The following is a 72,089-nucleotide window of genomic DNA, read 5'->3' on the forward strand; positions in this document are numbered from 1 at the left end:
ACTAGAACACTCCATTATAATCAACGCAGCAGTCTACTCAAACAGTCGCCTAAGCCCGTGTGCCAGTCTTTACAGGAGCAATGTTGAAGTTAATGACAACCTTTTTATTTATTTATTTATTTATTTGTGTACCGCCACTCCCTCACTCGTAGTATTTGATTCACACTCTCAGCAGTTTTTTGGTAATTGAAAGGCAAGGTGATATAACGCACATTCAGATGTTAATAACTGTGGAAATGCGTCATCAGTCTGTGAAATGGGTCCACAACATGTAGCCTATGCAATATGCTGGAACTCAGGAAAATCTGCTTAAACTTTTCCGTTTAAACCAGTATGGTTAAGGAATGCGTCACATGTCCTTGCAAGTAATATTTAAGAAATGTATGCTACTTATTTCCTCTGGCAGCCTATCCGAATTCACATAGGCCTATAGGCTACTTTACATGGCCTACTGAATATGATTAAGAACTAGATATTTCTGTTAAATTGTGTTATTTAGGTGATTAAAAAATACACTATAAATATATTGACACACTACATAGCCTACACCATGTTGACATTTTTCTTTGACTTGTCTTCTCTAGTTTTGTTGCACTGCTACCTATAGCACTTGCATTTACATTTAAAAAGGGTTCCAGTTCTAGATGTTTGTTTGTAGGCCTATAGAATCTCAGTGGATGTACAACATCTGAATATTGCCTATACTCTATACTAAGGTTTTGGAAAACCTCATAAAGTTGATATTACAGAAATACAGTCTGGCTGACCCATTTGTTTATAGTGGAAGTCTATACGTCTTAAATATTACTCTGGCCTCTCACTGATTTTCATTCGTTTACAGCTCTGATCATGCTGGTCCTTAAAATAAATACTTGCTCTCAAGTTAATTTTACCACTGGGGCCTTGACTGTTCCCAGCTGTCCCTCCTCCCATCCACTCTCGAATTGGTCCCTGACCATACATGGTCTTATTTGAAGAAAGCGTCTGGCTAAGAGAGCTGTAGGAAGAAGCTGATCTGCCACTCAAACAGGCCAGCGTGTGAAAGGGTGGACCGTGTGACACGGACTCGGTAGCACTGGCCATGTAACTCCTCCACCACAAAAATGTACACAGTAATAGTGTAGAGCTAAAAATTGCCCCTGAGGAACTAACTGAGAAACATGAACTTCAGCTGGACTGTGTGTTTCACTCAGCTTGTAAAGACTTGAACTGACTTTCATTGTAAAAGCAACAAATGTGTTTCTGGGTGTGGATGTTAAAATACTCTTTCTGTTACAGCTGTCAGTGATTCATTTTATTTTACAAACTTCACAAACAAAACGTAACTCTCTTTCCAAGCGTGTGAATGAGGTGGGAGCCGAAACTACAACATTTCAGTTACATAGCAATTTGTTCCTTTCACATAATTACACTTACACTGAAAACGTATATTCCTCAAAAATCGACAGATGTCAAGGGATTTTAAAATCTGAGTGTAAGTATAGCAGTCAAAAGAACTGTGTCTGATTCATAAAGTAGGTGTTTTTGATGACATTTGAGTTTATAGTGGGGATATTACATAATTCCCGCTCTGTTATTATAATGAAGTGAGAGACAGCCTTCCTTCCTACACAGGCAGTGTTTTTTATGACACTGGAATGTATCACTCCTGGCTCTTATAGACCCCGAATCACTTTATGAGCACAGCGGTGCTGTGTTCACCTAGTTCTTATTGAAACAGGAAGTTAAGGCAGTTTTTTTTTAGCCAGTTAACTTCTTTTTATCTCTCACTATCATAGACAAGTATGGTCATTTTAGAGGTTACATAGTGTGTCACAGAAGTGGAACCTATTTCTGCTTTCACATTCATACAGACCTCAATGTGCAAAATAGGAATTTACAGGTTCGCATAAGTTTCTGTTTCGCCCTTTAATAGTGAAATTAAATTCCACCAACTACACACAACATATTGTTGGTAAATAAATATAATTAAATAACTTTACATTATTATAATTTTTTATTTGAATTAATAATTAATAAAAAAACTCATAAACAAACAAAACAAACTTTAAAGGGGGCCTATTATGCAAACATCACTTTTACATGGTGTTTGAATATAAATGTGTCGGCAGTGTGTGTACACAACCACCCTATACAAATCCAACCACTCCTCTTTTTTAATCCCCATAAATCTTAAGCAGTGTCAGCCTTTTGCAGATTCTAGCAATGTGATGTCACTTTGATTAGGCCCCGCCCTCGACTGCTGACGACCTACCCTATTAGCATAGACCCCGCCCTTAGTGAGCTGTAAACACTCATGTTTATCTCCTTGCTAGAGCATTTAAGAGCAGCATTCAATAAATGTATTGTTATTAAAGCTTCTAAAGTTATTCAATCAAGTGAGTGATTTTCTGTTTTTCTTTTGTTGTTTAATTCATATTAACAGCATATATAGCATTAGGAGTACACTTTAATACATCGATCTATACACATGCGATTTCTTTCCCTCTTGTTTACGTTCACTGCACAACTGACTGTGCTTATGTGAACTTTGTGTGTTTTTGACAGAACCTTGTGTATTTGAAAAAGCGCAAAAAGACATGAAAGAGAACTTAGTTTAATACCCACGGTACGCGCCGTCTGACATCCAGCTTTGGATGTGTGCGCTCAGAAAACCATATATCAGAATTTTAGACTGATATGGCCTTAAAACGCATGCAGATAATAAACTTTCATGATGATGAAGAACTGCAATGTCACGTGAGCGTGACCGTGATCGGGATGATAATCAAAACCAAACAGATGTCTTAGTTTTTGGCAGATTATTTGAGGCACGAGCTGTAAAGGCTTCTCTTCTGGAAAACAAGGCGGGGAGCAGCAGCTCATTTGCATTTAAAGATACAGTACATGCACAAAAACAGCATGTTTTTCCTTCTACTCAAAAATGAACAACATGGTATAATAATAAAAATGAAAAACATGGTATAATAAATGATATGTGGGGTATTTCACAGACACATTATGGAGACAACTGAGATTAATATTACATCTTGTAAAAAGGGGCATAATTGGTCTCCTTAAAGAAATGAACACAGAACATGACGTTGGCCCTGACTGTGTAAATGTGTGTTATGCCTCATTGCCTTATAAATAATGTAAACTGGATGAATGGATAAATGTTAGATCCACCCATGAACAACCACAAATGGCATGAATAATAACACTAATACTGATCAAATTATTCTTATCAACCCACTTCCTGCTTTTCTGTCTCTCGCAGCACTTTCTCTGTCTGTCTGGCTATTCCTTGTGGATTCTCACAGTCCCAAATGTCTGATATAATAGGGCTCACATCTCAAATCTCCAATCATCCCAGCATACCCCTCATTCTCTGTTTCAGTAATATTAAAGGGATAGTTCACCCAAAAACTAAAATTCTGTGATCATTTGCACTCCCTTACTACCCATTTTACACCAGTATCATTTTATTTCTGTTCAACACAAAAGGAAATATTTTGTATAACGTCGATACTGCTCTTTTCCACACCATGAGTAAATGGTGTTGAGGTATTTGCCGCCGTCGCCTTTTGCTTGCTTAGTTGGGGTGTAAAAGACACTTAATATTCGGTAATATTATTGATTTGACTGCTCTGACACTATTGGATATTGGATGAGAGCAAAACTCAAAACTCACGACGATGACACTACTGCTTTATAGCTGATTTGACTTTGTATGATTGACAAATTTTGCAACATAAACACTGTTATTGAGCTGAATTTAATTAACAATGAACTAAATTAAGCTGAATAATGACATTATTGTCTTTTGGCGGAATTGAACTAATTTCATAATTAATGAGGCCCAGTTATTGAACTAAACTGAGTTGACTTCACTGACTTCATAGTTCTCATATTTGATGAAGTTTGCATTATTAATCATTGTTTACCTGTTTATTACTGTGACACTGCTTTGAAATCATGTATTGTATAAGGTGCTATAAATAAAGGTGACTTGTCTTGACTTATCAAACTCCAAAAAATTACAATAAATGCTGCATTTTGTCATTTCTATAACTTGACAGCTCCTGGTCACCATTTACTTTCACAAAGTGAACCAACGACCTAAAGGTTTCTGTTCCTTTAATGCTAAGCAAAATACTGACAAAGTGAACTGAAAATATTTCAGTAGTAAAACACCCGAGTCAGAAAGCCTACTCATTCTTGACATTACTCATGCTCTGAAAAACATTAACACATTCTCTGGGAGAGCAGAAAGATAAGCACCAGTTCAACAAGAGGAGAAGGGTAGTATGGACAAAAAGCTGCAGTAACACTGCATGCAACTTCAGTCATAGATCACAAAAGGTCTGATTAACCGACAATACTGCAGATGAAATACTTTTTCTTTTCGCCATCAATAAGACATTCTTATGCCAAGACATCACTTAATTTTTTATGTATAACACAATAATTCCAACTTCACCATCATCACTTTATTGTTGTTTGTGCAAATATAGAAAAAAACAAAAAACAAACATTCAGTGTTTTAAATACCTGTAAAGATGGTCATAATAGCTGTCATAAAAACCCCAAACTGTACTTGTGTTGGTTATAGTTAATGGCCAAAGAAAAGAATTCAATTTATGTTTATGGGCTGGCACTGACAAAATGTTGAATTTTTTTAACTTTCTTCTTTTCTTTCTTTCTTTCTGGTTAAAAAATTTAGAAAAATAAAAACCAACAGCATTGTTGTGCATCCTTATTCTGGTTGGCTTTCATTCTGTTGGCAAGGCTTCAAAATTAAAATGTTTTAAATAAATTACCAGATGGTGCCATTTTCTCAGGTTTGCAAATACTTGCTTTATTCCCGTTTTCTACTTTGGCATATTATAGAGCCAGTTGGATAAATTATGCAACGATAATTGTGTGGGTGTGGGTGTGTGTGTGTGTGTGTGTGTGTGTGTGTGTGTGTGTGTGTGTGTGTGTGTGTGTGTGTGTGTGTGTGTGTGTGTGTGTGTGTGTGTGCGTGTGCGTGTGCTTATAATATTTGAGAGAGAAAAACTCATCTGCAAATCTAAAATCCAATCACCAGTGGAGTTTTGCTGGCATCCAATGAGGAAAATCTGTTATTGCGCCCAAACAAAATCTTACCGAAAGCTAATTTTTTGAGATATCAAACTCAAATTTGGAACACAACTTTAGATTTTTTTTGCCATTTTAGAGTTTAACATGTTTCATAAAATATACATTTTATATAAAATAATGTTCATAAATAATTTCCATAAACTTAAACCTATATATCATTTTTATTTTATTTTATTTATTTTTATTTACTTTTCACAATTGTTTTACTTCAGCAATAATCTGCCATGGGTCTTCTTTAAAATGAGACCAAACTTAAGTCTGTGCTCCCAGGCTTAACATTTTTATGACAGTTTTTTTTAAATGGACATTTTTGTCCATTATGTAGGCCTAGCTATGTGTAACTTTTTGTAATTGATGCACAAGGGTTAATCTAATTGTGGGAACTATATGAGAAGCCAATATGAGACAAAATTGATCCACACCATTATGGATGAACTCAAGGGGTAATGACAGCAAGCCAATGAGGAATGAGTAGCAATAATCTAGTCAAGAGATCATTTAAAAACTGAATGATACAGGTACATACAGCTGGTGAAAAAAATTAAATAAAATCACATAATAATGCTGTAGGGCAGAAAGAGAGCTACTTATCATGCTTTTACAGGAGAATTTTAGTGCAGAAATATGATTTACATTCATTTATAACCAAAAATCCAATTTCCACCATAATAAGTATCTATAGGATCTGGGAAATAACATTCATTATTAAATAAATGTATCATTTAAGGTGTCAAGATGCTACAAAATCGCATTAAAAAAATCCAGCAATTCATCAGACGCCATATTAGCTGGAAATTCTTTATTTTAGGCATACGGTTTCCCTGAAGGCACCAGTACTGTACGGATAGACTGTGGGCCTAAAATGATCAGGTTTCCTTTTCACACAGTGAATAGTGATAAAGTCCTTATCAATATAAGTCTTGTACTTTTCCTTCACTAAAGAATCTATTCCAATATACAACACAGACCCATCCGACCTCACATTACCCCATTCAAATTCTTTTGTTCTGACTAAGACTTTGTTATGGCTACAGATGTCTGCCTTGCGCTACCACGCTTTTTCAGGAAACAGAGGTGAAGCACGGAGCGTGTGGAAATTCCCCTGCAGAAATCCACTTACAGGTATGTCAAACCTAAAACTGAGAGAACGCCCCCTTTAAAGACAAAACTGGGCCAGTACCTAATAATGTTTAGCTTAACGTGGACTTTAGAACTTGCATGTGGATTAATGACAAACAAGCCTCAACTTTGACCACAAACGTTCATCAGTCTTTCTCATCCAGACACAAATGAGCTCAAGAATTCCGCTTGTTCTGTACTGGTATAAACCCTGGCAAATGAGAAGGCGAGATAACAATGGAGAGGAAGATGAAAGAGAAATAACAGAAAATGGGAAGTTTGACACAGAGAGGGAGAGAGAGGGAGGAGGCTGAGAGGGCAAATGCAAACAATGAATAAATATTCATGTTCACCGACAGAAAGGTTGCAGTGTGCAAAATTTCCAGCCTTTTGCTATGTGAGTGGGAGATACCAATGCAGAACAGAGAGGGGGAGGAATGAGAACATTTACAAGCCTGAAGAATGATTCCACTGATCAGGAGGTCCACAGAAAAATGTACTTTCAAATTGAAACAGCCCGTTATTGTTTGTTCAAATGTGTCTCAAACGAGCGACTCTTAAATAATGAGTTTCTTTCCAGTCTGTTTGATACAAAGAGTTTTTAGTGCACTCACATATTTATATAGGGCTCTTTGAAGATACATAAGGCTGCAGATTGTAGGGTGCAAAGTCAGTAGAACCAGAGGGTGAAAATCTGAACCACATCTGCTCCTGTTGTGCATGAGTTGCTTGGCAGAAGACCCTGAGTTTTTTAGTCCTCACTGAATGAGAGATATTAGAAGATCTAAACCATGCCCAGGGCGTTTAAAAATGACTTCATGTCCTTGTGGCATTTTCTGTACAAATTATGTTGAATAATTTCGTAACAAGACTGGCTCATTCTTCTGTCAACAGCAATGTTTGATTTACAAACATTCGCAGAACGTTCCCGCAGGTCCAAATTCTTACAAATAACCAAAACAACAACAACAAAATATTCTATGAATGGAATTCACATGTTCTTTTGCCATCAATTAATATAATCATTTTTTTGTTTTCCCTTTGAACCTTGTATGAATTATTAAATTGCAAAGGGGACAACTTTGTTTCATTTTTAATTCAAAACAAAAATATACTAAATTCCTTCAAAATAAAGTAAAATAAAATAAAATAAATATAATCTTATTTTTTTTTCCAAAATGTTTTTTAGAGAATTACTAATTATCCACCACAACAGAAAATACTAGTAAATATTCCAAAACTTGGTCTAGTTTATAAACTTCAGACAGTTTATTTATTTAATCAATTAAAACACAGTTCCTTCATCTGAATATGCCTACTTCTGTACTAAAAAGTATGCAAAAAATGGGTAAAATTTTATTTTACAGTGTCCTTGTTACCTATGTTACATGCACTTACCATAGTAATAACAGTAAGTTACATGTATGCATAATTACATGAAAAAACTTTCCAAGAATATGTTGAGAAAAACTCCAGACAACTTGAGATGTGGAAAATTATAAGTGATATAGGAAAGGTCTATACCACACATACAATACTATAGGAGTGGAGTGATACGGCCAGTGTTATTTTAGTACAATTTATGTACAAATATTTATTCATATTTTGATAGCTTTTATTTTTGTATTTTCAGTTTTCAAGTCAAGTCACCTTTATTTATATAGTGCTTTATACAATGCAAATAGTTTTAAAGCAGCTTTACAGTAATAACAGAAAAATGATTCAATGTTGCAAAGATAATTCATTTGTAACCTTGAACCATAAAACCAGTCTTATGTTGTCTTATAAATTTCCCACCTTAGATATATAAAACATTTCTTTTTGTGAATGGATGCAGTACTATCGCCAATAGAAATGGACAACTTTAAAGGCGATTTTCTCAATGTTTCGATTTTTTGCACCCTCAGATTCCAGATTTTCCAATAGTTGTATCTCGGGCCAATTATTGTCCTATCCTAACAAACCATATATCAATGGAAAGATTATGTATTCAGCTTTCAGATGATGTATACATCTCAATAAAAAATAAAAAAATACCCATAAGACTGGTTTTGTGGTCCAGGGTCACATTTTAGCTGTATAGCAGCTCTAAAAGAAAATAGTGTCATTGTTCAGCTGAAGTTAGTTCCCTCAATAAACTCCTAATTACTGATTATTGATAGTAAGGTAGTTATTGTAGTGGTTATGTGTAGATATGGGTCATGCAGAATACAGCATTAATATGTGCTTTACAAGTATACAGCCAATATGCTAGTAATAGGCATGCTAATAAACAACTAGCTTAACAGTGAATACTGTATGTGTACCTAATCTAAAGTGTTACCGTCATTTTAGTATTTCAACTGAAACTTATTTATTTCATTTAAATGTTTCATCTAATATTTATATTTTTACTTTATACTTTATTTCAATTATGTAAACAATGTTTAGTTTAGTTTAGTGTTAACAAACCCTGGATACAGCTGACAGCATAGGTTATAACAAAGCCAACATGTAACCCTGAACCTACCCCTAAACCTTACCCATTTAGTTACCTCATATTACCCTGTACTTTCTTAGGTAAGTACATTGTACTCTGTAAAATGTATTTATTTCTTATTACATACTTACTAGTTGAGTTCTTCATCAAATGCAGTACATACACAGACTGTTGACAAATTTCATTGCGAAAAACAAAGAAAACAGTCTTTACAAAATTATGGGTAAAGCCCCGTTCATACTGACAGCTAAATCAGCTTTTACAGGTACTATTCAGTGCCTGATTAGAAATGCTAAAACTGCTTCTACTATTTTAAATACATATATAAAAGGCACACCTCATCCATAAGGATCAGAAGTGTAATTGAGAAATGTCAGTGGTGGGGAGAGTGGAAAGGCTGAATGAGCGAGTTCTGCTGATAACGGTGGGCACGTTTGGGCCGCTGCTAAAGGAGAGCGGCACCTCCTACAGACAGCATGATTAATGACCACACTGATGCGAACCTCTGAATATTACGAAGCCATCTAAACTAAACCAATCCTCATGGTAGAAATGCACACGGACCAGCACAACAGACATGACCTGAACAGACATTTCACTCAAACTTCTATAAAAAATGCCTGCTTGCTATATAGGAATATACTATTACTACAACGTGTAATTACTTTAGATGACCTAGGCTATCTTATGGGAGGGCTGACATAATAGGAGTCATTAGCAAATTTTAACTTCTTGGTCATTAGCTATCTTCTTAATGTGGTGTTTCAAACATACAAAATTCTCCCTTGTGAACAGTGAAGGGGCCATCAAGTTGAAAGGCAGAAATGGGGTTGGAAACAAGGTGACAGGGGCTATGCAGCCGGTCACCTGAGGTATACTTCCTTCCTTACCCTCACCACAGGAAGACAGGCCACATAAAAACAGGAAACTCCCCTGAACTAATACATCAAAGAGCTACTGTGCATAGGTGAAGGGTCCTCAAAATAGCAGTACCAAACTCAAGGCAGATGAAGGACTTTTGTGCACACGGTTATGAGCGATAATGTGTAAATCGTATTTATGATATCATATAAAGTTTTGCATTTAAAACGTGAGATGCAGGGCAGTTGAGTGCAAAAAAAAAAAAACACAAAGTCCAGGGATGCATTTTAAAAATGTTGAACTTTTTTTTACTTATGCGGCATAGGGGGAAAAAAGAGAATAAGATACTAGTGCAACTGTTAAACATATACAGCTGTCACAATTCACTGTGTCTCTGTTTCATGGACTCTTATTTTGATATTCTGTTGTCTTGCTGTGCCTGTGTTCACTTCCTGTGGTATAGTTCCTGTTTCCCTTGTTTCCATTGCTGTCTTGTCAGATTCTATTGATAGCAACCCTTGTTTTTGACCATGACAACATATTACCTACACCTGTACTTCAATTGGCCCCTTCCCCTTGTCATCTTGTGTATATAAACCATACTCGGTTATCTTCTGTTCTTTGTCTTGTGTTACAGTTTCGTGCTGGTGTTTCTCTGTATGGTTCCTAGTGTTTATTAAATGAGAGTTTATCGTCTTTCTGCGTCATGCATCTTTGTTGTGGATTATCTAGTAATGCCAGTACGTGGCCAACGCATGTTTACAAAGAAAATCGACGGAAAAGCAGTGACAGTTTACGTGACAGGATGCACGCGACAGATCCGTCCGATAAAGATGACGAAGTAGTATGTCCCAAAGCTTGCCTACTTTTTTTGCTACACATTCAAAAGTAAATACCTTTTCTTCACAAAAAGAGTACATACTTTTATGGCGTAGTGTAACTTAGGCGAATTGAAACGCAGCATATGGCTTTACACGATGACGATCGCTCTGATTGGTTTTAGGTCTATCCAATTGTGCCCAGAGGCATTTGAGTGACGTCCGTTGGTGACGCCCCTTTGGAAATGAGTTAATAATGAAGCTTTGCCAGACCATAACTCAGTTACTACTGAGAATGGTCTGGTTTTAACCAGGCTATGAACGACCCCTTAGTGTGTGGCCTTATGAATACACAAAACATTCTGCATTAATCTGCTAGTGCGAGAAAGGAAAATTTTACTGCAAAACAGAAAACGGGTGTTTACAGCTTAGTCGTCTTTCCTACAAAAGTGTCAAAGAGAGCACTGTGGTAACTAGCAACATGGTCGGAAACATGACATACGTGGAAACAAATACTAACACTTAAGCAACCAGGGGACAAGAAACGTGGCATGCATGCATTCTGGCAAGATTCTCTCAAAGTTATGAACAAATGTTCTTCCAGTAACGTTTGTACAATGTTATCTGGTCTTCAATAATGTTACACCACAAAAATGCTATTCATAAATCATTCATGGAACGTTTTTCTGAAACATGTTAGTTGTACGTTCGCCTAATGTTTTAAACGTTACCACTTATTACAGATCCTTGTTACAGATATAGAGAACATTCAAAAGTAACATTCCCAGTAAATTATGTTTTCACTTAATGGGAACATTAGCAAAACGTTCTTAAAACATATTTTGTTAGCTGGGACAGCAGAATCAGAAGGGTTGTTTGGTTTTTCTTTCTACACTTTTAGTTGCGATTTCCTTCCGGACTAGGTTGGGTCCAGCGGTGTTCATTATCAGCTTCATTATCAAACTGAAGGGCATCAGATGATGTGTGCAGACTGTCTTACACATGATGCATGTCAAACTAGGACACAATTCCCCAATGTCACTTAGCACTTTAAAGACTACAAAGAAAGAGAGGGGGAAGGTTGCTGGGTAAAATATTGCCGAGGAGCACACTCCTGACAGACTCTTCATGCACTCACATACACACTCGTGTGGCTCCAGTCCATGGCTCACTTTACAGATGTGGTTTCTGTTGATTCTCTGAACAAGTCAGGATGAAAAATGACTGGAATGTGACAGACACAGGATCTCTAAATACTAATAATTCTCAACTGTATCAGAGAACGAGGCTTATTGGTGAGTACACTCAATAAGGAAGGCGGGAGGAACAAAGTGAGAGTGAAGGGGGGAAGGGTGGAAAGAGAAAAAAGAGAAGGGAGGGAAGAAGGAAGCAGGGCGGAGCTCTTTTGGGGGCCTTTGCTCACATTTATCACCCATAATGAAGATGGGTGAGGGGCCTTTGCAGTACCCAACCCCTCAGCAACGAGGGACCCTATACACACCTCTAATGAGTCACAAGACACCAAACAAGCATGGGCAGCACCTATGATCTGTCACAGAGAAACAGGAAACACACATACACACTACAAACCTATAGGGTATGCCATTAAATTCCAGTTCTGGTTTATAATATCCTCATAATTCAATTTGTGGTGTGATGCAAGTGCAATTATTAGTAAGAAGTATGCAAATCGTGCTGATGCCTTCATTCAGATGCGCCGCAGGAGATGGCGATTAGTTGACCCAGAGCGCCATCTTTAGATTAAATATGTGGCTCAAAATTTTTCATTTGCCCTTGAACGCCAGGATTTACTCAAACACATCTATCTCACAAAATAAACTTAAACTTGCTCTGTGCAAATAGGGATAGAGAAGAAAATCATTAAAAAGCTGTAGTTTACACACACACACACACACACACACAAAAAGGATATTATCATAGGATTCCGCCTTAAACAAGTGCTCGACATCGCAGAGCCAAAGGCGGAATCCTATGAAATTGCATAAGCAGCATATAAAACAGCAGCAGAACAAAGGAATAAGCATCACGAATGAAAATGGGACATTGTAACTCCGTTGCCTGTTGGCTCCAGACATCACACAGAAATAGCTGCTGAGCCAGTAGGTGTGGTGCCATGGCAACTGGGGCTCAGGTTTGATGTCACAACGACTCACCATAGCAACCAGCCCAGATTGCCTGTCACAGCATGAGGTCAGTGTTGCCATGGAGACACACCAACTGAGCAACGGGCTTGCCGTCTTTTTGCAGTGTGTGTATGTGTGTGTGTGTAAGGAAGGGAGGGTGATGCAAAATGCACCGCCGCAGCCAGCACATTCCCACAATTAACATTAAGCTTATTCAGGCAGGTGTTTCACTGTTCATGCCCAATGGAGTGGATCACAGTATTAAAAGGTTAGTTCACCCTAAAATGAAAATTCTGTCATTAATTACTTACCCTCATTTCATTCCAAACCCGTAAGACCTTTCTGTCACCTTCGGAACACAAATAAAGATATTTTTAATGAAATCTGAGAGCTCTCTGTCCCTCCATTGACAGCCTACGCAACTACCACTTTTTAAGCCCCAGAAAGGTATAGACATCATACGTCACTTCATAAAATTGAGGTTAAACCACTGGAGTCACATGGATTTTTACTACCTTTCAGGGGCTTGAAACTGGTAGTAGGGGTGTAACGGTTCAAATTACTCATGGATCGGTTTTTATCATGGTTTTAGGGTCACAGCTTCAGTATGTGCATGCTGTTCAGGAAAAAATGACTACTGTCAAATAAAAATAAAGAAAATAAATACAAATAATCTAACGACAAGCAACAGCACAAATAAATACATAGAGCAAGGATACAAATCAAATAAACAGTGCTTTTCAGGTATCTAATAGTAGTTTTCAGGAACAGAAACTGCATTAAGTAATCAGATGTAAAACAACATTGCTTCATTGTAGAAATTAAATAAAGATTAATCATTATTAAAGTTATAAAAGCCATTCAGTCAAGAGCAGTGATTGATTTCCTCGTCTTTTGTTGTTTGATTAACATAAAAAACTAAACAAAAAAAAACAGCAGGAATATTAGGCTGCAGTCACTTTAAGAAGTAATGCACGGATCCAGTACGTTGATACTGTACACGTGGGTTTTTTTCTCTACTGTTTACGTTCACTTAAGACATAACCTACTATGTTTGCTAGGACACTCGCCAAGATCTGCATTTGTGGGCAAATATTCTAAGCAGTGCGCACGTGAGTTTGCACACTTCTTGCACTTAAATGAGTTTATTTTAAACAGATAGTGTGCAGCTCATGTCTCACCTGCTCTCTTGCGCTATCAACACCCGGGTGATGACGGTGTAAGTTACTGGTCATATAGAGTGTACGGCATTCGCATTGAACAAAGTTTAGGGGAAGCCAGAATGCGTATCCATCATCAGAAACATACATTGATTAGCCTAACTCTGTCCGTCTGTTGTACTGTTATTTTCAGCAAGACATACTGTAGGCCTAGATGATAAGATCCGTGTGTGGAGAACGGTACGGTTGATTTTTTACCAAGAGCAGTACCGACAGCGTAGGCTGTCAATGGAGGAAAAGAAAGCTCTCAGATTTCATAAAAAAAAATCTTCATTTGTGTTCCGAAGATGAACGAAAGTCTTACAGGTTTAGAACAACACGAGGTTGAGTAATTAATGACAGAATTTTTATTATGGGGGTAAACCATCCCTTTAAAGCTTTATAAACACACCAAAGGTTGGTATGTATAAATGCATCCATCCAAGCTTGAACCACTTAAACTGCATTTCAACGTTCCAGAATGTATAAATAAATAATTTCCTCTCAGAAGTCTTTGACTAAAACATGGCTGTTGTTGGTCATCCACAACTGGAGCTTTGGGGAGGGCCGTGTTTATGTTTTTTTCAGCAGTGTTCGCTCACAGACGCCTGACCTACAGCCCACCTTCATGAATAAGCATGTGGCACAAACCCCCTCTCCTTCAACAGAGCTTTTCACTTTAAAGAGGGACATTGTATAGGGGTCCATTATGAATGAATTCAAGCTTTAAAGCCTGAGGCCACACACGTGCGGCGTCACGCTTAACCCAGCAGTACGTTATGAAAACTACAAGAACAGACTTGACTTGAGCCCAAGCTCAAACGTTTGTAGTTTTATTTAGAAGACAATCTCAGCAGCTGAATGTAATGTGATGCCATGTAGAACAGTATTAGGTGTTGAGTGCCATCTAGTGGGGCCCTTTAGCAAGTCTGACACCAATAAGCTACAGTTCCATAGTCACATGTACACAAAGGGATTAATATAATCGAATTATACTGAGACAACACAGAGTCATATAAGAGCTTTAACACAACCCCTGATTATCCACTGAAACATGCAGACAGTCAGCGACTTCTCAGTTCTCATCTGCTTATGGTTGCTTGCAAAAATCTTACTCTGAGCTCTGGTTAAATTGTGTATAAGAAATTAAACAGATATACTGAATAACTTGTTTCTTAATCAGAGCAGTGTTTGGCTTATGGCCTTTTCAGTTGCCAATGTTGACATTTCTTAGAACTGGCAGATTGCTGATATAATGCCAATATATCATTGATTTATATGTGATAAATCAATACATTACACACATGGTTACATTTAACCACTTCTTTCAGATTTCATACACTCCATCCTGAAATAAAAAAATTAAAAAAATAAATGTAAAGGAGTTTATATGTATAAAAGAACAGGCTACAGTGGTTTATAAAGCTCCTGGTTTGGATGGACTGCTTTTTTCTTGGAATTGTTAATTAAATCTTTGCGTCATCAATATAATAATTACTAATAAAGCTACAATAAAGATACACTGTTAAAAAAAATTAAACAGAAAATGTACTGGTAACTTTCTGCCAGGACATTATCAAGTAATTTTACAGAAATGTCCGTTAACCCTAAAACAGCACAAAGTGTTATTCAAAATACAGTTAAACACCCGTAACATTTTTTTTATACATTGTGCCCTATTTTTACAGCATAAATCTCAGGCTGCATCCAGTGACTCAAATCCTCAAATCTGTCCCATTGTCCCCAACATTATGTCTAAGATTACGCGGACAGCCTTGACCTACTGCGCCCCCCTGAAAAAAAACCTCTTCAATATTCACAAAAAAAATGCATTCAACAAAATTGGAAATATAAATCATGTATATCTTATCCACCCATGTGCCACTGCAGTTCTATTCTTCTGGAGAAATCATACAGACCCTCTGAACACCTGGAACCCTATTTTTTGCACTTCAATATAAAATCATCATACACATCATATTCAGTCCCATCTGGCCACTACATGACTATATGTTGTTGTTTTCTTTATTCCTTTCTGATATTACCTATTAAAAACTGTGTTCAGAACAAATTCTGGAAGAAAAAAACTTTTTTGAGCCAAATTGAATGTAATTATAGCTTATAATTTAAACGTGTATAATGTATATCATTTTAGCTATATATAATTAGGTTTGACTATAGGTTTCTACTTTGAAAGACAGTGCCACCTGAAAAGAATCTTTTGTATAGCCCAAAAAAAATGACATCCTAAAAACGGTTAAGATAACCTTAATAAACAACAACAACAAAAACCAAACATCTTTGTTCATGCATGACCTTCACACAGACATGCCTGAAATCGTTGGAACCCCATCTCCCATCTCTTCTTAACTTTGTACACTGTTTCAATGCAGAGCGAGCACAAGACAAGAATATTGCATTAAAATGCTGCGCATTCTGTATAAAAAATTATGTTGAAATTGATTTAACACTTTTCAAAGTATTCAAATATTTCAAATAAAAATAGAGTGCCTTTTCAAATGACAAGGGTATGTGTAGAGTTTGGAACTGACACAAGGGAAGCTAACACCTCGGGTAAACAGCCAAAAAGGCAGGTTACTAGCCAATACTGATATTCTCAGTACAGCCAAATGTCAGTTGATTAATCTGCCGGCTGGCCAATATACTTAGAACAAAACAACCATATTCATCTACTTGCAGAAAAAACTTGCTAAGAGATCAAGCAAGAATTTATTATGTAACTTTCATTTTCGTCATCAAAAATGGTAGCATATATTTAGCTATGCAGTATGCAGCCTGACAAAAGGCTTAGCATCTGTTCATTGGTGCATTTCAAAGGATGAAAATAGACAAGAGCCAATAGAAGAGCCAAACAAGCCCCTACCTTCTGAGTTTTGGGGGAGGAAAGAGGCAGTTCAAAGGGTAAGTAGAGAGGCAGATTGAGCAGGATTGAACTGCTAGAGTTACCAGAAGCAAGTGGTGGAGTGATGCTTTTACTATAAAATATATATAAATATATAAAATATATAGTCAAGCTGGTTTAGTACCAAAAGTTTCATAGTAAAATACCAAGAAATATATATATATATAAAAAAAAAACATGCAGAAAGAAAATAAATAGTTTAGGATTCAAATATTCCAGGGTTAATACAAAGACTAAGGCAATTGTCAAAAAAACACGAAACTTATATAACAAATGAAAGTTTTTATTAGCTGTCATTTTGTGTCACATAAATACAACTGTATGTATTATTTTTCAGCAAAGACATAAATCATTCCTAAAAGAATGGATGGATTTTTTTCAACCAACCTTGACTTCATCTATTGTATCATTTAAAGATGCATGTTTCCTGTTGCAACAATCAATGTTGAAAAGAATTACATTTTCTGGTCCAGTTGTACCTTTGTCTTCATTCATTAACACAACTCTGTAGTGTTTTGATCATCAGCAAATTGTGGAGTCAAATTTAACTGACGAACCAGGTCTACACCATTAGATATTTAAGGAGTCTTCTCCAGAATGACATATCCATTTGTGACCCAATCAGAAAAAGCCATCTCAAAGGACACACATACGGCTTCTTGTAATAGAACCTCTGACAATGAGAACGAGTGCTATTTGAACGGGTTACTTCTTTCCGAGTGACAATCTGCAATGCAAAAAAGATTTTGCCAACATCAATTATACTTTTACAAAATGCAATTATTTAATTATGCACAGAGCAAAGACAAAAATGAATTTTGAGGGGTCATACAGACTATACTGGTATTATCCTACATACAGGAAGACTAGATGTATGCGGCATATAGCTGTAGTTCTTACTTGTTCAAATAGTCATCCTGTAGATTCAGAACCAGACTATCTGCGTTCAGGTACACCTTGTTCTGTGAAACTGCCACCTGGAAAACAACCTTCATCTGGTCAGGGCTTTCAAAAAGGACATAAAACATTCAGCTTTTTCCAAAAGGACTGGTATGTAACCAGCCGAACCTTGGCAGAACTGCTAGTGAACATCAAATATTTACATTGGTGAAAAACACACCTTTTTCCAAAGAGTACCGGCGTTTACATCAGGAAAACTCATTAAAATTATGAATAAGCAAAATGCCACATAGCTTTGGAAAGAAGTGAATCATAACATTGTACCGTTTTGGCAATGTTCTGCGCGGCCCTGATTCTTCTGAGTTTAAGGTATCCGGGATTCTTTGTGACGGCCTCTCCTAGCTGTGAATTAGAAACCAAAATACATTTCTCATATAACATTTTTCACAAAAGACACATTAATAATATTTATATCCTAAAATACTATGTAATGCTTCATTTTACAGTGTCCTTATTACACGTTACATGTAACTACTAAAGTAATAACTATAAATGATGCATAACTACATGAAACTAACCCTAAACCAAAACCTAATCCTAACTCTCAAGGACATGAAGTTAATTGATGATCCCCCAGATTCACAGACAAGGCTTAAGCTAGTCCCAGACTAAAATGTATGTTTGAGTAGGGCTGGGTATCAATTAAACATTTTCGATACCAAAACCTTGACTTCGATACCGGTTCCTGAATGATACTTTTTTCGATACCAATTTTATGAAATCCGTTTTAACAACATTACATTACCACAAAAAAACGTTGGTTTTATTATTTCAGTTTGTTGACTTTTTTACACACATATTTTGAGTCTGTAAAAAAGCATCAATGCTAAAGTTTTCTATGTATCCAAATCGTTTAACAACATGTATTATTTACTTCAATGAGCTCCTTGTTTGTTTCTGCATTGTTTAACAATGAAACTGAATGAAATTGAATTGAAATGCATTACTTACAGTCACCTCTGGCTCTGATAATAACAGATCACTCTAAATTGTAATTTAGACATGCATTTTCTGTAAAGCTGCTTTAATTTTTGTGAAAAATGCTATAAATAAATAAACTGTCTGCACACTTAAATCCTTTAAGCAAATTTAATCACCAAGCTTTCGGTCAAACGACCATCCTCAGGGCAAAAATGCCCTGAAATGCAGTGAAAAATGCTATACAAATAAATTAGCTTTATATAGCGGGATATATGCCTCGCATAGGCAAAAGTAGCCTAATGATTTTGAATGTTTCGGGAAAAAATAGCAAGGAAACATTTTAATTGTTTATTAATAAACTAGTGTTTTCTGAGTTGAAGATGAAGATGACGTTGTGGACTCGTCATCTCTGCAGTATAGTGAACGCGCGCCAATAGAGCGAAATGCACCTTTTATTTGGATTACATAATCAAACCGGTTCGAAATGGTTTGTTTAAAAGAAGACATTTCAAGCTTATAAAGGCATAATTCTCATGTATGTGAGGCAAGTATCCTATACGCTGAGTTTCGGTTCATTTGTGACATGCTCCAGTTCTTCTTGCAGTCAAAGAAGGAGCAACTTTCTGCTCTCAAGTTTATTCTGTGCGCTGTTAAGTGCTTCATCAGATTTGTCGTGTTACAGGTGTTGTCCCGAATTCTGACCCACGCCAAATTATTACCCCCCTAGCATTGGTAGGTTTAGGATTAGTTGTGGGGGAGGGGTTAGGATTAGGCAATCAGGTACTGACTACAACGAGGGGGATAATAATTTGTCTGGAAGTCGAAATTCGGCACAACACCGGTCTTGGCAGCAATTATCTTGTCGCAAATATTGCATCGCGGGCTGCTGGCATCGAGTCTGGTGAAACGTAGCTACACTTTTGATCTTTTCCACATATTTTCCATCTGTGTGGGTTAGGACGCTTACACTACAGCCTCACGTGCGAGCCACGTCTCTTTGGGCAACAGCGTAAACTAGTGTTTTTCCGCCACAGCCAATCATGCTGCATGCTTATTGGCTCACTGACGTTGACGAGATTAACCTAGGTATCGAAATTTGGTACCGAACGACAAGACATGTTTCGATTCTCGATAGTATCGAGGCAATTCGGTCGGTACCTAAAAAGTATTGAACTCGATACCCAGCCCTATGTTTGAACTGTTTTAACTGAAAGCAACTTGCACTGCCATATCTTAGAATATGTCAGTGCCATTGTTTTGTCTCAAGATGCACATCAGTGTTTTTTTTTTATAAGGCATGCTATTTTATAAAAGCTGCTTAAATGGCCTAATTAAGGCCTAATCCTGGCTTAATCTAAGCCCTTTCTGTGAAACCAGGCCGTTACTCAGTGCTTAAATATACAATTACACTGTAACAAGGATACCTTAAAATAAATTAACCTGAATACTAATCTAAATATTAATAACAATAAAAACAATAAATATAATATAACATAATTCAAAATGATAAAATATAATCTGTTTCTCGAATCTGATTGGCTGAGAGCCTTTTCCAGCCATGATTTATTCCCCCAGTATCAGCACTCGAACCGCTTCACAGTTTGTATCAATCTGCTTGCAGCGACTGTCATGGCGGTCGAGCAAATACACCATTTATTTTTTTAAATTCCACTGTTGTTGTGTTTTTAGAGTTTTTAAGGTGAGAATGTAATTATTTGGACCTAAAAAATGTGACTCATATATAAACAAATGTTTTACTATTTGTTTTAACACTTTCGCAAATGCGAGCTCGAGGCCGTTAGCGGCCGTTCAGCGATCACGTACCCGCAGAGAACAGCTTCATCTTGGCCAGTCCTTTGGGGATTTGCCGCTGGCTCTTATGTAGATAGTGGTTAAACAAGATATAATTAATTTGGGGTACAGTATATCAAACGGGCAATCTTTGGTCTTTTTAATCTATTACTTGTTCCAAAGCAAATTGATTTTGGTTTAGGGGAAAATTAAGTTTCATAACTTTATTTATATTTAACTTAAATCCAGTACATCCTGGCTATATTTAACTTATTTAATCCTGTACAAGTACTAGAGCGCTGCTTTTGTACGTTTGACTGAATTGTTTGCTTGTGTTTATTTCCTATTGCGTTTTATATTGCGTTCTATTGTTGTTAATTTAAGTATTGTTGTTCAATAATAATATCTTCTATAAATAATATGCTGTATTTGTTATTGAGAAAGGATCGTGATATGGACTTCAGTGAAAGTTAAATTATTTACCCTATTAGATGGCGACAAAGTCTTTATGAGTGAGAACAAGGTAGTTGTTTTAGCGCTGTCATGGAAATCCCCTTAACTTTTAAAAGGACAAAGACGAAGACATCGCTTTCCACAGCGGACATCTGATTTTTTATAATGGATATAATATTATGGACATCGACCTGAAGAATGAATGCTATATCAGATGCATGTAACACACTCGTTTGGTCGATCTCCCTCTCATAATACCATCTAATAGGCTTCAATGAAGCGACTCAACATTCATTCGTGACTAGTTCTAAAGTAATGTTTTAGAATTAGTAATGGAGGCTTAGGCTCAACTGTTAAACGGTCAACTTGAGATTTAAATATTTAAAATACCCATGAGCTTTGGCAAAAGTAAATATTTTTAGATAAGAAGCTCATACCATTTTGGCTGCCTGGGCCTCTCCTTCAGCTTGAATGATCTTCTGCCTCTGATCTTGTTTTGCTTTCTCCACATAGAACTGAGCTCTTTGGGCCTCCTGCTGGGCTGAAAGATTATATTTTTTTAGTACAGTAACTATGTACATATTTTGTGCTACAGCACTCAAGAACCGAATTTTACCTACCAACTTGTTTGGCCTCCACAGCTGCTGTGTACTCCCTGCTGAAGCTCAACTCTGTGACAGCCACATCATCAAGAATAATGTTGAAGTCTTTAGCACGTTCAAAGAGCTCCCGTCGGATGAGCATTGAGACCTACATGCAATCAATGGAGAATAAATATTAAAAAGACAATCATTTAGTATAGTGATCTGGATATTCCCTTCCTTTAAATATACATCCTGGATATTACGGTAGGTTCTAGAACTCATTTGTGGAAGCCAGATTGTGAGAGAATACCAACCTGGGCTCTTTGTGTAATTAGCTGGGAGGCATTGAATTTGGCTACCACACTCTTCAGAACTTCATTTACAATGGACGGCAACACACGCTCATCATAGTCCTTCCCCAGCTGCTGGTACAAGACGGGAAGGCTGGAAGCCACCGGACGGGACAGCACACGCAACGCAATGTTCACCATCTGCAGGTCTGACCACATTACAAACAACATTACTCCTCCAAGTAAAATAAAGAACAACTTCAGATTGGGCAGCCATATTTAAATAAACTATAATCAATACAGTGAACATATTATGACCATGTTCAAAATGGAAGTAAACAAAGAAAGGCCAACAAAATTAAATGAAATAAAACATTTTTTTTACCTTTGCTTCCAGTTAAAGATGATATTTTTCTTGGTTTGGCTCTAATGTCATATATGATTGGATACTGAATCCACGGTATCCTATAAGAAGAATGTCACTAAAAATTATTTTTTTAGAACTACAACTTTCCTTTTTTGTTATGGAAAGATCAAACATGGGGTTTGCTTTCATAAAGAAAACTGTTCAACAAGTCATTAAAAAGCTCACCTGAAGTGGAGACCCTCAGCAAGGACTGTGTCCATCTGCATCCCTCCAATTCTATTAAAGATGATTGCTCGCTGACCACCCTCCACTAAAGACAAGACCATTAGTGTGAGAGATGACATTACCAATCATCTACTTTTAATATTAACTTGAAAGGTACATATTTGCACAAATACACAATCATTCAAACGTTTGGGGTCAGTGAGATTTTGTAATGTTTTTGAAAGAAGTCCCTTATGCTAACCCAGGCTGCATTTATTTGATCAAAAATACAGTAAACAGATATTATTACAATGTAAACTGATTTTTTTTAAATAATTTTTTTACATAGTTTAAACTGTAATTTATTCCTGTGATGTCAAAGCTACATTTTCAGCAGCCATTACTCTTCAGTGTCACATGATCTTTCAGAAATCATTCATTTGGAATTATTATCATCAAAATGTGGAAAACAGTTGTGCTGCTTAATATTTTTGTATAAACCATGACATTTTCTTTTAGGATTCTTTGATGAATAGGAAGTTCAAAAGAACAGCATTTATTTAAAAAAAATTGTGTGAATGTCTTTACTGTCACTTTTGATCTATTTAATGCGTCCTTGCTAAATAAAGGTATTCATTTTCTTCTTATTATTATTACAATCTTTTGAATGGTAGTGCATAAATGCACTGCACTAGAAATTTGCTGTTTCTAAGACGTTTTCTAATGCAATACTGGATGTACCTGTATATGTTGCCTCTTTGACTCCATAAGCGAGTGCACCTGCTCCAATTAATATCTTTAGTCCGATCCCAGCACCCCTTGAGCCAGAGGACATGCGTCCGGCGAGATCTCTCAGGTGCTGGAGGAACCTCTGTGAGAGTACAAAAAAGCAACAACAACAACACCACAATAACAAAAACAACAAAACATTCATTTTCATTGGAAATTATATATGACAATATGACTGTAACATTAACAGTAAAATATTTAAAAAGGTTAGTTCACTCAAAAAATGAAAATTCTGTAATTTACTCACCCTTATGCCATTCCAAACCAGTAAGACTTTCGTTCATCTTCGAAACACAAATTAATATATTTAAATGAAATCTCGCCCCCCTTATATAATGGTAGGGGAAACACTGAGATTTGTATGCAAGTATGGTTGAGCTTCTGTTTATTTTCGCTGATCAATGTTTATATGTGAATAAAAGCCTAAATTCAATCTGTTCATCATATAAAGCAATCAGTCTCTGCAAAAAATTTGGAGTAAACTTCTCGATTTATATGGATTAGTTTTACTATCTGTTTATGAAATTTTGAAGTGGTAGTTGCGTGGACTGTCAATGGAGGGACAGAAATCTTAAAGATTTAAAATATTTGTTTAATATGTTTAAAATATGAACGAAAGTGTTACGGGTTTGGAACGCCATGAGGATGAGTAATTGATGACATTATTATTATTATTATTATTATTTTCATTTTGGGGTAAACTAAGCCTTTAAGCTTTTTCCAACGGGTTAAATCCCGTAAATTCCAACAACAGTGACATCCTTTGACACTCACACATATTTAAAGCTGCAATATTCAAGTGTAATAACCAGTATCTGAGAAATTACTTCATGAGCTGACATTCTGATTATGGAAGTGCATTAGAACTGTAATACATTTTTTTTTTTACTTACAAGTAGAATCACAATCAGTTTGAATTCTTTCATAAACTACCGTTTGTATCATGTCAACTTCAGACCAAAAGAAATATGTTACAGGTGATATTAAACGTCAAATTCCCAACAGTCTATTAGACCAGCCGGCATCAGGAGTCAGGATTTCAGCATCAGAGCATGCTATTGAGAATCAGTAAACATTAATATTAAAATTTCTACTTCAAGAACACATTAATTAAGAGGCCAGACAACAGATCTAATCTTAAAATGTGCTTTAGCGTTTGAGAGCAGAACCGGCTTACTGGTCATTTAATGCACATGTAACACTCTTTCTGTTCAAATTTCTGTTGCCAAGCTTGAAGCTGAATATTACACTGTGTAAAAAGTAGGGATTTACATTACCTAGTATGTATACAAATATAATTTTAGATTTTTATTTTTACAAAAATTTAAAGAATTAAGACATTATACTCACGTTAGGCTCTTTATTCGCCATGCTTGCAAGAGCTACCCAAGGTCGTCACGAACAACTTCCGCTCCTACCGGAAGGAATTCTGGGTAATGTAGTACTCTTGGTTATTTCCATGTTTTGGACATTTCTACAAATTGGACAGGCACCCTTTAGAAAATAATTATAGGCTAATTCCAAGTTTTATATGTTCAGTTAAAACAAACTTTATGACGACGATATTAAGATATTTTAACTGGACATAAATATTCTCTTTTGTAAAAACTAATTTATTCTGTGGGATTCATTAATGGGATCCATGTAAAGAGCAAAATATACTAGATGTTTTAAACATTTTGAAGTAATTCTGATTTGTTCTTATATTCCACTTATTTTATGTTAAATGTGCCATATTCCTGTACATGCAATGTGAGACATAAAAATATTATTAGAAATAGTTTGTTAAGGGAAAAATGTGAGAGAGAAAGCATCAATATCAATATTTTAATCCATAATTACATAATTTATTTGAAAACACAGCCTATCTTACAGTTTAACAAAAAAAACCTAAACAGAACAAAACAATGAGACCATGAATGACCACACAGACTGGGAGAAACCCTTTTAAAAACATCTGATAAGGAAGCAGTGTACATTGCAGGATTGAATTGTAGAAGAAGAAAAATATACAAACAGGTAATTTACACAACCAGGTTGTCATGAGCATGATAACTCTTATGTACAAGTCCTTATCTGCCATAAAACTGGTGTAATCATTTGTCTTGAAACTGTTTTGTTCTAAAATGTTCCCTTTAATGTTGTTGTCACAGCGCCTCAGAAGAAATACTCAGTATGTAGAGTGTCTCCTCTGTACATTGAAACTTGTAGTAATGGGTCCATCCTCTGGACTGACAGTAAAAAAAAAAAAAAAATTATATAAAATAAAGGTTCCATGTCTCAGACGTAGAAGAGTCGTACCCGGGACGTGCTGACATGAAGGTCGTCATCATAAAACTTGGTCTCTATAACAACATTACCCCTGCAAGAGAAGACATTTGACTCATAATTACTCCATGAGTAACTTTTATGAATATCTAATATGTTGACTATCATAAAATATTTTTTTTATTTAAGGAAACTCTTACGTTAAGACATTTGCAGGCATCATTTGTGACTCTGGTGCAGCTTCTATCAAAGACTGCCACGTGTTTGTAGAATTAGGAATCACAAAGCCAAACTCAAAAAACCACTCTGAAAAGACACAAAAGATACACGTGTAAGCATTTTGTGGTGTAAATAATCTTTACACACTTTAAATCTAGTAGGCCAAGAAGAGGAAAAACATTTTCACAAACAAGCTTTCAAAAATCTCATCTATGCATGTGTCCAAGTTATTTAATTTAACATGTTTCAAAAGTGCTTGTGCATACAAATCCTTATTCCAAGATTGTAAATCTTTTGCATCTTGGCTCATAGGAATTTGTATGCACAAGCACTTTTATTACACAATTACACAAAGTAACCTGACAAGTAAAGTCTAGAATTAGAAAATGGAAATTGATATTCAATATTAATATTGGTAAAACTTTACAATAAGGCTGTTTGTTAACATTAGTTAATGCGTTAGCTAACATGAACTAACAAGCAATATGTTTTAAAGCATTTATTAGTTTTTGTTAATGTTAGTTAGTTAGTAAAAAATATAGTTGTTCATTCTTTATAGTTAGTTTTGTTTGAATGTTGAAATTAACATGAACTAATTTAACTGAATTAAATTAACATTAACTAATATTAATAAATGCTGTAGAAGTATTGTTCATTGTTAGTTCTTGTTAACAATCACGAATAACTAATGTTAACAAATGGAACCTTACTGTAGTTGTGCTACTAATAATATCAGTATAAGTCCACAATACCATGAAGACAAGCATAGATGAAACTTATAATGGCTGACAGTTGCATCGTGAATTAGTGTTGAATGCATAATAAATTCTTTGAAAATAATTTTGGCTACAAATAGGATAATTGAATCGAAAGAAACACTGCATTAAAAATATACTGATCAGGTTATTCAAGAATCTTAGGCCTAGTATATACGGAAATGTTCAAATGTACTTGTGCCTGATTTGGATTACACTAAATCTAAATCCACCAAAGCAATGACCTAAGATGGCTACTATTGACACTCATATAAAGGTCACTTGCTAACAGTAGCCCCTTTAACACATACAAACTTTACTGCTAAATTACTGGTAAACTGCCATTAAGAGATCATATGTGAACAGGACCTTTTCAAAAAAACAGTTCTGGCAATTTACTAGCATGACAAGTTGTAAGATAACCAGTAAATTAATGGTATGATGCTTTGTGTGAACAGAGAATGAAGATTACCGGTGTGAGCACGTACGAGGTCAGAACGCACAGACGTAAGAAGTTTGCTCTGTCGGAGCATACTGCAATACAATAGTAACTATTGTGCGTCTCGTGTTTTTAAATGGGTCATCGGATGCAAAATTCACTTTTACATGGTGTTTGCATTTAAATGTGTCTTTGCAGTGTGTGGACACAACCACCATTCAATGAAAAAAATCCATTCACTTTTTTTTTTAATTCTCAAAAAGCCTAAAGACTCTCAATAATAAAGCCGTTTGGATTTTCTGATTTTCTAATATTTCTGTCATATTGCTCATGCTCCGCCCACGACCATTGACGCACTGTCCCGTATTAGCATATTTCCCGTATTAGCATTTTTCCGCCCTCAGCCATTTGTATACTGTCTGCCAAGGCATCACTTTACGTGTCTTGTGTCGACACCCCCCATGGAAGAGAGGGGTGGGGTGAGCAGTTGCTCATTATCATTTAAAGAGACATGCACCGAAACGGAGCGCTGTGAACAGAGCTGTTTTTGAGGAGGAATTTTAACCAAAGTATGTTACAAACTTTACATGAAGACCCTAAAGAATTATACTAACTTGTGGAAAATTGGCATCCGATGACCCCTTTAAGAGCAAAAGCGCATTCTGCGTGATCATCCCCTTAAAGGGATAGTTCACCCAAAAATGAAAATTCTGTCATCATTTACTCACCCTCAAGTTGTTTCAAACCTGTATGAATTTCTTTTTTCTGCTGAACACAAAAGAAGATATTTTGAAAAATGTCGATAACCAAACAGTTGATGGACCCCAATGACTTCCATAGTAGGAAAAAAAATACTATGGAAGTCAATGGGGTCCATCAACTGTTTGGTTACAGACATTTTTCAAAATATTTTCTTTTGTGTTCAGCAGAAAAAAGAAATTCATACAGGTTTGAAACAACTTGAGGGTGAGTAAATGATGACAGAATTTTCATTTTTAGGTGAACTATCCCTTTAGGCCTGTCACTCAGAAGTAAAAAAAAAAACGAACTAAAATGAAACTAAAGCGCTTCTCCTCATCCAGGTGGATGAAGAAAATCGCTTAGTGTTTTTCCAATGACTTGCATCACAGAGTTTACCAGTACTGGTAATGATGTGTGAATGGTATCTTACTGGTAAAAAGACAGAATGCAGTTGCTTGTGTGAACAGCACATTTGTGTATTTACTGAAAAAGTCATTCTGATAATTTTACGATAAATTACCAGGACTGCTGTGTAAAAGGGGCTTATGAGTAAAATATTATGATCAAATTGTATTTTTAGCAACATTTATATTTTACACATTTTAACAGGAGCTCCTTGCTTGAGAAGACTAGCATAGATATTTCAGAACTAGAGACATCTTGCTAAAGAGACCTCTAAATTTCCATTTAAAACCATTGCTATTTGTTATTACAAGAGTGCAATGTGCAAGAAAGAATCAGAACAACCTTCTAGGCACTGGCCTTTAAAGAAAACTTTTTGCTCCAGTCGGAATTTTTCCAGTTTTTCTACTGAAGAGAAATTCAGCTCTCTGGAGACTGCTTTACATTTCAGGATCTTCTTAGGAACCCGAGCTGGAAAACAAAATCAAATCTGTTAGTTACCAGACATGGCACATTCTGTACCAAATTCAGTACTGAAAACTGATCTCGACCTCACTTTGACATCATTAAAAAGAGCTGTGAAGTAGTGGACATAAGAGAAGAATTGGTGTAGCCCAATCTAGTCAATAGTTTAATCTTTAATGCAAGGTAATGCTGAGAACCACAAACCTTCATGTTCTACCCCAGGAAGGGAGAGGTCTTCAGTTCCCTGCCAGAGAACCTTCCCTGTCTCTGCATCTCTAAGATTCATCCAGTTTCTGAAGACAAGTTAAGGCATGCTGAACCAAAGTCCCTTTCAGGCAAGTCATTTCTCTCGGCGGCCATCTTTGAAATGCCTCTCGGGCATCTATTTCAGTCTTGCAAGTGCAGCGCTTATCTCTCTGAATGGGGAAACATCAAATTCTCCAAAGCTGTTCAGCAGGTTTATGATTAAATTTCATATTTGAAATCACCAATGAAATCTGACAACAACTGTCCCATAAATATGGTTTCTTACATTAAAATAGTGTTAAAAAAGCATTTTTTTTTTCAGGCTAGACCGGCCAATGCGCATGTGCAGTCCTAAGTGCACTTATTACTTATTCTGCCATATTGCGTGTTCTCCCATTCATAGTAATACGAGTGGACCGTCTTTCTATATATAGTCTTTGTGCTGACCAGACTGACAATGAAAAAATGTCTTCTGATTTCAGGGCCAACATTTTTGTAAATTACATTTAAGAGGAAGATAAATTCACATGAAGACACAATCAATAATCAGACTTAGGGTTTGGCTCATTGGGCTTAAAGGGACAGTTCACCTAAGAAATGAAGATAATGTCATCATTTACCTCATTGTCATTTCAAACCGGTATGACTTTCTTTCAACAAAAGAGATGTTTATCAGAATGTTCAAGGCACTGTCAAGATTAAAAAAAGAACAAAACAGCACCATAAAAGCAGTCCATAAGACACTTGCACTATATTAAAACTTCTCTAAAGCCATGTGATAGATTTGTGTGAGGAACAAACTTTAAGTTTTAAGTTTAATTCACTGAATATCTTGTTCGACCACCAATGGAAAAGAGTATCTTCACATATAAGCATTTAGCTACAATTATGTTTGTGCTCCACAGAGGAAAGTGGGTATTATGGGTTTGCGAAAGTAGTGATGGGTGAACTAATCCATTAAATTATGCCTAAATTTAAGAGTATCAGATCATTACATTGAGCAGCTTTTAGTTTTAAATCACAGCAAATAAGGTAAGAGCTAACTGAAGCAGACCACACTTGAGGTCTAAAAACATCCTGATCTGTCTGCTAAACAATGGTTTGTGACAATGTCCTGTACTCTGTGTCAAAGACATCAGACCTCTTCATCTTCAGGCCACCTGTAGGAGTCTTTCAGGCAGGTCGAGCACACTCACACGAGGCTGCATGTGTCATTACAGGTGTACAGAACAGGCCCTAGTCACCAACCCCATGAGATCTCAGTCAAGGCTGCACAAGAGTGCTACATGTATCACTAATCCTAATCTATCTTTCAAGCATTAAATCCAAAATCCAAATCTGTTCCCGTTGGAATGAAAAGGGCTCATCATAAAAATGTGTTATACTTTATTTTAAGGTGCCTTTGTAACAGTGTAACATTAAAGTACTGAATAATATTAATTAACAATAAAATGTATTTACTATATGGTTTAGATTAGGGTTAGTTGCATGAAATATGCATTATCTACTCTTATTATAGTAAGTACGTATAACATAAGTAACAAGGACACTGTAGTGTTACTTTGTACAGAAGAATTTACAATATTAGTGACACTGCACTGCAGCCATAATAAAATGTTTTAATTATATAAATATATAATATTTATATTAATTATATAATTTGTATTATGTTAATTATATTAATGAAATATTTTATATTTATAATAATTATTTATAATTTGCATAATCATATTTTTATATTATCATATATATTATGTTTTTTTTATGGAGACTCAATTTTATATATGACTATCCTTGTCCACACTAATACGTTTTTGTTTCAAAACGCATTTTTTTTCTCTCCATTTTGTTCTTCCGTCCACACTGAGACAGCGTTTTTATAAATGAAAACGCTCTCCAAAGTGTATAAATATGAAAATTTTCGCGTTGTACTGTGCGGACTGTCAAAACAGAGTATACCGGTTTTGTGCCTGTTATGTGTTATTTACTTTCACACTGTTGCTAAAATATGTTACTTTGCACACTCTTCATCTCACAGTCCTGCAAAGATGATGTGCTGTCCTGCAGCAATACATGAGAGCACTTGCGTTTTAGACCAAACATATATGGTGAGTGAGTGCGACCTGGTCAGTGAATCAGTGAAATCAGTGAATGGTGAGATATTTTGCTAAATAAAATTATCCTGTCAGAAGAACTGCGCGATAACTCGCAGTAACTCGCGATAAATCCAAAGGTTTCTCATCCACACTGAAACATCGGAAAACGCCTGAAAACGCTAGTGTGGATGAAGAGTGTTTTTAAACGGAAACACAGTTTTCAAATATATCCGGATTAATGTAGACGTAGCCTAAGGCATTAATATACTTTAAATGAATCCTGAGACACAAATAACCAGAAGCATGACCCAGGATTCATTTTCAGTCCAGCCCTGAGAGATGATTTATTCTCCCTTTACCAAAGAACCAAACAGAACCAAATGAAATTATGCAGTAGTAATTTGACTGAATACATCCCATATCTTCATGCACTATGTTCAAAAATAACAAAAGCTGGAGATATTACCTATGTGCTTATTGCTTAAACGTCATTTAGACCAGTGGTTCTCAGCGAGGGAGTCTCAACAAACTTCCAAGGGGGACTCAAGTACCCCTTTCCCACCGACACTATTCCGGGTGGGATCCGGGCTTTTGTCCACTCTCGAACCGTTCCACGCATTTCCACTGCAGAAAAGGGGGTTCTCAAGTATGTGGAAACACGTGGTCGTTTCGCGACAGGCACCAGTTCGCCTGGCCAAAACAGGCTCTGGCTCCAGAACGCAAACCATTCTGGTGGAAAAGGCAAAAATCAAGATATACATCTTTCCAAGCTCTTTTATGTGCTGTCTCCTGTGATATATTTCACCCTGAATTTAGATGCCAACAGCTGAAGTCACTAAAAATGAGTAACTATTCACTAAAGTGATCGGCTCTGTTTCTGATGAACCAGGCGACTGCATTCGAGATTATTGGAGACAGATGTCTGTTGGATCTCACCTGCTGAGCACACTGGGGAGAGACCATTTTACTCACAAACACTGTCACTGTCAAAGTAATTAGTCCCCTCGGCGCCAAAGCTTTCATGGAAGCCACATTCATTTTTAAAAAGTCATCCATTGTTGCCATTTCCAGTCTGTTGTTATTGGTGCAAAAGAGAGTATTTAAAAAAAAAAAAACACTTGCCTTATTAAAAATAATGGCGGTGGAGGGCTGTGTTAGTACTACTAACGCTTTACCAAATAAACAAAGACACAGGAACATAAAACCAGCCTTGAAAGACACGGTGAGCAAACGAAATACAAACTCCTTCAAAATTCTAGATGCACTAAGATACTCAATACTTGTGCTGCAGCAGCACTGCTTTCATTGTTACATTGCTCTAACACTTCTAAAAAACATAATTTGGCACACGATACAATATCTCTCTTTTTCATTATTTAAGTCAGTGTTTTTTGTAGCTACTCAAGGGATGGTGCTTTGCACACGGTAGTCACCTCTGGGGCACACTGGGTAAAAAAAACACAAGGCAGATATGATGAAGCCTGGGAGGTAAAATTGCATGAAACTTTGAAACAACCTTTGGAAATTGGTCTGTGCTGCATAACTACATTGTACCAGATTCACACTGCTAAAAAGAGCTGTGCTATACTAAGATGACACATATTCTGTGAAAACAGCTGAGCTCAAAACTGGACCAATACAATATATTATGCATAAAAACATTATTCTAATTCTATCCTATTAAAGATCAAATCATAGGTGGTGATATCTATGGCATACCAGCCCATGGTCCAGCTTACTATGAACAACTTCAGTATTAATTTCATTATTTTACATAAAACAATATCTGAATGTCTTATCCATACATACACTACCATTCAAAAGTTTGGTGTCGGTAATATTTTTAATGTTTTAGAACATTAAGTATCTTATGCTCATCAAGGCTACTAGTATTTGTTCAAAACTATAGTAAAAACAGTAATATTATGAAATGTTATTACAATCTAAAGTAACAGTTTTTGTAATTTATTCCTGTGATGGAAAAGCTGAATTTTCAGCAGCCATTATTCCAGTCTTCAGTTTCACATAATGCTTCAGAAATCATTCTAATATGGCGATTTGGTGCTCAATAAGCAACCATTTTTCCGCTGAAAGATTCTTTGATAAATAGAAAGTCCAATTTTATTTGAAATAGATGTAACATTATAAATGTCTTTACTGTCACTTTTACTGTGTCAATTTAATGCGTCTTTAGTGATTAAAAGTATTAATTTATCTATTTAAAAATCTTTCTGACCCCAAACTTTTGAACAGTAGGGCAAGTTCAAAATATTTCCTTACAGACTTGTACAACTTTCGCTCATTTCACAGACCTTTCATTAAAAGATGCATGTTCACATAAGTTTTGGTCAACTATCATTTTCCACAGCTTTGCCTCATGCGGCACACAGTTGGATGTGAGGAGCATAAGGCAGCAAATCCCTGTCCTTTCAAATCAAGGATTTAAGAATTACCAGCCTGTAAGACACACCCTTGCTTTCACAAAGAAGGTCACACAGGGTAGGTAGACCCAAGTCTACTTGAAGATATATCAGAAAAACAGTGTCTGACGGGGCAGCCATTTCTCAGACCACTTTCACGCCATCAGAATGTTCTGGTGCTTGTGTGATTATTCTTGTCAGATTTACAGAGCCTATTATAGAAACACTAGCCAATGTTATGTAATCGTGATGGCAGGCACAAACTGTGTGAGGAGATTTCACCTTGCTAATGCACCTGATCCCAAGAATCAGGTGCCTGTCAGTCTCATAGTATCCTCATTAACAAAACTTCCAGCTAAAGCAAATAACAGCATCCCAGTTAGTTACTGATGCTAATATGCTCAAATAAAAGTAAAACTGCTTTGAAAGGACGATATGATAATTGCATCATAACTCTCACTAGAGAGTTGCAATTCATATCCCAGTAACTCAATAATCCAGGTATGCACATGACCAAAAACAAGCTTAATCATACAATTTATCGAATAACGCAGACATAATCTCTGGATTAGAGAAATTACACCGATTAATCTCGCACATTACATAGCAAATATAATACTGTCATACCGTACATAATGCCTAAAGACTGCATAGGATACATGATACAACACTTGATTGAGTGCTTAAAAGTGTTAGTACATCCAAAATGAACTGTCAATTTACAGTCTGACTCCAAAGACGCAAATATAGCCGGTAACGTTAGTTTGTTTGATCTAATAAAAAGCATTTGGGTTTATAGATGGAGATTGTCCCAATTGAAATCAGGCACGTATTGAACATTATGACTAAAAAGCATAACATAATATGTAACTACTTCACCTTCCAGTTTGCTAACTGTAATCAACATATACAAATTACAGCATCATCAATATTAGAGTCCTGGTTTCAAAACCGTTAGATAATTTGCCGGATACAGATTTACGCCCGAAGTCAGATTGCTAGCTATGATGTAAAGTTCTGTAAGTTTGAGGTTTGCAGCAAGCAGGCTAATCTGCCCCATCATCACTTAAGGATACAGTTTAAACCCCTTCAGAATCTCCTTCGCCCTGTCTTCGTCCGAAGACATCTTTTTCCTGGATCTTCCGCTTCAGCAGATGAAAAAAGACGAATTAAAACGTTCCACCGAGGAATAACTAATAAATACTAGGCACAATATCTGTTAATTAAACAAAATCCAGCTCGAAAAAGCTTTTAGTTACAGTGAGATGCAGCTTTAATCTGAACGGATACACTTGATCCGCTCACAACCTACTGTAAATAGATTTTTGTGGGAGATTGACAGCTGATTCGACCAATCATCTAGCGAGTTTTTGAAGGCCCGGATTAAATGCACCAATCAAAGAGGAGATGCAAGAAATAGGGCGGGGGCTGGTTGCGTAGGGACGCGTCACCGATGGCAACCCCTCAAACGTCCTTCTAACGAAGCTTGAACGGAAGCGCGTGTGAGACAAAAAGTTGTCTGTACATTATTTCCTATGGCAAAACTATGGATCTTACAGGGAATAACATATACTGCGCAGATGAATACTGATTTTTATATGGATAGTGGACTAAAACGAGGCTGGTGTGTGGACGTAAACATTTTTTTCATTATGAAAATTGTTTTGGATATTAGTCGATTGCAAACATGTGGCTAGTTCATATAAAAAGATGTTGGAACATTGGTTTAACCATCTTTTATTTGTATACATTCCATTTTTAGATTTCAAAATAAAAATGAATATTTTTCTTTAAGTTATATTTTTCCAAATAATTAGGCTGTAGGCTATTACATTAAAAACACTAATTTTAATAGAAATCGTATGCTTGTAAAGTAGCAGAGGCAAGTAGCCTAGTGTACCACTTTACATATAAAATAGCATATAAATATAGCCTATTATGTAGCCTAGCAGACGAAATTATATGTCTAAAATAAGCCCTGTGGCTAAGCGAAAACCAGCATGGGAAATAATGATAGCTATATTTGTGCAATTTATGAACACGTCTCAAAATGTTCTCCTTTGAAGTGTCCAGAAAAGTGTGGTCATGTAAAAACCACAGAGCTCTGTGTTACAGAAAGTAGGTCTCTGCCCCACTCTGCACTTCTCTGCAAGCATGCCGTTTATATTATAAAAGAAGCGTTTTGTTTTATTTAAAAAAAAATACATAAAAAATAAATAATTATTTATCTACTTTTTTTCCACCTTTTTTTCATGGAGAGAAGACCTGCAATGGCAGAGTACAACCAAGGGGCGGTGTGATACTACAAGCAAAGAAAATAACCTTACATTTTCAGGGCCTACTCATTCCACTCATTACATGTATTTGAAAGAAATAGGCCTACACATGGTAATATTGTGAATTGAACATTTTATTTTGGAAATAATAATAATAAACTAAGTAACAGAAAATGGGAAAATGTTCATGGACACCTGATCATTCACAGCAATACCTCAACAAATTCAAGCACCAGCAGTGTGGTGATTCTACAGCCTAAGGAAATATATGATACTTCATCAAACACCACTCTGCTATTTCTGAGATGTCACAGCTGAGAGTAAAAGGATGAAAAACTGGGAGGAGAAAGCCCTTATATTAACAGTAAATCTTATGTCTCTGCAGTAGTCTGCAAAATCCAATGCAATCTATTTCATAAATTGCTGCTCCTCCTTGCAACTTGAAATATACTTGTGCATGGATTTCATTTTTTTCCTTTACAAAAAAAAAAAAAAAAAATGACATTGCAACCTTCAGTTAGACTGCACGAATAAAAAGCAATGTGAATTGCATTTAAAGATCTATGTTCTCTGAATTTCAATTGGCATAATTACACCAGCACTATGTGTAAAATGATGGATGGATACGTTTTAAAAAAGTATTTTTTGATGGTAAAAAAAAAAGAAAAAAAAAAGACATGCCAAATGAAAAAGGAAAAATCTTTCAATTAGATATGCCCGAAAAGAAAATATATATATTTGTTTTGAATATAGGCTGAGATTTAAATCAAATGTTAAATCACTCATGTTCTGTCCAGATTCATTTTTTTGCATTTTTGGTATAGGCGTGGTCAAGGGTGTGCCAGGGTGTGCCGGTGCCACCTAAAAATAGATGCAGAATAATTTTTTTAAGTCTTAATAAAAATATTTTTCTAAACTTGGACTAGTGTTGTTTACTTACAATATTTGTAAATATAAAATGTAATATAATTTTTTAATTATTTTCGTTAAAAGAATATCTGCCAACATTTGGACTGCCAACCAATCCGCAAACAGCCGCTGATTGTTGTTGTGCTGTTGAGGCTTGCGCAGAGGAGAAATTGAAACAAATGAGCGCAGTTCACACAAAGAAACTTAATGAACATACAGCGGTTAAAAAATTTATGTGGAGTTTTTATAGCATAAGCCTATGATATGATACAGTTAAGCAACATCACACAAGTGCTGAATACCATTAAGATTGAAAATGTGACACTGATTTCATATGACAGTTCAATAAACAAGTAATTAATATCAAGTCACTTCAGACACAATATTGACTGTTTTTGTTCAATTTGTGCAGTGAAAATAGTTCCAAACAAAGATCACAGCAGAACCACAGCTCATCTTACCGGAACACATAACATAACCGCATTACTGAATGATTCAGCACCTTTGAACGAATCGGTTGAGTCAAAGATTCAATGACCCATCAAACAACTGCCTCATTCCTGAACGATTCAGCCGTTTGAACGAATCATTTGAATAAATTACTCAATAACTCACTCATTAAGACGATAATCTGCTGCTCCTGGTGGTTTAGTTTCGTGTTTAAAAGTAGGCTATCATTCTTTCCGATTTTTTATATTCAAAAAATATTTAAAACAATCTCGTAACATTATTTAATGCAGTTGTAATTTTTCAGTGTAAATTAATTAATTTGATTGGTAACAGCCATATAGAGTCTTATTATTCCAATTGAATTTATTGATGAAATTTAAGAATTCAAAATGAAAGATGAAGCATAAAATGATTAGGGAAACATGCTCTTTATAAAGGTTAAACTATCATAAATATGCAGATTTAAAGATGTAAAAGCTGACTGAATACTGATGAGAATATTGCTTCAGAATAAATTACTTTTACAACACACACACAAAAAATCCTATTTTTAAGTGAATTAAGTGAATGACCGATTTACTTGTTCGAAGGACAAGCACATGAAAAGGCTTAATGTTGAGCCCTGAGTTATATATAGGCCTAGTATTATGGTTATGTGGCGAGCCTGAGAATAGTTTTACACATCAGCCCAATCTATTAAAGTTAGTGATATGCCGGGTTGAGTTTTTTTTTTGCACATTAATCTGACAATAAATGTGCATGGCACACCCAGTTTTTCTTATGCATACCCAGAGACGCTTTTCTGGCTACACTGTCAGTTGAAGCAGTGATGGAGAATGATGTCATGTGAAAGACAGGAGCAGAGATCCTCCAACACCACAAACTCATCACTTCGAATTACTTTTCCAGAGAAGAGACAAACTTGGACTTGAGCTGTTCAATTAATAATTACACCTTTCACCTCATCTTTAATGCATGATTAGGTCTCATATCAAAGGTGGTATGATGAGAAAGCATGGCCCAGGCACTGACGTACCACTCTTTTTTTTCTTATATTTCCCAGTTTTTTTGTTTTCTTTAGTAAAAAGGCACTGGCCCACTTTCAGCCTCTATACACTTCATACATTTTATGCATGTTGTACTACATATTTGCACTGACTAACTGATCTAATTTTAAACAACACCATTTTAAGTATTATATTCAGTAAATTTCATCATCTGCTGTTTTAATTGCATGTGTTTCATTTAAAGTTAATGTTATTCCAGTTCTTTAAACTAAGAGTTGCTTGTGTGGTTGTAATTGTGACAGCCCTGGGCAGTGAGGTCATTACATAAAAGACAGTGCTCAATCCAGCCTCACACATGTAATGCTATTTGATGATGTCAGAGCTGCAGCTGTTCAAATAATTTCTTAGAAAAACAACATAAAAGTAGACATAAGACAAAAATCACATTACCAGTTCCTGGGAAACTGCAATATTTTGCACCTCGTTGTTCAATGTGGTAAAACATCACACAAGATTGAAGAGAATGAATGAATGAATGAATGAATGAATGAATGAATGAATGAATGAATGAATGAATGAATGAATGAATGAATGAATGAATGAATGAATGAATGAATCTATCTATCTATCTATCTATCTATCTATCTATCTATCTATCTATCTATCTATCTATCTATCTATCTATCTATCTATCTATCTATCTATCTATCTGTGATGCGTTCATGGAAAAAAACGTCGGATCATGTCGCGCTACCAGTTTTCAGTAGGCTAGGCCTAAGGTCTAAAAATAGGTCGAATGTCAGTTTTTTTTTTTTTTTTGTCAAAATTGGTTTTTCATTAAATTATTATTCTATAACATCTTGTCTCTCATCTCTGAATATATCTTGGCAAAATTCACTAGTTTAGTGCAGAAAAATACCGATTTATAGTGCCAAGCTGAAAAGATTTTCAGCCAACCAACCGCCCGCAGCCAGAGTCTTGCCCTGGCAACATTGCGGGGAAAGCTATACAACACACACTCGTACTTTTACACCACGGAAACAAACACTTTGCGACCCATGAACGTCTCTCTCATCTATTACTCGATCTCACAGTTTGACACATCTGTCATTGGAAAGCACCACGTGGTGTCATGAATAATTAAGAGACAGTATCTTCTCATAGGATAAGAAAACTCAGTCTCATGAATAATTATGAGACACTGAGGCGTCATCAAAGTACTATACACTGCTACTATAGACACGATGTAGATTTTAAACCCAACTCAAAATTAACCAGTTTTATGTTCAATGATGTTCAACACACATACTTCTGTTAAAATCTCAGAAAATCTGACCCTATAGCCTAAGAATTTATTCTTTTGATGTACTACTACGTGATGATGCTAAACTCACAGATTATATTATATTATATTATATTATATTATATTATATTATATTATATTATATTATATTAAATTATATTAAATTATATTATATTATATTATATTATATTATATTATATTATAGTTGATATATTATATTATATAGTAATATTGGGGTACATTATTTTATTTATTTATTTCACGAGTTTGCCTGATTTAGCCTTAAACGAACTTGGCCTGCTGTCCTCGGAGGAGGCCTGAACCTGAGGCTTGGCTCGAGCTCCGAGTTAAACCCCACAAAATTCAGGAGATTCACCCGGCTCGTGAAAAATTCATATTGAAAATGAGCATGGGGCCATTATGAAACCTGCAGACATTCCTATATAAATAAGGCCCATTTTTTTCAGCTCATTTCATACCCACATGGGCCCTCATAGCGATGCTCTCATAAACATTGTCTGTAAGACTGCATGGCCTTAAAGCCTTAAAACTTCAAGCTTTTTATTTAAAAACAACTTCAAACTTTCTGGCCAGGCTTTTTCAAGCCAGCATCAAAGCTTGTCTTGGCAAACTTTTTTTTTATCTTGTTAAACATAATATGCAACTGCTCTAATATTTGACTGTTATGCCCGATAAACAACAAAAAATATGGACATTTTAATAAGAAATCACCCAGTCAATTGCACACACGTGTGCCTTTTTGCTATTCACCCCATGAATCATTTTCTTTTTGAGCGAATGGAGAATAAAGACTATTCAGGCTGTATGAGGGAATGCTGAATAACAGCTCTCACTTCAGCGGACGGCCAGTGTGAGTCCATTGTGACTGTTAGAATCCTGAGCAAAAGGTCCAGGTGTCACATCCAAGGCAACTCAACAATTCTCAACATTTTTCCTGTATCTTAGTATACAACTTATTATATAAATTTGGGTTAGTTATTGCCGGAAAAAATGACCAAATTATCCATTATCATTTAAGCTTCTCTCTTCCAGGGAGAAATGACGCTAGAATTAGCTCTAATGTTGTCTGGAAATGGAGCTGAACAGGAAATAGAGTGTGTGAAAGGGCTTGCAGTGGCTAAATGGGAGAGCGCATAAAAAAGCAGGAAATTAGGTAAAGCTCATTAAAAGAGGGTGTTGCAGCTGGAAGATAAGCAGATGTGACTTCTCTATTAGACAGCTCGTTACCTGGAGTTATCGAGCAGCAAAGACCAACCATATTGCATGCAGCTATTATAGTCTAAAAGAGAAGATAGATTAGTGTCCACAAAGACTTAGAAACAGAGACACTGTTAAAGCTACTGAACATCTTCCTGTGGAGGGTGCAAATGAGACATTCAGCATATCATAGTTTACCACTACTTCAAGAATTTTTGCCACTATGAAGCATTACATTTGGCCTGTGAAACTTTGAAAAGCTATTTGCTGATTTATATTTGAATCTAACCACTGTGATGACAGTAATATTGATAAATACCCCATTTGTCAGGCAGCTAACCATTACTAATCAGAATAGAAAGCTTTTTCATCAAAACAGGCACATTGATTTTTCATCAGAACTATTTTTGTCCTCCTTCCCCATGCAAGTCCCATCCAGCGTTACAGTTAGAATTATTGTCTTTATTCCAGTTGCTCATCAGACTACATTAGCTGGTATATTAGTCCTGATTTTGCCAGTGGAAAGAAATTCTTAGTTGTATTAAGTTGTTTTGGCTCAATTCTTGAATTAGATTTTTTCTCAAAACAACAAGTTCAGATCTGTGAACAATTAGTTTCTAGTTCACATTAGACTTTTTATTTATTATGAATTTAAGCAAATTGCATGTGTTTAATTTGGCAAGTGTGAAAAAGAAGTGCAATTGTTTATAATTTGCTCAAAAACTAAATGCACATGGCTTGCTGATCAAACCCGGTGAGTATAATTCTCAGTGAAATTGTCATTCAGTCTTCACAGCTAACATATGTGTATATTCCATAAATATCTTTGACAAAGAACATTTCCTGTTTACATGTAAGACATTGCTACAATAATTATTATATTTTGTATACATACAAATGTGCATATTATTTTTCTTTGTACTACAGTATTGACTTTTCCCAGAAAATAAATTTGACCATTACAGCTCATATGATGACTGTGGCGAGCAGGAGGAGGTGAGGGCCGTGAGAGAACGGCGCGAAGCCGGTGGCGTGATTGATGATGAGCGACACCTGCGCGACGCACCGGTCTTGTGTCTCTCACGGAGGAGCGGCAGCATAAAAGGAGGAGCGACTGTTGGGATGGTTGTTGTTGCAGCACAGACTGTATTCAGTTTAACACCTGTTGACTTCCGTTGTTTACACCTGATAGTAGGCTACAGGCCTTTGTTGTGTTCAATAAAGTAAGTGTACGCAAATATATTGGTGTTAACCGTCCATTCTATGCATAGTAAAGAATAGAATGAAACATGGTGGCAGCGGTGCTTTGTGAAGAGTAAAAGCACAGAGATTTAACAAACAATGAGAGACGCTGGCTGAAAAAGCATGGTCGAGAGAGTGGAGAGCTCAGGCACAGCACGGATGGAGAATTCACTGGGGCTGAGACCACCACCATCCCTTTGCCTGGACTCAGCTAATCTGGCGAAATCATGGAAATTGTGGAAAGAAGAGTTCATGCTGTATATTGTTGTAAACTCAGAATCGAAGACCAGGAGACTTTGGGATCACGTTCAAGAATTTATTTCTTTATTGAGGACTTCGCGTTGACGTGGCTGCAGTTCTTCAAAAGTCTAAAGCTAATACAGTATGTATTGTAGTTATATACATTCCAAGGGGGAGGGATTACATAGAGGTGGAGACTCTGAACAAAGCATGCAAATGAAGTAGCAACACACCCTACTCTGAGAGCACTACCAGTCCAATTGAATCAGCATAACTATTCAAATGCTGATACTGGCCAGGAACTCCGGTTCCAAGGGCCATCCCAGAGCCATTAAAGACAAAAGGTGAAAGTCTCCCCTACAGCTAAGCCAATCAACCTAACGATTCAACGTCTAGGCTTAAAGGTGAGAATCTCAGTGATCTGACTCATTTAAAATACAATAGAGAAAACAGAACTGGCCGGAGTCTTTAGATAGAAACTGAGCCTACTAAAATCAAAGTCTTAACTTTTAATGTTGAAACCTAAATTAAACATTTAATAAATTTGTAATACAACATTATGGATCTCACTTTGGCGGACGCTGGCGAAGCCGTGAAACTGAAAGTGTTTAGTTATCTCATTGGGGAGATGGGAAGAGAACTGTGCGAGACCCTGGTTCCTGCCTCGTCTCCGGATCGGACAGTAAGCAGATTAATACGTCAAGTCAAGTCAAGTCAAGTTTATTTGTATAGCGCTTTTCACAATACAGATTGAATCAAAGCAGCTTCACAGTATTAAATTAAAATAATACAACAAAGTTTTTTTTTTTCAAGAGGAATTTATTGATTGATAAAATTAAATTAAATATCCCCAAAATATCCCCAACTGAGCAAGCCAAAGGCAACAGTGGCAAGGAACCGAAAAACTCCATCAAGTGACCTAATGGTGTCCTAAAACTCCATCAGGTGACCTAATGGAGAAAAAAAACCTTGGGAGAATGAGAGACTTGGATGATCATTGCAGTCAAAAAGTGAACAAGACAGTTGAAAGGTACCGTTTTATTGTCAGGAATCAGGCCTCTGATGAGAACATTGACAGATATGTAAAGGACTTAGAAAATGCTTGCTAGTATGTGTAATTTTGGCCAGATCAAAGACTCTCTGATCCGCGATAGAATTGTTTGCGGCATATCCAGTTCTGTTTTGAGAGAGAGACTTCTGAGGGAGCAAGATTTGACTTTGGAAAAATGTGTGCAAATCTGCAGAGCAACAGAGTTGTCGCGGGACAACAACAGAACAATTGAAGGACGAGTGACAGAGGAAGTGCACGCAGTAAAACAGGCTGTGAGAAAAGAGAAAAGTAAGAGCACTGTAAACTGTAAGTTTTGTGGGAAAATGCACAAGAGAAATAAACAAAAATGTCCTGCATGTGGAAAAAAAAGTGCAGAATCTGTGGAAAAGATAATCAGTTTGCCACAATGTGCAGAACAGGAAAGACAGTGCATACCATTACGGAGTCAGATGATGGAAGTTATGAGGACATCTTGTGTGTAACAGTAGAGACACAGCGGCCGCCCTCAAAACTGTTTGCTGCGATGCTCCTGAGAAAAGAACAGGTGAAGTTTCAGTTAGATTGTGGAGCCAGCTGTAATATGATACCTGTCAACCTGTTAAACCCAGCCACACAAATTGAAAAGACTGAGCAAGTGCTTTTGATGTACAATAAAAGCACACTGCAGCCATTAGGGAAATGTATAGCTAAACTGAGGAATCCAAGAAATAAGAAACTGTACCGATTAGAATTCATGGTTGTAGATGAGGGGTCCACAGTGCCACTACTGGGCAGCTGGGCAGTACAAGCCATGAATCTAGTGAAAGTCCAGTATGAAAACATCATGGCTGTGGATAGCATCGTCACTGAGGAGACAAAAGATTAAATGTGGAGCACAGATAATATCAAGAAAGACTATGCTGATGTGTTCCAGTGATATGGATGTCTGGAGGGCACGTACAAGATAGAAGCAGACCCTACAGTAATGCCAGAGAAACTGCCAAAGAGAAGGGTCCCTGTTGCGATGATGGCACCACTCATAGCAGAGCTGAGTGATCTTCAACGAAGAGGGATCATCACACCAGTGGACTGCAGCACAGAGTGGATTAGCAGTCTTGTCATTGTCAAGAAGCCATCAGGAAACCTCAGGATATGCATAGATCCAAGACCACTCAACAGAGCTCAGAAAAGATGTCACTTTCCATTGCCGACAATAGACGAAATACTTCCAGACTTGTCAAGGGCAAAAGTCTTCACTGTGTCAGACATTTACTTACCACTGACGGGCTCAGAGTCGACCCCAAAAAGGCACGAGCGGTCAGAGACATGCCATGTCCAACAGATGTTAAGGGTGTCCAAAGGTTCCTGGGCATGGTAAACTTTATCTCGAAATTCTGTGATCACCTGTCAGATGGCTGTGAGATACTGAGGCAGTTAACCCATAAAGACGGTATCTGGGAATGGTCAGATGTGCAGGAGCAAGCATTCACAGGGCCAAGAATGCCATCACCAAAGCCCCGATTCTCAAATATTACAACCCAGATGAACCACTGACAATTCAGTGCGACACATCAGAGACTGGGTTAGGGGCCGCTTTACTTCAGGAGGGGGCGCCAGTTGCTTATGGAAGCCGGGCATAGACAGGGGTTATGCCCAAATAGAGAAGGAATGTTTGGCCATCGTCTTCAGTATGGAAAAATTCATCCATCAGTATACATACGGTCGAAAAGTTACTGTACATTCCGATCATAAGCCACTGGAAAATATAATAAGAAAACCCTTACTGAACACCCAAAAATGCCTGCAAAGAATGTTACTTAGACTGTAGAGATATGACATTGAAGTCAAGTATATCCCAGGGAAGAGCATGTTGCTAGCTGATACGCTGAGCCGCTCATACTTACCTGAACATGCATCAGAGGGTTCAGTAGAAATGGAGATTGAGAGCATAAACATGGTCCAGCACATACATATTGCGGAAGAAAGACTCTAGGCCATCAGAGAGGAAACAGGCAAAGATAGGAAATTGCAGTCATTGATTAAATTAATCCAAGAAGGTTGGCCAATGAACAAGACAGACCTGCCGAGCGACATTGCGCACTACCACTCCTTTCAAGAAGAACTGAGTGCCCAGAGTGGCATTGTCTTCAGTGGGAGAGAGTTGCAATCCCAGACGCACTCAAAGGTGACATTGTTCAGCGCATTCACTCCTCACATTTGGGCATAGAGGGTTGTCTAAGGCCGTGTGTCCACCAAAGCGTTTTTAGCCAGCTGAAAATGCTAGGCGCTCTGCTGAAAACGCCTAGCTGTGGGCGCTTGAGAGCGTTTTGGCAGCGCAGCATTTTTTTCAGTTGAGAGCTTTGCTTGTTATGATACGGAATATGCACGAAAGTGTTACTGGTATCTAATTTCACACATATTTTGTTTCTGTGTTGATTCTATATTAAAATGTCAATACAATGTAACGTATTTTCTCTGGCTCTTGTTTTAAATCATTTTGTTCCGTTATTATGCTTGTTGTTGTCATCTGTTGACGTTGTACAAGCAGAATGTGGCGGTTGATCGGTGAGGTATTAGTCCCGCCCCTCCTCCATTGTGATTAGACGGTTGGGTAAAAAGTGACAGTGATGAGCGCTTCGTTTTACATTAAGTCGAACATTCTTCAACTCTCGGCGACCTGTAAAAAACGGCGAGCGCTCAGGGCTTCAGCGTGAAAAAAATGCTCAGAGCCTCGTTACGATCATGGCGTTTTAAAAACGTGGCACTCCCATTGAAAACAATTGAAAAAACACACCAGCTGCTTGAAAAAAACGCTTTGGTGGACACACGGCCAAAGAAGGGCAAGAGAATGTGTTTATTGGCCGGGGATAAATATAAACAGAAAGACATTCCTAGAAAAATGTGACATCTCCAGGTCTATGGATGTGAAACAGCACAAGGAGACTCTGTGGTCTCACGAACTACCTAGTAGCCCATTGTCTAAGGTGGGGACAGATATATTCACAACAGAAACTACCTGATCACTGTTGACTACCTCTCTAATTTTGGCCGGGTTTGTTGTGTTAAGTGTACGCAATATTGGCGTTAACCGTCCATTCTATGTATAGTAAAGAATGGAATGAAACAGCGACGACAGTGAAGATCGAGAGAGGCCAGGCCTGGATTTTATGTCGTCTTTTATACGTTTTTTTTTATTATTATTTTTTTCATTCAAAAATCATTTTGGTGACACTGGCCAATTTAATGGCACAATAAGTTTTAAATACATTTTTTTGGGTGAGTTACATATATTTTGTATGCATGCTTTGCACACATGCAATAGAGCAGTGACGCCTCATAAAATAGTTGTGACAATTGCACTTACAGTTTAGAGAATATCAATACTATTTCAAAAAGGTAGCCAAAGCAAAAAACTATAATATACTGTAGGTAGCTTCTAGGTATGGCCAGAAAGTTAATATCAGTGCTTTCATTATTAACAATAACTAGGAAATTAAAATTTTGTCTAGATAGATAGATAGACAGACAGACAGACAGACAAAGAACCCAGTGATCCACATTTAGCGTTCGCTTCTAATGTTAGCTCTTGCAGTGGTAGAGAGAGAGAAGTCTCAGCATCCAGGAAGTTATCAAAATGGAAACATTTCTGTATAAGAGAATATGACTAGAATATAAATAAATAATGTGAACAAATGTCATTGTTGTTCAGTGCAAATGTGGCAACATTCATTGTTTTATCATTACTCAAGATTTTTCCATAAAGAAACCACTATTGGAAATGCAGTGTTCTTAATGACTGTGTTCTTACCACAGTTTCTGTGGAACGGTTGGATAAGAAAAAGCATCTGAAAATCTGCTTTATCAGCAAAATCCACCTAATGTCTGCTTTATGTTCAAATTCCAGCCAGCTGCCGATTGTCTATCCGCTCCGTGGTGGGAAATAACAGAAACAGAGGCTTGGTGCCAGTGTGAATTACAGATATAGCTCTGGATCACAACATCTGTCAGCATTCAGACGTTTTTGTTTGTGTGTGTTTCACATCCTCTAAGCCTTGCAATTTAATCACCCAGATTGCTTTTGATGCTTTTATACTTCAAACGCAGCCATTGTAATTTATCAGCTGTGAATGAGAGGTATGGCTCTGAACATTACTTTGACATCCTAGGAACACAGAGCACTGTCTGTCAGACAACTTCACATCTGGGTTAATTTGAGGTTATTTTAAGGACCTAATCATACATACGAACAAGGGCAGAATTTCCTAGTCAAAGCTATTGTCAAATATGGGTGAACAGGCCATTTAGAAATGAGTGCTGGAGGGAGATTTCACATTCTTATTAAAAGGTCAGCAGAGTCAGGGCTGAGCTGTGAAAACTGCAGTATTTAACATGTCTTCAGACTCTCAGCTGTAGCTTTGATAAAGGTCAACGAAAAGCCTCTGTGAAAATGAGTAAGTTCCTCATTTATAATGGGCAAAGGATGAAGAGGAAGTCAGTGGGTTTTAAGGATACACAAAATATTTTTGCTTCTGCTCTTTTTACTTCATTACAATCAGCTAATGCACACAAACATTTGGCCACAGCATTTAATTGCGTGCAAACCACTGTCAAGTACAAGTTTTATGAACTATTTATATTGGGACAACATGAATAATTGTCATTGACATTAACTGCTCTTGTGAAAAAGAAATAGTCTTTAGCATACTTAAAAAAAGAGAGTAATTATTATGGAAACAATTATAAGAATATACTGTGAACTGAATGCAAGGATTTATACACTTAACTGCATGTTATTTACAATGAAATGAAAATGTATTATTGTATACATTTATATTAAATGCAGTTAGTTGAACTTAAGACTTTTTTGACACGCATAAATTATCGGTAAAACTTCAGAATACTGTTCTGTCATTAATGAATAACTAACACAATATTAACACTCAAGTAACTATTAACAAATTAGTAGAGCTCAGTTGAATGAGGTAGTACACTATTAGCTAATCAATAACTACTTTTTTTTTGCATACCTCCCAGATGACCTCTAACTACTGGTTCATGATTGATATGAATAATGCATAATGTATAATTTATTCTAAAGTGAAGATCATGGTAACCTAGTAATGACTCGAGTATTACCAAATCCTTCAGAAGGAATTACTAATTATTTGGATCAGTATTATAACGTGAAAAGCTTGATAACTCCCTAATATTGACTGAAGTCATTGTAAGCTTCTGAGGTTTTTCATTTTGGATAGTAATGACTCACTTTCATATTACTAAAGGAATTACTGATTATTTGGATCAGTATTCTAAAGTGAAGATGATGGTAACCCACTAGTAATGACTCAGAAGTAATGACTCATATCCATCAGAAGCAAACTTTCCAAAACTTTTTACTTTTGGGATTACTATCCCAAAACATTACAAAAACCTTAAAATCTTACAACAACTTCCATTATTACTCAGAGTTATGTTTTGTTTTTTTACTTTAGAATACTGATACAGATAGGCTTATTAATTACTTAATTTAATTAGGTAATTCGGTTTCACTTTAGAATCAATTATACATTATGCATTATTCATGTTAATTATGAACCACTCTGGTAGGAATGAAAAAAAGAGAAGTTATTGATAAGCTAATAGTAAACTACCACATTCAACTGAGCACTATTACTTGCTATTATTTAATATTACTTATTAAATTCATTAAACAGAGTTTCTTATTAGTTAATACTAGGGTTCTAATATTGCGTTACTCATTTGTACCTGATTAATGACGGAACAGTATACGAAGTGTTCCTAATTATCTTTATATGTAATTTCATAATTGAATCTATTGTCTATGCAAAAAGTGTACTGTTTAATGTACAAGCATTTATGGTAAACTAAAATATAATTTAATGTAATTTCTATTGAGACTGAATTCATTAAGGTTTCCACGACACAAGATATTAGTTGTTTTAATATAATATTATGAAAATTCAACATTCCAAATGAATTAAGTTCAGCCAAAGACTTTTTTTTTTTTTCAAACAAACAACATGCATACTTGATGAGCTTCTTGTTTTTACTATGTTTGGCCCTTGTAATCAATTAATCTTTTGGAAGTGCCATACTGGGGTGATTTATAAAACAGTCAGCAACCTTTGTTATTCTTGCCATAGCAATAGCATGATATCATGCATGCACGTAAAACAACAGCAGAAGGCCACAGATGAAGAGCTTCTTCTCAGAACATGTCTGAATGGGATAATGACATTACATTTCTGGATGTTTTACATGCAGTATGTAGCATATATATATGGAGATCAATTCTCACAGCTACATAGGCTATATAGAAATAAATAGAAATCATTTGATTGTGACAGTGCACGCTTTTAGCGAAAAAGGAAAAACATTTCTTTCATGCAGGGTTTCACCACTTTCTACAAATTATGGTGTGAATTTATTGAAGAGTTGTGCCACTTTGTGCAAAGGATATTTCAGTATATTTCTGCATCTTATTCACCAACCACCCACAATCCAGCTTTAAGCAGGTGCTAAATGCCCTGAAATAGCGATTTGCATAATTATTTAGCGATTCAGGCACCAAACAACCAGAATGTGTGAATATACAGTGGATGCAATTCATTTGTATATTAAACATTAATAAATAATAATAAAAAAAAGCATACTCCCATCGGATGATCCATTTTTTAGGGGGCATGCTATAGGCTATAATAATTTACATTATAGGAAATGGAACTGTCATTGCCTCACTATTGCTGGCCAGTTTTTATATTAAAATCAAAAAGCCTTGGTCTTAACGTGGTGGCAATCTTAACCATGAGAGCCTTTATACATCTCTCATTGTCAATGCAATAGCTCACTTTAAGAGTCATTTACTAAATTATGTTACATTCTCATTCATCTTTGTCCCAGCCAGCCATGCTTAGTTTGATAAAGGTGCAGTCCACTTGAATAATTCCCTGTAATGGAACAATAATGGAAGAAGTGCTTATTCACTTCAAAGAGTCGGTTATCATTACCTCTAATGTTACTTGAGATCATGAACACATTATGGGAGGTTTGTTATAGGTTGACTCTCCTTTGCATGTTATTTGTACACACAGAGAACTTTTCTTTCGGAATTTTACTACAACATACAACTATTTAAACACAGCAACTAAACACATTTATATATACATAAGATGTATTTTCTCTGACACTAATTCCATTACTATAATTAGTGCCTTTCAATTTAACATAAAATAAATTAAATGGATTGGAAAGTCTATAAACTGATCAGAGATTTCATAAAATATTGAAATACACAAAGGAATCTCATTATTATTTCATTGCAAGACATGCAAATTGTTTTCCAAATAATACTGAACGTATTGAAGTAAATTAGAGTGAGCTTTCAGAAACTGTCGCTGAAGTGCAATTTATTTTGTTGTGTAATTTGTTAGAGTGGTGGTGATCCATTCCTGTCATGACAGAAAGAAGAATAATTACAGTTACAATGAGTTACTTTGCAGCTATTTGAATATAGCTTGAGCCTCAAGCACATCCACCTGTCTTTGAATGGCAAGAGCACGTGCTGTGATCCAGATGAAGTAAATGAAAACTGAAGATAACAAATCAGCCCAACATTCCTGATCCAATACTGTGTAATAATCACCATCAAATATGTGACCGCAGCAAAAATGCTGATTTAATTTGAGAAAACAATCATTTTGATTTTCCTCCGGTCATGTACCGAAACGGGTATCAGTATTAGTCTGTAATAATAACCTCCCAAAGGTTTTGTAGAATTGTTGATGTCTTGAGAGACATGGGAACAGGAGCAGGAAACAATGACTCACGTTTGCGGAGGGAATTGCATTCTAATAAAGGGCCCAATGATGGTGTATTGAGGTCCCAATGAATGAATCAGATAGTATTAAATCTAAACTAGGTTATATGAACCACCCTACGAAAAAGAAGTTTATTCAAGTGTGCTATTATACTTTGTCTAATTGTTAATGTACTTCTCAGAAATATAATGTATGCACATCTCAGAAATATCTTAAAATTGTAGGCCTATACTTTATATTGACAGAAAAGTATAGCCTAAGAGTATTTGGCCTATACTTGTATATACAAGTAATATACTTAAAATATGATATACTTGAAAGCATAATTAATATTATAAGTGGCTTGTTGTTGTATTTACTCTTTTGATTGAGTAGTCTATTAAATACTTTTTTCACGAATTGTACATACTGTCTTATAAATTTACATTGTTTGAAAATATTTATATTTATGTTCCTAATTCCGATTATCTCTAATCTTTGTGAAGGCTTGTCCACTGGTAGTGTACATAGGAATTTACTTCAAATATACTTTACTCTTTCCCCACCACGGACCCTTTTCACCGACTGTGACAGCGTGATTTAACGAGATCAGCATCGGAAATCCTGCAAATTTCTAAAAAAAAATTTACATTTTTTTTTAATCTATAGCTACATTTATAACACTATACTTTTGTATTGTATCTTTGCATCAAATTACAAAAAAATTGTTAACGCTGCTGTGAGGGTGTTTCTAATACAGCGGCTGTGGGAGTGTTACGTTAAAATTGACATCTTTCTCTCTTCTGTCCCTCTCTATTTTTCCCTCTTTTTGAAATTTGTGAAAACACTATTGTGGAGTTTTTCTTTTGCTATTTAAAGCAAATAGGAACAAAAAATATATTGTATTCTCTCATTCACCACATGGCTTGTGTCAAAATGATTTACGACTTTGACCTTTGACCTTTTGGCAGGTTGAACTTCCGGTGACCTTTATGATTGACGGGTTGAACTTCCGGAATGCGGTCATGGGATTAACCTATTGACCCTGCTAGCCTATCGATCATGGGTTTTGACAGTTGCTTTTGCCCCGGTGACCTATGTAGGACTAAATCATAATTTTGACGGTTAGTTTTGACCTATTTAACTAGAACAGATGTTTGAACTTTGTCCCAGTTATGTGTGTGCGTGTGTGGTTATTTCATATATGTGACATTCAGTTATTTCACATTTTAAATATAAAACATTCTATAATTTATATAATCTAAAACAATTAAAGGTTGAAAAAACATTTAGTTATTTCACATTCATATGTAAAACATCCTTTATATAATATAAATTTTCATGCTAAAGTTCTTTTTAAAAGTGTATAACATATCATCTAAAGCAATTTAACTAAGGTTGAAAACATTCTGCTCTTTTTTAAAATTATATAATGAAATACTTATAAAATCTACATAATGTTGCATATCACACTAGCAATAGTTTGAAAAAACATTCTGTTCTTTTAAAAGCTTACTAAAACCAATTGGTTTAGATGAATAAAATTGTCTTACCTTATTTTAGAAAGTTGAAGAAGTAGCTCCTAACACATCATTGTCCATACGAATGGGTCACAAAAATAATTAAGCTAAAGTTGAAAAAATATTCTGTTTTTTTAAAAGTATATAATGAAATACTTATAAAATCTACCGAACCAAGTATTTCAGTTTACTGAATTCATATAGTCATTCCTGAATGACCTCACACTGTCTCAAAACATAAGGAGCGCGCGCGTGTCTGTGTGTCTATGCGCGCGTCCTCTTCCTGCGAGCTCTGACCCCCCTCCTTACAGTGTAACTGTCAAGTGAATCTCACACTAACAAAAGTTGAAAACATGCCTTTAAAAGTATAATATAAATATCTTATTGATCCAATTGTTTTAGTTTTAGATGAATAAAAAATGACTGAGTTAAAATGAACTCATCAATGTCCATACCACTGATGCCCACAAAAATAATTAAACTAAAGTTGAAAAACATACCTTTAAAAGTGTATAATATAAAATAAAATATCTTGCTAAAGTTGAAAAACATACCGTTCCTTAAAAGTATAATATAAATATCTTATTGATCCAACTATTTTAGTTTTAGATGAATAAAAAATGACTGAGTTAAAATTAACACATCAATGTCCATACCACTGATGCCCACAAAAATAATTAAACTAAAGTTGATAAACATACCTTTAAAACTGTATAAATGTAATGGTTATAAAATAATTTTACTAAGGTTGAAAAAATATTCAGTTCTTTTAAAAGAATATAACATAAAAAGCTTACTAAAACCAATTGTTTTAGTTAAAAGTAAATAAAATCATCTTACCTTATTTTAGAGAGAAAGTTGAAGAAGTGGCTCCTAACACATCATTGTCCATTGATGTCCACAAAAAATGCAATGTATGAATGGATTCAAAATTGTTTTACACAACTGAATTCATATAGTCATTCCTGAATGTCTCTCAAAGCACCGTCTCAAAACATAGGGAGGCGCCCGGTATGTGTGTCAAAAAGTAAAACACACGTGTCTGTGTGTGTGTGTGTGTGTGTGTGTGTGTGTGTGTGTGCGCGCGCCCCTTCACATGTGAGCTTTGACCCCTCTCCTTCGCATACCAGAGCACAGTGAAAGTGAGGAAGGGGTTTCCTAATATCACACTCACAAAAGTTGAAAAACATACTGTTCCTTAAAAGTGTATAAATAAAATGGTTATATAAATATACTGAAACCAATTATTTTAGATGAATAAATAAAATTCATCTTACATGTTTAGAGTTACAACTCTTGAACTTACATGTTCAAGAAGCTGTTGAGAGCTATAAATCACAGCGTGGTTCTCTCTCACACCAGCGTCTCTGACTCAGAGGGGTGTATTCAGTGATGGGATGAGACATTTTGAATGGTGTGTTAAACTTATAATCCTAAATGTTTAAATGACATCTTTTAAAAATAAAAGATGTTTTAAATAAATTATTAAAAGTCTTAATAAAAACAAATATTTTACAACGATGGTCTGTGGAAAAATTTGACTTGAACAAAGTATTTTTATTTATTTATCATGGGTATGTCAAATCACTTGAAAATTGAAGCGTCACAAGTCATCTCACGCCTGTGAAATATTCAGTAATTTCTTAAGTTGTATCTGTGAGAAAATGACAACCACATAGGCCTATCTTCAGAGAGAGCAACCATGAAAACATTTAGAAACTGGGAATCTTCCAGAAATAAGGTCCTTCCGATCAGCGCTGAGAAAGAAGTTACTGGACAATAATGATAGCTTCAGAATATCGGATGACAGATGAGTCTCTGTGCATCGTGTCAGAGCGTATGTCATGTTAGTCTGCTAACGCCTTTACAGAGCCAAAAGTTTTGTACACACTAAATTCATTTAAAAGCATAACCGTAAAAGTTTAAATCAAATCTTTAAAGTTTTATTAAAACCATATCTTCTATTTATCTTCTTAGAAGACTTAGGTATTATTGTTACTAAACAGCGTCTGTTCAAAAACTTTAGGTGGTCGTCTTAAATCTAATTTATATGAAAAAGATTCAATCAGCATATTTTTTTCCATGCTGGGTTTCAATTTTTAGGGCTTTCCATAGCTATCCCGTACACCTAAAAACGACCATCACAGAAAACTACATTAAAAATGAAATAAATAAATCATTTTATAAAATGTAAACAAAGTTTTAGCTAAATAAAAACTCCTTACATTTCCAGAGAGGTGAAGTAGTTCTTTATGCAATGATAAAAACGATCCAAAAAAGCAAAATAGTTTAAGTTGTCATAAACAGAACAAAACAAAACAAATCCTTCAGTGATAAACTACAGTGTGAACTGAAGCTTCAGGATATAGGGCGACAGAACAGATGAGTCTCGGCGGACAATGTCGCAGTAAATCTAGTCTGCTAACGCCTTTCCAGAGTACATCCAGAGTTTACACTAATTTCATTTAAAAGCATAACCTTAAAAGTTTAAATCAAATCTTTAAAATCATATCTTCTTAGAAGATTTATGTATTATTGTTACTAAGCAGCGTCTGTCCAAAAACTTTAGATTGTTACATACAACATACAACATGAAACATGTTGTCAAGGTTTGTCACAATGTTTTTTAAGAAATCCTAGGACTTCACATTGCTCTTATTTAGTCAAAGTTGTATCATTTGGAAAATCAAAGTAAGTGAGTATAAGTATAAGATCGTATAAGATCATTTTTACTCGTATCTCCCGAACTAGGGTGAAACCCTTTACTGAGAATATACCACCGGTCATCTACTCAAAATATATGTAGAAGTTTCAAATGTTAGCATTTGTTGATGGTGGCCGCATGAACAGACTTTGGGGAGAGCTATAGCAGAAAGCATGCCCTTTGACCTCCTCGATTTTGGAGGCTTTTTTGTTAAAGATTTCTCCCATCTAGCGGTTCTCCCATCTACTCGCTTTTTGCAACTTTGGTAAATGTGCCAAGAAGCTATGACAACATGTCTTCCAATAGCACATCATCGAGTTTAACTGTACATGTTCTACCGTTATGCTGCCTATATAATGATTTACACAACCAAGCTCGTCATTTAGACCGTAACTTTGACTTACCTGTCGAGAAGAAAGCAGGCAACTTCCCTTTCAAAGTCTTTCTCCTTCATTAGCTCTTTCCACCTGGGAAATTTATTTATTTACATACCGATAAATAACATTTTTGCTTTTTGGCGACGACCAGTGCAGCCTTTCAAATGTGCCTGGGGCAGTATTTTCAAATTTTCATCCAGGCTGCCCCGGGTTCGACTCCCGGTATGGGAAGACAATTTTTTTACATCGCCAACAAAATTCAAGTTATTCAAGTTCATCAATAATCATTTATAGTCTTAGAGGCCTACACGAACTGCAGAAACAAGCAGTTTCTTGAAGATTCGGTACTGAATCATTTTCACAAATACAATTATTGAATTCAGAAAATTTCACTATGGAATATTTACTTTATCTATCATAATTTCAATTTAGTACGTCATCATTTAAACTTTTCATCTCATAATTATGACGCATAGTCATAATTTTTATTTCAACTTTTTAATTCAGAATTACAATTTTTGTCAATTACGCCTTTTTAATGTAATACTTCAAACGGTTTTAAGTCATCATTTGGTTGTTGACTATAGTAGTGCTGATGATGAAATGTGTCGAGTTAGGCTAGCGCTTTTTGTACCTCTCTGGTCTTTTTCAAGATGGCGGAACGACACGGAAGCTTCCTTGGACATACCCGCCCCATGTAAATAAAGATAAGAAATGATCTGATTTTAAGAAAGATCATTTTACACCCATGAGGACATATTTTATGAATACAGACAATGATTTTAGCTAATAAAATACAATTTTTCAACCCGAGCGAATCTACACACGAGAGGCCTTCAGAAGTCATAACTTCAGCGGCTTAGGCCCATTGGTGTAGGTATTTGTAAAAAATCAAATACTCTATTACACTTTTTAAAGTTAGAATAAAAAGACCTGTGGTGTTGTCTGACACAAGGCCATTAACTTGTTTTATAAATTTCTACAAATATCAACCTGATAAATGAAAATCAGAAAAAAGAAAAAACAGTGTTTTAAAATACAACTAAACCATGATAATGTTTAGTTTAGATGTTGATGACTCAGGCATAGTGCAACCAGATTTCTCTAACATCTCACTCACAACGCAAAACGTTGTAAATAAACATTTTCAAACTGTAATTTAACCATATTTTATTAATATTTAAAGTTTTTGTTATTAACTAATACCTTTATCTTTTAACATCCGGCACAAAATGAAAGAGATGAATTATTTGAAAAAAGGAATATTCACAATCTACAGTTAGATTTTCTCCTACTTAGTATCTGTGGGTGTATTTTTACACACTCTTGTAAAGACTATGGACTAACTTTAAAAAACAAAACAAAATTTGTGAAAAAACACATACACATCATTTCTTAACTAAGCAACTGTTTCTTAAATTATCAGACACTCACCGCATCGATGTTAACATCACCATATATTGTGTTTTCTACCATAATTGTAGTAACTATTGTCCCACCATTCTTCTGGGCAATTGTGAAGTTAAGCTGATTAGGGTTCTGAATTAATGGCTGTCCGAATGATGTAGTATTATTATGCCGTCGTTGTGGAAGGTTGTTAGGCTGTTGATTTGTCATGTTTCCAGAATGTGTTTGAACGCTCAGCGTTTGAATGTCACCATCTGTTAAAAAATTAACAATTAAATACACAACCAAAACCATGTAAACATTATAGTAAAGCTTATTGAGAACCATATTGACTACTAACAAAGTAAATTATAAATCTTTTCCTACGTTTGATATTCTTTTTTCTGATTTTTTTCACTATGGACTTGATCCTTTTTAATGCTGTTTTCTCTCCATATTTATTCTGTAGTTCCTCTACTGTGTCTTCCAACCTCCCTGTTGTTCTTCTCCAACTGTGTTAACCAAAGACAAACAGTTAGAAGAATAAAATGTATGTACAATAGCAAAAATAAAGTTAACATAAAATAAACACATTCATACACCAGTTCAAAGTCAATGAAGCGGCTGATGCTGCAGTGTTAGAGCACATGCTGGCCGGTGAACAGACGCACAGCAAGTTAAACCAGAGTTAAAACAATAGTCTATGTTAGGCCAATAACAATAATAGTCTATGTTAGGACAATACTATCTGATAATAGCTGATAACGGTTAAAGTGTGAGATAAGGTGCAAGTAGCTAAACTAAACATTTCATATTTGACAGAAATGTTTTGAGAAATGTTAAACAATGACAAAAATAATCAAACTAATCAACTTTTTTCTAATTTCTTTTTTTCTAAATTGTGATTTAATGTGAGAGGAGAAGAAACACATAACGTGTACATGAATGAATGTGTACAATTTAATAAACATATTTACCTAACATCCATAGCCTTCAGTAAATTAAGGCTAAGTTCCTTTTTGTGGACAAAGTGAACTTTGGAGCGCTTAAAATTATCATTTGGAACTCTTTTATCAAAAAATATGTTGATAATGATTAGTTATGCCAAATGATAGTTTGGCATGCATGGGATTGTTTGTCCATAGGCTAGTGAGAGAGAAATACATTCTACAATGATATAAAAAATATGTCTTCAATAAATGCCTATTTGTTTTTATTCTATTCTTTAATCCACGCATAAAATAGGTTTTTTTTCGTTTTTTTTACAATTCAACCTCTGGATACTGCATCACTCCCACACATTGCATCGTAAGCGCATAATATTACCTGCTCAAGTACTTCTTGATGAGTTTCTTCTGTATTAAACAGCGAATTTTCTCAGTCAGATCGTCACAAGATCTCAGGAATCCTCTCACACTGCTCGTGTTCACGCGCTCCATCGCTGCACTTGTGTGTATGACTGAACGATTCAAACTTGCATAAAGCGTGCCAAAACAGCAACGCGGAGATGTGACGTCACGTGTAGAGCGGGCGTTCGTAAAAAGCACATCTTTGCATTTCTTCTGAAACACCCTGTTTAACAATTTTTAACATCACCATTCTCAATCTATTGTAGCCTGTCTATTTTCCTTACACTTTTAACACTTATCGAATTGCCGAGTGTGAATGTAATGTTTTGTATGGCGTTTTCTTTACACTTTCCCCCCGGATATCATATTTGTTATATATCTCTTTGGTCATATACGACAGTATTCGCATGAATTGGCTTGATTTGATAAAATCTTCACGTGAAACATTTACATTATATTATTATATCATCCTAGTTTTTAAATAATGCTAAAATGTATATGTTAACCCTTTATGCGGATATGCCGCACAAGGTTCTCTGTTCTCTGGTTCTATGTTTTTAAAAATAAAGACAAGGATGTCTCTTTCTCAAAATCTGTGCATACAAAGCTACTTTTGTCTCATTGTTTGAAGAAAAACTAAAATGAAATACATCCTACTTTCTAAATGTGTGTTACAGAACTTATGTTGAACAATTCACCCATGTAATGTTTAATCAGATTTTGTAACTGGATTGAGTGAAAATAATAAACTTCTCTCCTAATAATCCCCTTACATTGAATTGGCTCTATCACTCTCTCTCCTCTCTCCACCTATATCCGGTGTGTGGTGAGCGCACTGGCGCCGTTGTACTGTGGCTGCCGTCGCATCATCCAAGTGGATGCTGCACACTGGTGGTGTTGAGGAGAGATCCCCTGATATGATTGTAAAGCGCTTTGGGTGTACAGTAGTACATATGAAAGCGCTATATAAATGCCCGATTCTATTCTATTCTTCTATTCTATTCTTCTCTCTGGAGGACTTGGATAGGACTTGGACCCAGGACTTGTTGTTTATGCAGGACCTAGTTATTTATGGCTTTCCTGATGACAACCCCTATTCAGCCCGTCCAGCGGGTGGGTGGACCCCAGCCTGATAAATATTTCAGAACATTGCACGCTCTACTCTAGCTCTACTAGCCTCGGACTGCTGCGCCACTGCAACAAAAGTTGAAAGTCCTGTTTGTCTGAGCCTGACGCAAACTTCTGACCCACAAACTTCCGAGCATTAACGCACGATTGCACCGCAAGGGAGATTCCAGGAACATTCCAGGAGATTCAGGAGACTCGTCGAAAAGCTGAAAAAATGGCGACGCAAAACCTAAAGGAGAGCGACTCCCTGTCGAGTTCTGGCGATGCGGGTCACAAGTATCATCCACCGTGTGAGTGCGCCACGGGCAAAGAGTGTCGTTTAAGAGAGGCGTTGGACTGTATGTTTAAAGATCATTTTAGAGGCCAAATGGTTGGCTTGATGCACAGGATCATCGACGCTGCGTGTGATATGAAAAAAGATTGTGCGCAGGATACCAAACGTGTGACAAATCTCAAAAATGAAATGGACGTCGTAAGAGGCTTGACAAAGCCATGGCCTGATGTAACGCCCATGTTTTTTAACGGCAAAGAGCCGATCGGCGTAATCCTCAGAAAAGTTCTGGATGTGTTGGGTGGATGTTGCGACGAATTCGAAATCACAGAAATTCTCGCTATATGGACATTTGTAACGGATCTCTGTGTGTCACTGGTGTCAAAAAATGCAAAAACTGACGTTGGTGAATTAGTTGAAAGTCTGGTCAACTATACCCTGGAGCAAAACATGATAGCCTGCAGAGATTTTCTATTCTGGTTAGACCATCTGTAAATGTCTTTCACTCAAATTTCTTCTTCAATGTATGAAAGTATAATGTTGAAATAAAAATTTCTGGTTAAAAAATGTCTGAGCTCATAAAAATAGTATTATAATAATAATATTTAGAGTAATATTTAGAATATTTACATATTTACATATTTGTTTTCTGCATTTTAATTACCGTATTCCCGAGGCGGCAATACAGTTGTATCATATCAAATGATACAACTGTATTGCCCGCCGTGTACAGAAGAAAGGACATTTTGTGGTGTTGTTCTTTGTTCGCATTACATTTTTTAATAAGATGATGTGTTCTGTCATGGACGACTAGACACTAGTCATGGGATGTCCGGCAGAGAGAAGGGCTTGAGTGGATACGCCCTGTGGTCCCATTTTTATGTCTTCATCAAAAGTGCCCTTTCCCCGCTTCGCAACGAAGCCATCCTCTTTCCACCCCTGCGACACCCGTTACATCGACCACCACGGCATCCGTATCAGGCCAAACGGAGGAGTTTACTTAAACATGGATATGTCTCACCAGCGCCCTCCGGCTTGTCAGAATCCTGACATGCGTCGGGAACAGGAACGCCTTGACACCTTTCAGAATTGGACTCTTGCACCAGTAGCTCCGGCCGAGCTTGCCAAAAGTGGTTTCTACTACCTTGGCCAGGGCGACAGAGTGGCTTGCTTCAGTTGTGGAGGCCAGCTTAGCAACTGGGAACCGGGAGATCTGGCAGTATCAGAACACCAGAGGCATTACCCCCACTGCCGCTTCGTTCGAGATGACCGTGCAGATAATGTACCTTTATCTATCCTTTCCAATGGATCGGCAATGCAACAGTGTGAAGACCGATTGCTCACATTTGTCTACTGGCCCTCAAGAATAACTGTTCGACCAGACCAATTGGCTAAGGCTGGTTTTTACTATGTTGGTCGTAATGATGACGTGAAGTGCTTTTGTTGCGATGGTGGACTCAGATGTTGGGAGTCTGGTGATGATCCATGGGTAGAACATGCCAAGTGGTTTCCAAGATGTGAATACCTTCTGCAAGAAAAGGGCCAAGAGTTTGTCCATCAGATTCAAGCAAGATTTCCAAGACTATTTGAGCGGCTATTGACTAATGGAGACAGCAACTCGAGAGAATTTGTGAGAGAACAAGAGAACAATCCTGTGGTGACGTCTGCTTTAGAGATGGAATTTGAGTGTGGCCTGACGGCCCAGACAAATGAAGCTGCATCACCGAGTCAAGATCTTTCAGACTTGCCTATGGAGGAACAGTTAAGAAGACTTCAAGAGGAGCGCATCTGCAAAGTTTGCATGGATAAGGAAGTGAACATTGTCTTCATCCCCTGTGGTCACCTAGTTGTGTGCAAAGAATGTGCGCCTTCTCTGAGCAAGTGCCCCATATGTAGAGGATTGGTCAAAGGCGCTGTCCGTACTTTCCTATCATAAAATTTACATTTAACATGATGCATAAAAACAATGTAACCAAAATTAAATAAGAGCAACTAATATTTGGTCTTGTTTCAGAGTCGGTGAAAACTATGTGAACTTTGATGAGGCCGAGAACAATAGCGCTGTTAAACAAGAATCCAGGTATAAACAAGATATAATAGTTAGACGATTTATCTAACGCTTGAAATTGACGATAGGTTAAAATATTTCAGCATTATGCAGAATAAAAAGAAGATCATAAAAAGAAGAGCAATTATTAAGACACAACGTCTGTTTTCTGGATCGGGCCTAAAAGACGGATGCCTAAAACTCTGGTGTGGACGGAATAAAAAATGAATCATCCCCCCTTTCACATGAATATAAAACTTATCAACCGTAATTCATTAGCTTAACTGTGTATAATAACAAAATAAGTGTAATAGTTAGACGAGTTTAAACTGTAATAGGTAACAGAAAAAACAGCAATACTCATCTTTCACGTCGATGTTTCGTAGACATAGCAGAAAGATTCACTCTCATACTAAACACTCTCATACTAGAAGGACCTATAAAGTATAGGATACATTCCTATATGAACATGTTTGACCACGCTCTGAGACTATATACTTTTTGCAAACTGTACAAAAACAAAAAGAAGCAAAAAATGTCAATGACAAAACCCCCAAAAGTCAAAACTGATCACTATAGTGGCTTTTTCTGTGTATGTTTTTAAATGGCTCATGGTGATGAAGAATTAGAATTTACTATTCGTGCAATTTTATCTGCAGGTTTTACCAAAGTGTGGAACTTTGATGAATATGCCTCTCTCGGTGCAATAGTTTAAGTGTAAAACAGCATGTACTTTTGTGTGATTCGTATTTGTGTGATTGATATCAATTTAGTCAAACAGAAAGACTATCGCTTAAATTCTTAAGCGTCATTTATTTCTATAGACGGCTCTCAAAGAAACGTTTTCATCTAAAACACATACGGTCCAACATACAACATGTGAAACAGTGTCGCCTACTATCTGAACAAGATGACTAAATCTAGCGGAGTAATAAAACCATCATCATTTGGAACCTTTTGTGTATTTATTATAAACGGCTCTTTTCTTAGTGATTTGGTCTTTTGAATCTTACATGGACACGTTTCATTCCTGTATAAAGATTGTTTTAAAGTTAGTCCATAGTCTTTACAAGAATGTGTAAAAATACACCCACAGATACTAAGTAGGAGAAAATCTAACTGTAGATTGTGAATATTCCTTTTTTCAAATAATTCATCTCTTTCATTTTGTGCCGGATGTTAAAAGATAAAGGTATTAGTTAATAACAAAAACTTTAAATCAACATAATATTAATAAAATATGGTTAAATTACAGTTTTTGAAAATGTTTATTTACAACGTTTTGCGTTGTGAGTGAGATGTTAGAGAAATCTGGTTGCACTATGCCTGAGTCATCAACATCTAAACTAAACATTATCATGGTTTAGTTGTATTTTAAAACACTGTTTTTTCTTTTTTCTGATTTTCATTTATCAGGTTGATATTTGTAGAAATAAGCAAAGTACATTTATAAAACAAGTTAATGGCCTTGTGTCAGACAACACTACAGGTCTTTTTATTCTAACTTTAAAAAGTGTAATAGAGTATTTGATTTTTACAAATACCTACACCAATGGGCCTAAGCCGCTGAAGTTATGACTTCTGAAGGCCTCTCATGTGTAGATTCGCTCGGGTTGAAATTTTTTATTTTATTAGCTAAAATCATTGTCTGTATTCATAAAATATGTCCTCATGGGTGTAAAATGATCTTTCTTAAAATCAGATCATTTCTTATCTTTATTTACATGGGGCGGGTATGTCCAAGGAAGCTTCCGTGTCGTTCCGCCATCTTGAAAAAGACCAGAGAGGTACAAAAAGCGCTAGCCTAACTCGACACATTTCATCATCAGCACTACTATAGTCAACAACCAAATGATGACTTAAAACCGTTTGAAGTATTACATTAAAAAGGCGTAATTGACAAAAATTGTAATTCTGAATTAAAAAGTTGAAATAAAAATTATGACTATGCGTCATAATTATGAGATGAAAAGTTTAAATGATGACGTACTAAATTGAAATTATGATAGATAAAGTAAATATTCCATAGTGAAATTTTCTGAATTCAATAATTGTATTTGTGAAAATGATTCAGTACCGAATCTTCAAGAAACTGCTTGTTTCTGCAGTTCGTGTAGGCCTCTAAGACTATGCATAACTAAAAATGATTATTGATGAACTTGAATAACTTGAATTTTGTTGGCGATGTAAAAAAATTGTCTTCCCATACCGGGAGTCGAACCCGGGGCAGCCTGGATGAAAATTTGAAAATACTGCCCCTGGCACATTTGAAAGGCTGCACTGGTCGTCGCCAAAAAGCAAAAATTTTATTTATCGGTATGTAAATAAATAAATTTCCCAGGTGGAAAGAGCTAATGAAGGAGAAAGACTTTGAAAGGGAAGTTGCCTGCTTTCTTCTCGACAGGTAAGTCAAAGTTACGGTCTAAATGACGAGCTTGGTTGTGTAAATCATTATATAGGCAGCATAACGGTAGAACATGTATAGTTAAACTCGATGATGTGCTATTGGAAGACACGTTGTCATAGCTTCTTGGCACATTTACCAAAGTTGCAAAAAGCGAGTAGATGGGAGAACCGCTAGATGGGAGAAATCTTTAACAAAAAAGCCTCCAAAATCGAGGAGGTCAAAGGGCATGCTTTCTGCTATAGCTCTCCCCAAAGTCTGTTCATGCGGCCACCATCAACAAATGCTAACATTTGAAACTTCTACATATATTTTGAGTAGATGACCGGTGGTATATTCTCAGTAAAGGGTTTCACCCTAGTTCGGGAGATACGAGTAAAAATGATCTTATACGATCTTATACTTATACTCACTTACTTTGATTTTCCAAATGATACAACTTTGACTAAATAAGAGCAATGTGAAGTCCTAGGATTTCTTAAAAAACATTGTGACAAACCTTGACAACATGTTTCATGTTGTATGTTGTATGTAACAATCTAAAGTTTTTGGACAGACGCTGCTTAGTAACAATAATACATAAATCTTCTAAGAAGATATGATTTTAAAGATTTGATTTAAACTTTTAAGGTTATGCTTTTAAATGAAATTAGTGTAAACTCTGGATGTACTCTGGAAAGGCGTTAGCAGACTAGATTTACTGCGACATTGTCCGCCGAGACTCATCTGTTCTGTCGCCCTATATCCTGAAGCTTCAGTTCACACTGTAGTTTATCACTGAAGGATTTGTTTTGTTTTGTTCTGTTTATGACAACTTAAACTATTTGCTTTTTTGGATCGTTTTTATCATTGCATAAAGAACTACTTCACCTCTCTGGAAATGTAAGGTGTTTTTATTTAGCTAAAACTTTGTTTACATTTTATAAAATGATTTATTTATTTCATTTTTAATGTAGTTTTCTGTGATGGTCGTTTTTAGGTGTACGGGATAGCTATGGAAAGCCCTAAAAATTGAAACCCAGCATGGAAAAAAATATGCTGATTGAATCTTTTTCATATAAATTAGATTTAAGACGACCACCTAAAGTTTTGAACAGACATTGTTTAATAACAATTATACTTTAGGTCACCGTTAAACAAAATAATTTATATCATACATAAGTCTTCTAAAAGATAAATAGAAGATGAGTATGTATTCAAACTTTAAAGATATAATTTAAACAATCTTTTAAAATATCTAATGTAAACTTTTACGATTATGATTTGAAATAAATTTTGTGTGTACAAAACTTTTGGCTCTGTAAAGGCGTTAGCAGACTAACATGACATACGCTCTGACACGATGCACAGAGACTCATCTGTCATCCGATATTCTGAAGCTATCATTATTGTCCAGTAACTTCTTTCTCAGCGCTGATCGGAAGGACCTTATTTCTGGAAGATTCCCAGTTTCTAAATGTTTTCATGGTTGCTCTCTCTGAAGATAGGCCTATGTGGTTGTCATTTTCTCACAGATACAACTTAAGAAATTACTGAATATTTCACAGGCGTGAGATGACTTGTGACGCTTCAATTTTCAAGTGATTTGACATACCCATGATAAATAAATAAAAATACTTTGTTCAAGTCAAATTTTTCCACAGACCATCGTTGTAAAATATTTGTTTTTATTAAGACTTTTAATAATTTTTTTAAAACATCTTTTATTTTTAAAAGATGTCATTTAAACATTTAGGATTATAAGTTTAACACACCATTCAAAATGTCTCATCCCATCACTGAATACACCCCTCTGAGTCAGAGACGCTGGTGTGAGAGAGAACCACTCTGTGATTTATAGCTCTCAACAGCTTCTTGAACATGTAAGTTCAAGAGTTGTAACTCTAAACATGTAAGATGAATTTTATTTATTCATCTAAAATAATTGGTTTCAGTATATTTATATAACCATTTTATTTATACACTTTTAAGGAACAGTATGTTTTTCAACTTTTGTGAGTGTGATATTAGGAAACCCCTTCCTCACTTTCACTGTGCTCTGGTATGCGAAGGAGAGGGGTCAAAGCTCACATGTGAAGGGGCGCGCACACACACACACACACACACACACACACACACACAGACACAGACACGTGTGTTTTACTTTTTGACACACATACCGGGCGCCTCCCTATGTTTTGAGACGGTGCTTTGAGAGACATTCAGGAATGACTATATGAATTCAGTTGTGTAAAACAATTTTGAATCCATTCATACATTGCATTTTTTGTGGACATCAATGGACAATGATGTGTTAGGAGCCACTTCTTCAACTTTCTCTCTAAAATAAGGTAAGATGATTTTATTTACTTTTAACTAAAACAATTGGTTTTAGTAAGCTTTTTATGTTATATTCTTTTAAAAGAACTGAATATTTTTTCAACCTTAGTAAAATTATTTTATAACCATTACATTTATACAGTTTTAAAGGTATGTTTATCAACTTTAGTTTAATTATTTTTGTGGGCATCAGTGGTATGGACATTGATGTGTTAATTTTAACTCAGTCATTTTTTATTCATCTAAAACTAAAATAGTTGGATCAATAAGATATTTATATTATACTTTTAAGGAACGGTATGTTTTTCAACTTTAGCAAGATATTTTATTTTATATTATACACTTTTAAAGGTATGTTTTTCAACTTTAGTTTAATTATTTTTGTGGGCATCAGTGGTATGGACATTGATGAGTTCATTTTAACTCAGTCATTTTTTATTCATCTAAAACTAAAACAATTGGATCAATAAGATATTTATATTATACTTTTAAAGGCATGTTTTCAACTTTTGTTAGTGTGAGATTCACTTGACAGTTACACTGTAAGGAGGGGGGTCAGAGCTCGCAGGAAGAGGACGCGCGCATAGACACACAGACACACAGACACGCGCGCGCTCCTTATGTTTTGAGACAGTGTGAGGTCATTCAGGAATGACTATGTGAATTCAGTTGTGTAAAACAATTTTGAATCCATTCATACATTGCATTTTTGTGGACATCAATGGTATACTTCAACTTTCTAAAATAAGGTAAGATGATTTTATTCATCTAAACCAATTGGTTTTAGTAAGCTTTTAAAAGAACAGCATGTTTTTTCAAACTATTGCTAGTGTGATATGCAACATTATGTAGATTTTATAAGTATTTCATTATATAATTTTAAAAAAGAGCAGAATGTTTTCAACCTTAGTTAAATTGCTTTAGATGATATATTATACACTTTTAAAAAGAACTTTAGCATGATAATTTATATTATATAAATTATATAAAGGATAGGATGTTTTACATATGAATGTGAAATAACTAAATGTTTTTTCAACCTTTAATTGTTTTAGGTTATATAAATTATAGAATGTTTTATATATAAATGTGAAATAACTGAATGTCACATATATGAAATAACTGCAGGCACACACATAACTGGGACAAAGTTCAAACATCTGTTCTAGTTAAATAGGTCAAAACTAACCGTCAAAATTATGATTTAGTCCTACATAGGTCACCGGGGCAAAAGCAACTGTCAAAACCCATGATCGATAGGCTAGCAGGGTCAATAGGTTAATCCCATGACCGCATTCCGGAAGTTCAACCCGTCAATCATAAAGGTCACCGGAAGTTCAACCTGCCAAAAGGTCAAAGGTCAAAGTCGTAAATCATTTTGACACAAGCCATAGTATAAGGACTACTGTTAAAATTGACATCTTTCTCTCTTCTGTCCCTCTCTATTTTTCCCTCTTTTTGAAATTTGTGAAAACACTATTGTGGAGTTTTTCTTTTGCTATTTAAAGCAAATAGGAACAAAAAATATATTGTATTCTCTCATTCACCACTATAGAACTTTACCCAACTATGACGACTTCTGCTTCTGAGAAACCCTGAAATGTGAAAAAGGTTTATGAATTTTCCGACTAGGCTGCATCTGAAAAATTTAAAATGCTGCCTTTGCAGGATGCATTCCAAAGTAGGACTGCACCAAGGCATGTCCGATATCCAATGTTAGCTTCACCTCATGTCTCCTAATACCTTCATCTGATCCATTTTTGAAGGTAGCAGTATCAGCCTTTAAAGTAGCCTTTAATACCCCACAATGCGTTTTTCGTTGTATTGGCCATTCACCAGTTTTAAAAAAACAACAATAATAATAAAAAAAGCGAGACACCAACACAACGGTCAAGCACATAAAGCATGTGCTTACATAAAGAAATAATGGAAAAGTAGCACAGTGGAATGGAAAAATACGTTCTGTATGAATGGCCCCTTAAACGATTCTTGTGGATCACATTATAGATTAATCCTGAAAAACCACTTCCTAGCACAATGCACTTCACACGGATGGCATTGTGGTGGCTGGCTGGGGTAGTGCTATTGCAATTTTTTTTCTGTCTACCTGGAGCCAGGTATGTTTTGTCTTTTATACTCCTATCTGCCAGATAAAAGCTAAAACACTTATGGGATCTGGATCAGAATAATCTGATTTGCTCACTGTGATCTGATAGGTTAAGCCATATAAGCAGATCTGCTAAGTTTCATGGTTATGTTTTCTTGCAGTTGTATTTCCTCAGCGCTGTGTTTCCATTGTACTGCAGAGGTAAATCATTAGGTGCAGATGTGAATACATTTTAGCATTAGTGTTTCTCAGTCATCACACAATCAGTGCCTGTTTAGGGTCCATTAAATGTATCCATGGAGACAAATGCTTTGTTTGTGAGAGGTGAGAGATCTTCCTGAAAACCTTCTTCTGGTTTGTCTTATCTTGAAATGGTCCTTTTAATAGCAAGTCCTTGCAAAAGGCTTTTATACTAAGTGGGCTGAAACAGTGATTGATGAAAGAAGAACTCCACCAGTGGAGTGAGGTTGATTTAAGCCATTTTAATTTAAATTTGAGAAGGGCAGAGCGATAATTGCTGCACTTTGCTCTCATCTTTGTCTTTTCTTGTTGTTGTTTTTTTCACACTCACTATACATTTTTTTTAAATCCTAATTAAACTTAAAAACTTCAGATCAGTGTTACAAACGGCTGTGGCTGTTGTAATTGCACAACAAACATGAACTCAATATTAGACACTGTAGCAAGCATAGGGAGTAAACACAACCAACTAATGACGACACGGAACACTGGTTAAACAGAACTGAGGAACACGGGCAGGTAAAACAGGAACAGAACACAGAGAAACGAAACGAAACCAAACCAAACCAAACACGAAACCAAAACTGAACATACATGTTACAATCATTAACAATCTAAATGACAATCAGTTGCTGCCTTAAATTTTATAATCAAATTGGCTGTACAATTTCAACTTGCCTAGATTAATTTTGTATAACTAAAAAATTAAGTTGATATTGATTAAATTATTTTGATGAGTTAAAGTAATGGAAATATAGCCATGTTTGTCACGAGTAAATCACATCTTTTTTTTCTTCTTTTTCTTTCCCACAGCAGCTGCTGCACTGAAAAAAAACAATAAGTAAAATTTACTCCATTTTTCTTTGGCAAGTTTTTGCACGAATATTTTTAAAGTAAATTTCACATATGGAATTAAGTAAACTCTACTTAACTAAGTTAAGTGAAAGTAGTAAAGAAAATAAGTCATTTTAACTTGGTTAGTAAAAGGTTGAGTAATATTTATTTAGTGGAAGTTTCCTTTGCAATACATTTCACTCAAACAATATAATATTGAATTAAGCATATGCTTTACTTAAAAATGCTTAAGTAATTAATACAATAGATATTGTGTAAGACAGCATATCTACATATCAGACGTTAAGTGTCATGTGAACGCAGAGACCTCAATACTTGGTAGACAATACACAATGACGGTAACATTTGATGGATCGTTTTTGTGTTTGAATGTGTCATTTTGAGTAGAAAATGAACTCCAAATGTCACAAAATGGCAAGTTACTAATCCTAACAACAAAAGCAATGATAAAACAGTGTAAATACAGCTGGAAGACAGTGAAAAATCAACCTAATTAATTATTCAAGGCCCAGTGCATGATGGGAACACCAGTATCAGAAAAGTTGAGTAATTTTACTTAATTTTATAACGTTGATATTTACGCTTTCATTTCTACACGCTTGAATTGAGTACTAATATAGAATTTACTTTTTTTTTTTTTAACTCTTGCCTGAACTAACTTTTTCATGTAAATTACATTGTTTTTTTCTGTAGTATTTACTTTACCACAAAATCATTTTTATCAGTGTGGCATGATTCTTGCATGAAAGGTCTACATTTTATACATCTTCATGGACATCAATTAATTTTGGCTCAATCTTATCCAAGTGTTCCACATAATTCATTAAGACATGCCAACATTCCACAAAGATTTTTCAATGGCATAGAACAGAGCAAATGTATTGCAAATTGTTAATAAAAAAACAACAGTTTTTTTTTATATTATTTAAATATTTATTACAGTCACAGAAACATAAAAATGTTCAACAGTGGCGGCAAAGAAGAGATTGTATTATTCGTTTTTACCTTTGTTTCAGATGACTTACAGTACGAGTGGAATTATAGTGTAATTTTCAGATAAGAAATTGCCTGTTACAATGTGTATTCGCCTAATCAGTGTTATTGAGCACATACAAATGGAAATAAGAATGTTAACCCAGTAACCCCCTTAAAAAAGTTTATTGTCCAAGTTTAGGCCTACTTATTAACCCAGGGTAAAGTATGAACAGTGATATAATATGTCCAGGATTAAGTTTATTGTGTCTAAATGGGACATAGGTTAACAAATTCAAGTCTGAAAAGCCTATTACTAAGGATTTTTGCCAAAAGTCTGGATAATGGACATTTAAGAGAGATGAAAATGAGAAGTGCTTTAGCAGAAGCACAAAGGCAGTTATAAACATGTAGAAGAATATAGCTCTTTGCCCTTAAAAAGGGATCACAAGAAGACATAGATGGTTCAACCTCTCGAGGCATTACACAACAGATTATGCAATGCAGCTGGCAATGTCTCGCCACTCGTCAGCAGACAGAACTCATGCAAGATTAAAAAGAGGCTGTAGTTTGGGTAAAGTCTCATCCCAAGTGAATTTTGTCCTTAGGGGTCAACATCTGGTCAAAGCTAATGCTGCTCACGGCTTTGCTAAGACTGCATTTTTGCTCATAAGGCTGCACAGAAACAGACAGTTTGGCCTGTAGAATATTTTATGCTCATTTACAGGTCTATGCATTCTTTACTTTCTTTAATTTTGGGTTCCCAGAGGTCCCAGTGCTGTATAAGTAAAACAATATTAGTTATTTCAAATCTGAACAACTATTTCCCCTGAAATGAAGTTCAAAATAGGTTCGGGAGGAGCCTAAACATTCAGTCCTGTCAATCATCATTACGAGCATACTATATAAGCAGCAGACACCACGTCATCTCATTGACAAATTCTTCCAGCAGCCCTCCTCCTCCAGTAAATTATCTCTATCCTCTTATGCGCAATTTAGTTCCCATAACATTATGAAAATTCAAACAAGGGCCAAGAAGTTTCTCCAAAAGTCCAGATGATGAAGGATTGTTGTTTATATGATATAAATATAATTGGGTTCTCAGAGAACATTATGATATTAAAATCACAGCAAGGTCTTTTATTTTATTTCTTTGACTGGTTTGAGACATCAGACAAATGTTTCTTGGCTTGTATATGAAGATGAGTTTATATTATGAATGTCATGCTGTTGAAATATTCACTCACCTGCAATGGAAATATAGAGTATAAAGATGATTGATTCACCTTTGCAAACTCTTCTGTTCTTTTCCACATGTCAGCATTAGTGAAAGTCAACCATTAAAACAAATATTCAGCATTTCTTCCCAGTATTAGTATTACTTAAATATTGAACAGTAATGGTTTTAAGTAAAATTAGGTAATATTGTTAAGCCATAGTTATTTATCATGTTCATACTTTGTATTTCCTACTTTTCATTTATGTCAAATGGCACTTAAGACGAAGAGGCGACATTACAGACAAGCAATCTCCGCACACATATCCACCTTGGCTAAAGGAAATGGGGAGTGTGACCCTGTCTGTCCCTTAGGCAATTCTTTAAAATCCCCATTAGTCTCTGACTATGCTGTTCTGCATGACCACACCAGCCCATTCTTTGCTAAGCTGAACTATTCATTGCTTTACCACGATAAAGCATACCAGAGCTTTGCCAGCAAACTAATGGCAGTTGTTATCCTAAATGCATTATGAGAGGCCAAAATATTTTCACTATCAGGGCACTAACCACACATTTGGTACGTACATCCAATGATATATTTTAAAATCAAAGGTGAAACATT

The 72,089-nt window shown here is 35.8% G+C and overlaps 2 protein-coding genes across 4 annotated transcripts; both read right to left on the reverse strand.

Moving 5' to 3' along the window:
• Positions 1-16,929: 16,929 nt before the first annotated feature.
• Positions 16,930-24,457, reverse strand: phb2b (prohibitin 2b). 3 transcript variants are annotated; one of them, XM_082189734.1, is made up of 10 exons: positions 24,377-24,457; positions 22,979-23,108; positions 22,259-22,343; positions 22,052-22,131; positions 21,691-21,875; positions 21,413-21,542; positions 21,230-21,333; positions 17,892-17,969; positions 17,568-17,644; positions 16,930-17,394 (listed from the first exon to the last, which is right to left on the reverse strand). In XM_082189734.1, exons 1-10 carry the CDS (start codon positions 24,395-24,397, stop codon positions 17,373-17,375), a joined length of 912 nt encoding a protein of 303 aa, XP_082045860.1. In that variant the 5' UTR covers positions 24,398-24,457; the 3' UTR covers positions 16,930-17,372. The 3 variants fall into 3 exon arrangements, with proteins under 3 accessions (XP_082045860.1, XP_082045859.1, XP_082045861.1); XM_082189733.1 differs by having other exon boundaries at positions 22,979-23,310; positions 24,377-24,420; XM_082189735.1 differs by lacking the exon at positions 24,377-24,457 and adding an exon at positions 23,274-23,292.
• Positions 24,458-24,839: 382 nt separating this feature from the next.
• On the reverse strand, positions 24,840-34,403 carry pde6d (phosphodiesterase 6D, cGMP-specific, rod, delta). The gene is made up of 5 exons (XM_082189739.1): positions 34,154-34,403; positions 28,520-28,608; positions 28,196-28,321; positions 25,495-25,600; positions 24,840-25,388 (listed from the first exon to the last, which is right to left on the reverse strand). The coding sequence occupies exons 1-5, from the start codon at positions 34,201-34,203 to the stop codon at positions 25,307-25,309; spliced, it is 453 nt and encodes a 150-aa protein (XP_082045865.1). The 5' UTR covers positions 34,204-34,403; the 3' UTR covers positions 24,840-25,306.
• Between the last annotated feature and the right edge of the window lie 37,686 nt (positions 34,404-72,089).

This window comes from Leuciscus leuciscus (assembly GCF_965113295.1).
Source record: "Leuciscus leuciscus genome assembly, chromosome: 14".
Classification (NCBI taxonomy): domain Eukaryota; kingdom Metazoa; phylum Chordata; class Actinopteri; order Cypriniformes; family Leuciscidae; genus Leuciscus; species Leuciscus leuciscus.

Excerpts from the sequence above, each read along its gene's own strand:
- pde6d (XM_082189739.1), bottom strand. The coding sequence starts at position 34,203 with ATGTCTTCGGACGAAGACAGGGCGAAGGAGATTCTGAAGGGGTTTAAA. Across the intron at positions 28,609-34,153 it reads ATTCTGAAGGGGTTTAAACT|AAACTGGATGAATCTTAGAG; the intron begins GTATCCTTAAGT and ends ACTTGTCTTCAG. Across the intron at positions 28,322-28,519 it reads TCCTGGGGTAGAACATGAAG|CTCGGGTTCCTAAGAAGATC; the intron begins GTTTGTGGTTCT and ends TTTGTTTTCCAG.
- phb2b (XM_082189733.1), bottom strand. The coding sequence starts at position 23,177 with ATGAAAATGAATGTTTTGTTGTTTTTGTTATTGTGGTGTTGTTGTTGT. Across the intron at positions 21,543-21,690 it reads TAATTACACAAAGAGCCCAG|GTCTCAATGCTCATCCGACG; the intron begins GTTGGTATTCTC and ends GATTGCATGTAG. Across the intron at positions 21,334-21,412 it reads TGTGGAGGCCAAACAAGTTG|CCCAGCAGGAGGCCCAAAGA; the intron begins GTAGGTAAAATT and ends ATAATCTTTCAG.